This window comes from Ruditapes philippinarum, unplaced genomic scaffold (assembly GCF_026571515.1).
Source record: "Ruditapes philippinarum isolate M1 unplaced genomic scaffold, ASM2657151v2 ctg1204_1_1_1_1, whole genome shotgun sequence".
In the NCBI taxonomy this organism is placed as follows: domain Eukaryota; kingdom Metazoa; phylum Mollusca; class Bivalvia; order Venerida; family Veneridae; genus Ruditapes; species Ruditapes philippinarum.
Window position 1 is genome coordinate 108,171 of NW_026857162.1, and position 72,089 is coordinate 180,259.

The following is a 72,089-nucleotide window of genomic DNA, read 5'->3' on the forward strand; positions in this document are numbered from 1 at the left end:
TACAAATCGCTAGGTCTATGCTGTAACCCTGCACAAATTACCTCGCTCTATACTGTAGATTGTTTATTTTTTCAAACGCATTTAACGAACAGGAAAATAGGTTCAACTGGTCATTTACTTTTATAAACGTTTCCTAACATAAAGGACTAACGTTTTGCAGATCTACGTTTTCTAGGCATGCATAAATTATGTCGAAATTGCAGGAAAATGCGTTGGTCTCTCGATTCAAATTTTCAAACTGTCAAATCTGCACATTTATGAGACAATATAGCGATAAATCTGCGGTGCAGGATCTGAAGAAATATGTGACTAGATACCGGATTCTGTTCCTTACAAGCAAAGCACAAAAACATCTTTTAGAAACTAAATTACTAGTAGTATGGACCTGAATAAAAATCACCTACCTCTCTTCTCATAAATAATCCTCTATCTTGAAAATTCTATACTGTAACCGAAAAACGCGATACTGTAACACGTTCCCTACGGTGTTTAAGCGCCTTGCCCGGTATATACCAGAATATGGTATTTAGTGTGGTGCTCCAATCCTTTTTTAGTCTCACTCAAGTCTGTCTCTCCTGTCATTCTTCCGTCATTCCGTCACATAACTGACTGAGCTTACTAACGTATAATAGAACTAAAATGAGATATATCCAAGGTTTTTACAACATGATAGAGCATGGAACCGAGACTACAGACCACTGCTGGAACCGAGGCTACAGACAACACCAGAGTCGAGGCAACAGATCAATACCGGAACCCAACCTACAGGCAATACCGGAGTCGAGACTACAGACCAATACCGGAGTCGATGCTACATACCAATACCGAATATACAGACAATACCGGAACCTAGGTAACATACCAATACCAAAACCCAGGCTACAGACAATACCGGAGTCGAGGATTCAGACCAATACCGGAACTCAGGCTACAGACAATACCGGAGTCGAGGCTAAACCAATACCAAAACCCAGGCTAGAGAATACCGGAGTCGAGGCTTCAGACCAATACCGGAGCCCTGGCTACAGACAATACCGGAACCCAGGCTACAAACATAACGGAACTGAGGCTAGAGACCAATACTAGAACAGAAACAAAAAAGGTATTTGTCGACAGATATGGGCCATGCATACCGTGTTATCTGACAAGACCCTCTCCTTTTTTAGTTTTGCTACATTTTCAAGTCATTATCAGGAAGTTGAGCGTGCTTATAACTTTATCTCTGAAAAGATTTCTTTATCAATGTAATACATAGGTAATACAGAAAAAAATAAATATATTTCGTTACATTAACTACCGTTTGAATTATTGGAGATTGGATGATCTATCATTTATATCATTTGTGAGTTTCGTCCATGAACAGGCTCAATCAAACCGAGCCTGCAACATTTTCAATTTTGCCGTGTTGGGCTTTCTTTAGGGATTCTATATTTATCTATGTTATGATCACATCCGTGTTATTTGTGCCGTGTGGCGGCTGTAAAAAGTCTCCCCGTACATTTAATCCATGATGTTATATTTTCGATCCTTGAAGATCGTTCAGCACGACATTATTGTTGTGCTTGTGGTATTTTTAATTTCAACTTTTCGGCATTTTCTAGTTGGGTGGTTCCAATATTCCTACTTGAATAATGTTGAATCACCCTTAGGATATGTTGCCTGCTTTTTAAATTTGTCTTTTGACGTCTTATCTGTGATACGCAGGCTTCATAACCTCTGATCCCCTTTCAAAATTCCATTTTATTTCGTTTCCGCCCATTGTTTTCTCGTTTAGGGCACACGCTTTTTATTACTTGGGGACCATACGCCGCTTTTCATGGAATGACACGGAAGTGTCACATTGAAGGTTCCATGATAACCGCCGTATGAACACATCTGCGGATATTTCTAAATTCAAAATTTTACTATTTCATGTTTAAATGTTGAATTCTGCTTAAGCCGGTGCTAGGGGGCGTGGACGGTAACTTGCACTTTCCAATACCGTCCATGAACAGGCTCAATCAAACCGAGCCTGCAACATTTTCAATTTCCCCGTATTGGGCCTTCTTTAGAGATTCTGTATTTATCTATGTTATGATCACATCCGTGTTATTTGTGCCGTGTGGCGGCTGTAAAAAGTCTCCCCGTACATTTAATCAATGATGTTATATTTTCGATCCTTGAAAATCGTTCAGCACGACATTATTGTTGTGCTTGTGGTATTTTTAATTTCAACTTTTCGGCATTTTCTAGTTGGGTGGTTCCAATATTCCTACTTGAATAATGTTGAATCACCCTTAGGATATGTTGCCTGCTTTTTAAATTTGTCTTTTGACGTCTTATCTGTGATACGCAGGCTTCATAACCTCTGATCCCCTTTCAAAATTCCATTTTATTTCGTTCCGCCCATTGTTTTCTCGTTTAGGGCACACGCTTTTTATTACTTGGGGACCATACGCCGCTTTTCATGGAATGACACGGAAGTGTCACATTGAAGGTTCCATGATAACCGCCGTATGAACACATCTGCGGATATTTCTAAATTCAAAATTTTACTATTTCATGTTTAAATGTTGAATTCTGCTTAAGCCGGTGCTAGGGGGCGTGGACGGTAACTTGCACTTTCCAATACCGTCCATGAACAGGCTCAATCAAACCGAGCCTGCAACATTTTCAATTTTGCCGTGTTGGGCTTTCTTTAGGGATTCTGTATTTATCTATGTTAGATATGATGAATAGTGTACTAACCGTTCGTTATCCGTTCCCACTGTACTTTACGTGATCACAGAAATTAGTACTTCAGTTATATATGAAATAATATTACTTTGCACTTAAGAGGTTTCTGCACTGTCTTTAGAAAAGCAACATTTTAACACTTCATCAAAGTAAGAAACTCGGGATTGTTATACAAAAGATTAGAAATGGTTTCAGAAATTACCAAATAATAGATAAATACAGAATCCCTAAAGAAAGCCCAACACGACAAAATTGAAAATGTTGCAGGCTCGGTTTGATTGAGCCTGTTCATGGACGGTACTGGAAAGTGCAAGTTACCGTTCACGCCCCCTAGCACCAGCTTAAGCAGAATTCAACATTTAAACATGAAATAGTAAAATTTTGAATTTAGAAACATCCGCAGATGTGTTCATACGGCGGTTATCATGGAACCTTCAATGTGACACTTCCGTGCCATTCCATGAAAAGCGGCGTATGGTCCCCAAGTAATAAAAAGCGTGTGCCCTAAACGAGAAAACAATGGGCGGAACTAAATAAAATGGAATTTTGAAAGGGGATCAGAGGTTATGAAGCCTGCGTATCACAGATAAGACGTCAAAAGACAAATTTAAAAAGCAGGCAACATATCCTAAGGGTGATTCAACATTATTCAAGTAGGAATATTCGAACCACCCAACTAGAAAATGCCGAAAAGTTGAAACTAAAAATACAACAATCACAACAATAATGTCGTGCTGAACGATCTTCAAGGATCATAAATATAACATCATTGATTAAATGTACGGGGAAACTTTTTACAGCCGCCACACGGCACAAATAACACGGATGTGATCATAAAATAGATAAATACAACAAATAAATAAATAAATAAGAAATGAACAGAAAATTGGAGAATTGAGAAAAGAAGAAATATACTGTAGAAAAATTTATCAATAATTATAAAATGGTTCAAATTAAATATGTATTTATAAACAACTAGAAGGTTTCATTTGCATTTTTTATCGTATTTTTTACTTTCGTAGAAAGGGCAATGATATGTTTATGTTTTGATGATTAGAACATGTGTACGGCTTCCTTTTAGGGCTAGCGTGCTTTCTCTGATATCGAAAAGGACGAGGTGGTGACAGTACGACAATACAATGGCAAAGCGCGACAGCCCGATGGCGACAGTCTTAGAGATTGGGGTCTTTATGAAAATGCTTGAACAAGTTTTAAATATATATCAGCCATTTTAGTGAGGTCGGAATTTCGTGTTAAAATGAAAACTCTACTCGTCTATAATTCATAAGTCCTTATCCGAAGTATGACCGAAAATGCCGAAAAGATTTGATAACTATCTCTAAGGTATATTCACTGTGACACATTCAGCATATTTAACTGCAGACCCATCAAACAATGTGTTTTGAAATTCGAAACTAAACAGTTTACAACAATCAATCAAGGGCTACCCGGATGACGAAAAAAAAGACATATTCACATTATCTTTTGTTATCATGCAAAACATAATTTAAGATGTGCCCTTTTAATACAGCCATGCATTCAGAAGGTATCAATACATTTTGGTTAGTAGAAAAATGTCTGTAATTTTCACAAATTTGAATTTCTCACGATGAACCGTTCTGTCGCCTGACTGTAGAAAAGATAAGATGATAAAAAGCCATTGATACGTAAAAGTCAATTTGATCAAGTGCCGGGCTGTTACAGGCTACAACCACTAGGGATGATTGCTGTAATGGTCGTTTGACATCAACAATCTTTTAGAGAGTAGACAAAACTTCATAAATACATGTGATATATTATCAATTATCAAAAGTTCATTATCAATGAAGTATATGAGGCTGAAATATATAGAAAATCTGGTGTTATCATTGCATCTTCGAAGTTTTAGAGTACTCGTCTTGTAAGTAAGTCAGGAATATTTTCAACAGCAAGATGGCATGTATTTATGTAATATAACAGGATCTCTACAGGAACTTATCAAACCACCAATTTTAGGGATTAAATACTCACCCCAAACACCCTTAAAGCACTTACTTTTTTAAAAAATCTCACCAACATGTCACCGTCAAAGCAGCTTTCGCTTTGTAACATTTTCCAACCTAGCACCTTTTAAACAGCATATTTTGTCTTTGTTCAATACTCACCCACCCAGCACGTCAGAGAGTATATTAAGCTTTTTTTACACTCTTCCCACTAGCACCGATTACCATAGTTTTTTTTTATAAAAAATTGGCCACCTAGCACTGCTAAGCTAACAGTTTTAATAATTTTTTTACCCCTAACACCTTCTTTTGCAGTATAAGCAGTCATCAATGTTGTTCAGTTTAACAAAGTTGGCTGGTAGATGACAATTCTTTTGAGCGTGAAATGCCGATCAATAGACTTAACATGATTTAGATCACATGTTTTGAAGACAAACAAATTAAGACAAACGCTTGTTGAACAGATCCTTATTTATTTTAAGAAAGATACAGGACTTAATGGCTACTGTTACTTAATTTGCTAAAAGATTAACTAAGTTAAAGTTAGTTAAAGTTATTCGATGCTTTACACAAAAAATTAATACAAATTAAAACCCCAAAAGATATATATAAACAATTTAATTCAATGGGAAAATTAGAAAAAATTTAAATAAAAGGTTAGAATTTTAAAAAATCAAAATTTAAAAATACATGAAAAAACTTCGACGTTTCTTGGGATTTTTTCAAATGTTTTTAAAAACTAAAACCCAAAAAAAAACGTAACCTTTCCCACAATGAAAATACGTTTTTTGTTTTTGTTTTTTTGTTGTTAAAGTGTAACCCCGTAAGATTCCGAAATATTTTTTTGGGAAACTTTAATTTTTCTATGTTAAAAAGGACAATACCAAGCTTTAAAGAATTGCTCGGCTCGGATTGGAATGCTTAAATAATGTTTTTTTACGTAAACGTTTTAGCCAAGTCAATGTGATATTATTTATTGTTTTATTTCATTATATTGATCCCTCTCGTTCCATTATTACGGCAAACTCCGTGCCCTAATTAATGTATGGTGGGAAATAAATAAATAACAGACCATATTTCATATTTTGTCTTATATATAGTGCTGTCTAATCAAAGGGAAATTACCTTGCAAAGAAGATATACTTGATAACATGACTAGTCTCCTTTTGACATGATGATTTTCCCCCCGAAATAAATGTGTCAATTATGATTAAATAGCGGATATTTGTTTGTTTGTGTGTAAGATGAAATTTTATTTCATCGAGTGGGCTTTAAAAACAGTATTCTCAAGAGTGGCGTAGCCACGAGTGAGAATACTGTTTTTAAAGTTCACAAGATGAAATAAAATTACATCTTACACAACAAACAAACAAATTTTCTTTTTATTTTATGCTCAAAAACAGGTTAAAACGAAATTTCCTTAATATTTACGTTAATATTAAAATCTGTTTTCCCTATTGAGAGCCTCAAAAAAGTCGAATTTTTCATTAAATACAAGAAGTCATGGACTGCAAAATAAGTTTCACAATCAATGTTAAAAGGTAGTGATAGTATTCATTTTATTAAAAAAACATGTCTGATCGCTTGTTTTAATAATGAAAACAAACAATTCTAATAGGAGAAAAAGTCCAACCACCCATCCATATTTCTGTTACTGACTGCGAATTTATATTAGACCTGGTTATGTTAAATGTAAGCGGCCGCCATTTTTAAAGTTGTGTATTTCACAGGATGAAAATAATTGTGTTTGATTCAGAGGGATATCATTTGGATTTGTTAGTCATACAGCTTTTTAAAAGAAAGAAAACTTATTTGAGGATTGTAACAGACAATAAATAAGTGTTGACAGATGACTGAGATGTGTAAAATTCAAAAAAGTGGATAGGAAATTGGAAAACATGGAAGCCTTACGAACGATGGGTTGTTTACATATTCTTCGACTGAAAGCTGCCATTGCTTTTCAAGTTTTCATAAAGCATTCGGCAGTTATTGCTCGTAGGATACTTAAATATTCTCAAATGTCATCAAGAGCAGTTTTGCATGTGGCAGGAATGTATTTTCCAGACTGTAAAAATGAAACAAAAAATTAAAGAGACGATATTTGGTGATTGGTAATTTGAATGAATAGAAGTAACATACTTTAAGTTTTCTTCTTTTTATTACTTTTGATATGTAAGCTATTTATCAATTTCAGCTTTTCTTTAAACAGCCTGACATTGTCGGAATAGTCAGCAAAAATAAAATGAGGTACCACATGGGGAAAATCTTAAAAAAGTAGTTCTTGAAAAGTGTGAAATTATATTTTGATAATTTTCACTGTGAAATAATCAAATATAATGTTCACGGATAAATCAGTAATCCACTGAAAAGCATAAAATAAAGGGAAATAATTCCTTTCAAGTAGATTGATATGAAGTACAGTATTATTCTCCCTTGAACTACATTATCAATTCGGGTCATCGCCTTTTGAACGTTTTGTATTTTATATGTAATAACTATTATGTGCTTATTCTCAGTGTCTTTTTAATGATATTAAATTATATAACTAAGAATGTATTATTATGTGTATATTTGAGTTTAATTATACTCGCCACCGACTGCCCATATGGGCAAGTCCTCCAGAAGAGTATTAGTCATTTTAGATTTTTGGAGATAGTGCAAGATATAGAAATATGCCCCAATTCTAGGAGTTTCTCCTGGTTCTTTAGCGTGCCAAGTATGCCAGTGGACACTAAAATATCATAGGAACCGACATTTTGCTAGACCTACCATAACCCAATCTGTGAGCTATTTTATCGGCTTTAAAGTGCCACGTTTTATGTATCTCCACATATATATTGACACGTGTTGTAAACTTAATATGCTATAATGATAATGATATAACTTGTGTTATACCAGAATTCACTTCATAGAGTTAAAAGTATTCAAATCATGAATAGAAAGACTAGGCAAACTTCGTGGAACTATATGCTTACTAATAACGAAGCCGAGTCAAAGAATAAACTTTACACAGAAAAGGGAAAACTCAGAATATATCACGTGCAGTAACAATTTCTTAACCAATGGTAAAATGTCATGTATGTGACGTCGTATATGATGGGTAAATGAAAAGAAACACCAGGAAATATAATGGAGCTATACTGATTCTCCACCAAGTATTATGCGCTAAATTTATAGTTCTGCTGAAGGTGGATTAAATTACAACACAATTTTCCGTTTAATATTTCTTTCTTAGTAAAATACCACAGATAATTTATAACATATACACAGGTTATCCTGATGTTTACAAATTAATATTAAAAACAGTAATAATTATTTCTAGTGAAGAGCCACAACGTTATCACTTGGAAATTCAAAATTTAACTATTTAATTTTTTTTACATGTATCTTTACAATATTTTTAAATAGAATTTTGTTTTAAACTAACCAATAAAATTTTAACATTTTTTTGTCTTAAATAACAAAATGACCAATCAGGTTTCACTACATATAAAGGTAACATAGCAACATAGAATTTATAACAACAATTATCACCTGGACATTTTATCAGTAATAAGGTTTAACAACTTATTAAGTACAGACGGCTAAATTAACATTATCACCTAAATATAATAAAACTTTTAGCACAGTTAATTGGACAAAAAGAAAAAGCCATATTTAATCTTCCGGTTACATAATTATTAATTTAACATCTGTTATTAAAACATATACTATTTGTAACTTAACATATTTAAAATTTCACAAATTGTTCTAAAAATTTGACCTTTTAAAAAATAATTATATTTATAAATCTTTGTGTTTAAAAAAAAAATCATCATGCATATTTATTCATTTTTTTTTTTTTTTTAAATTTTAATTATTTTTCTGCTGCACAACACTGGCTTACTAATAATACATCCGGATCATAGAATATACTTAACACAAAGTACTTTGAACACTCGGATCATGTCACGTGCAGTAACAATTATACTTTTTATAACGCCATATGTGACGTCACATGTGATGGCATAAACATTTCCACCCTGAATATGTATTAATTTACTACTATATTTAGGCGAATAGTAAACTAGTCAGGGCTTTTTTCAAGAGGTTAGTGTTAACCCATCGTATGACGTTACATATGGTATAAACATACACCATTGGTTGCAAAATTGTTACTACACATGATATTTTTCTTTGTCTTATATATGTTTAACATGAAAATTGCTTCTATTCCAGTTCTATTTCACGAATCAATCTCTTAATCCTAGTACAGTGCATATATTGTACAAAGCGTTATTTATGTACTGACAGCTTAGTAATTGTAATATGGATAAAGTGTAAAGGTCAATGTCTCTTTTTAGAAGTCTGCATATATCATACATAACGTTGTTTATGTACTGGCAGCTTAGTCTTTGTTTACTTACAAAAATGTGGAAAGAATACATTTAAAAAGAGTTATACCAAACTAGGCCTGTAAGAGAGGGGAAAACAATAATAGACAAATCAATCTTGTACATATCTTTATTAAGTAAAGTCACACATTCATACTAACATACTATCAAAAATAATCAAACAAATAGAAAAAAAGTACTGCATTTTTAAAATACTAATATAACAAAACCAGCAGATTAGCAATGCTCTCATAAAAGTTCTATGACAAGATATAAATGTTACATGTTGCTTACATTATGTTTACATTTCTTTATACCGATATACATGTCTCCATTGTTTGATTAATTCAATGTAGATGTATCCCTTCTGATAAAGTTTGAACATTTTTAACCTAAAATATTAGTCAACCAATGCCACAAATCTAAAGTATTCAATTAACTTCCAATTATTCAATAAAATCATCCCATTATGATAAACTATAAAGTTCCATATAAAAAATTAGAATTGTTTCAAAAGTTTCAAGATTGTTAAGTGTTCACAGAAAAGTTCTTATTTGTAATAGCATAATTACATACATGTATACTGAAAAAAGTTTTTAATTCACATTTCAAGTTTTAAACAGTCATGCTTAGTTTTTATGTACAATTGATATAACATATTCCAGATTGAACTGATCGTAACTTCATATAGAATTGTTTTAAGTATAAATATTGACAAAATAGATTTGTCATCATATACATGTACATAAAGGTATACAAATGTACTTGAATGAAATAATCTATATTCCAAGTCACAAACAAACATGTTTCATGCATATGTTTGATACATGAGCTCATAAGACAGAACATGTCTAAGCACGAAATAATATTCATATACCTAGTAATTAAACAATTTATAACATCAATATGTAATTATATGTTTGGTTGTATAATAGATGAATTTACTCTTCAAATACATATAAAGTTTAAGGGCATATTACGCGCCAGAAATGAATAGTTTTTTGTAGTTTTTTTTCTTATAAAAAGGCAACTATGTGTTTTATAATGTAATTTTTAAAGATATGACCTAAACTGTGTTGATGTGACGTAAAACCCAATCAAACAAACAAAAGATTTAGAACATATGGTATTCTTATCACCTGACATAAAAAAGTGTTTAAAAATATGATTAGTGCAGCAAAATGTAAACAAAATGATTATTTCACATCCATATAAAATACTTATTAATCTAAACTGCACTTAATGCAAAAGAAACTAAAAATGGCACAGATATATGGCCAATGAGAAACGTTTTGGACAGAAAACGAATGATAGCTTTTGACAAAAGAAGAGATTGCATTTTTAAAGCTTAATGGGCCTCTTAATCTAACGTGTGTAACTATTTAAAATGTAAGTATGGCTATATGTCGTAAAACATTTCTTATACAAAATATTTTTTTATACAAAATAATATAATCTTATTTTCATAAAAAAACTGAAATAGCATGCGATTTACAAAAACATGTATTAATATATATTAATATGTTTACATATGTATTAAAAACTAGTACAATCATTCGAAATCTCATGCAACAAACAGACAATGTGTAATCTATGTTTATATATAGCATATTTTAATCTTTGAATATACGTAACCAAGCATAAAAAAACTAGCATACCTTTGATAAAATGCAATTATATTTTTACTGCCTGAAAACATTACATCTACATTTTTAGCATCGTCGGAACCAACGGGTACTGATTTGGCCACAAATGAAGAGTACAAATACCGAGCATGCATGGGTTACCAAGGATGCATTTTTAGACTCAAAATTACACAATAACCTTTGAGTAATTCCATGTAACATATGTTTTACAATACATGTAAAATAATTTATCATAATTTTTTTTAATATCATAACATCAGCAGGAATATAACTTACATTTACTTTTGATTTATTATCCGTTTTCACTTTATACTGATTGAATTAAAATAAAAATGTTCTCAGTACACAAAATTTCAAAAGCTCGACAATCCTGATATGATTTTTTTTTCAAAGCTACGGTATTTTAATGTGACAAAATGTTAAATCAAGAAATAAAGAAGACCAATGTAACATCTTTACTAAAATATTGAAATAAGCTGAGTAATTATAGGCTGACAGATATTTCTGTCATAATTAATTTAATAACACATTAAAATTTTATTTTAAACATTACTGCATAACCATGGTAATAAATATTTTTTTATCATATGACTGTCTGGATGAAAATTGACATCAAGAGAACTGGTATATCCCAAAATGGCAGTCATAAACTGACTGGTATGTATGTCCTAAGTGTAGCAAGAAATTCTTATACATCCCCAAAGTGCAACTGAGAACTGGGTGTAGCCGAGAACTGGTATATATTCCCAATAGGCTACAGAAAACTGGAATATTTCACCAAGGGGAAGCCGAGAACTGGAACATATTGTGAGGGGCAGCCACAAAGTGGTATATATCCCTTGGGGGTAACCGATAAATGATCAACATTTTTATCTCTGAGGTGCAGCTAAGAATTGGTACACATGTTTATCAACTCATTTCCTTCAGTAATTTTTGAGAAATTTTCAGAATTTTCATCATAGGAAGAAAAGAGAAAGACGTGCATAATCTCCATATTGCCATCTATCCATATATCAAGTTTCATAAAAATATTTTCAATACTTTTTAAGTTATCGCGGGATCATGTTTTGTGGATAGATGGACTGACTGACGGACGAACAGAGGGTAAACCTAAAGTCCCATCCGGTTAAACCGGTTGTTAAACCGGTTGGGGACTAATAACAAGATAACAATACGATCTTAAAAAATTGATCGGAAATGTTCTGGTCTAGGGTTCAACCAACAGACAGACCAAAATGTGCAAAGCAATATAGCCCCCACTTCTCCAATGCGGTCATAACATGTAAATGGTACCTGTCTTAATGAAAACATTTCATGCAAATTTATTTGTACAAATAACTTGTTTTATATCAAATAATCCTTTACATCATATAACTGTTAATACTTTTTACATTTCCAATTGTTCTATATATCATATAACTGGTATTTATATATACCATTCCCTTGTTCCATATATATGTATCTTTTATCTGTTATTTACATATAACATCCACTTGTTCTATTTATCATATAACTGGTATTTATATACACCATTCCCTTATAATAACTGGTATTTATATACACCATTCCTTTATCCTATATATCATATAACTGGTATTTATATATACCATTCCATTGTCCTATATATCATATAAATGGTATTTATATATACCATTCCATTGTCCTATATATCATATAACTAGTATTAATTGATATATACCATTCACTTCTCCTGTATATCATATAACTGGTATTAATATTAATAATTCAATTGTCTAAATATTGTAAACAGGTATTTACATATAACATTCCTTTGTCTTATATAAAATATAACTGGTATTCATTTTTACCATTCCATTTTCTTTTATATCTTATAACTGGTATTGATATATACCATTTCCTTAGCATATTTAACATATAACTGTTATTTTTATATATCAATCACTTGTTCTATATGTCATATAACTGTTATTTATTAATAACATTCAACTGTCCTATAAATACCATTGATATATACCATTCTCTTCACATAATTATTCTTATATAACCAGGATTTACATATACCATTCCTTATCCTATCATATATTATACATGTATAATATTTCACTGAATTTATTTCATTTTTTTATTGAAATACACATTTGAATATTACTGTCATCAATTTCAATATAACTACAATGATCAGAAATTGATATTTAATGAACTGTTTTTTATGATTGTTATTTATCATATTGTATTACATTCATTATTTAACTTATCAATATGTAACTTTAGTATTATTTTTATTTGCTGATAATGTTTATTTTAATAATTATGTCTTTTATCATGAAATAATTTTGATTAAGCACCATGTTAACTGCATGTATTCTATCTCATTATGTTAAAAATTCAGATTATTTCTTTTTTGTCAAAAATCATGTTTTTAACATGCAATAATAAATTTCAAACACTATGTTAACTGCATGTATCCTATATCACTTTTATGTTGAAAAGTCAAATAAGGTATCACGTTAAACATGAAATAACTGTTCTATTTCTTTCGCATACTGTTTATCATCATTTCCCCGCCTTCCTACAAGTTCTTGTAATAACAATGCTAACCTATTATCATTATCATTAAACTCCTCACCATCTCCTGTTATATAACAGTTCATTACACTCACATCTACAGTGTGAGGAATATGAGGAAGACTATCAACAAACTTCTGCCATGTTGTCAAACTCATTATGACATCAGCAAGCTTTATGTACTTTAAACTCTTCATCTCTAAAGGTAACTGTATTAATATATTGTCAGTTAACCTACAATACCATAACCCAAGCTTACTGAGATTGTGTAACAATGATAATACTGTAACTAGTCTATTTGTTATATTGGTATGATATAATTGATATTTATTGTTATATTCTCCATACAATTTAAGTTATTTTAATTAGTAAGATTTTTTAAAGGAATAGGAATGGATGGATTGATGTCTGTCTAATATAAATATTCATCATTTAAAAAGAGGAACCATGACAGTTTTCCTATTGACATCAACCCTATAAGAGAGAAATTCGTGTTTTAAGACACTATTTTTTACTTGAGAAATAAGTTCATGGGCGCCGCCATTTTGGCGTTCTGTCATTCTCGCGAGACAGACGAGACCGAGATTGTGACGTGTAATACCCACTTCCGGTATAGGTGTACACGCTGGTACAACTGAAATATATCTTGATGAAGAACTTATTAATTTTATTGCGTACATTATATATTATTTATGAAAATCATATGGAACTGAATTGCTTTAATTAATTAATTGAAGACGCCGCGACATTAATTATTATTTCTCCGATATTCAAGCTTGCTGATGATCCCACCACATGATTTAAGCAATGACTGCTTAATTTTCAAAGATAAACCATAAATTTAATTTGGGTACTATGAGAAACTTCTTCAAATTGACGATATATCCTTTTATTTTGTACTTAATTTTCGCTAGACAAGCTGTCCAAATAGGGTACATCGCCGGTCATGTATCTTTTTTTCAGGTAAAATATCAACTAAATCCAATATATATCTACTTACCAAATTCCTTTCCCCGACAGATACGCATTTCTACTACCGTAAAGTTAATCCAATTAAACAAAAAAATCATAAATCTACTTAATATTTAAAATGATTATTGGAAACTGAAAAAAATGTGTTGCTATTTTATGACGTGCTGTAATTTACTACAGTATAATTTGACAGGTGTGGAACCTAATTCCCCCTAAGGTCATTCAGTTCACTGATGAAGCGTAAAAAAATAGATGTCTATTTCGTCATTAGAATATTTGACAAGGGTGATTAACCAATCAGGGCAACATTGTGCATGATCAAAAGGTCTGTCGGCAAAGAGGCATACAAGGAGCAATAAAAATCGTCAGTACACAGTGTGACAGGAGCATTTGGTGCAAATTAGGAACAATTAAAAAGGACAATGCGCAGTATTAGACATAAGTAGTAAGAACCAGCAATTGTGTGAATAAATTATGCAAATTAGACTTTTGAGCAGCCAATAAAAATGATTTGCCTGCAGTTAATATTAGGCTACGATTACGATGCGCAGCATCATACGTTGACAGACATGTTAACAATTTACTTTTCAAAAGAGTTGCTTATATTTTTGAAATGTGTACATCAATTATAACATATATTCACACCTTTAAATTTGAAAGTCAGAATCAAACTGCAAAAATTTAATTATATGTACTATTAAGAACACGTTTTAGTAGGGTTTTTATAATGGAAGTGGCTAGCGTACGGGCCCGTACGGCTAGCCAAAAGTTTTAGCCGTACGTGAGTCACGTACGACTAGCAAGGACACGCTGTATTGGCTAGCCGTACGGCACTTTTCAAAATTTTATGGAAGTCGAAAATGCATATGTTATTTTATGACTTTAAGCGAGGATTTTAACCAAGAAACAGCATTAATTGTCTTTGGATGTTAACTTTTTAGAGATTAATCGCCTTGATCGCTATATATATCGATCTTTGTCATCGCAAGATGTCGAGAAAAAAAATAGCCTTTGCATGCATTTACACCAATTGAAATAGTTTACAAAATTTTGATAATAATCCTTTTTTGTTTCATTAAGTTTAATTTTCGACACCTTTTATATGAAAAAAAAAAACAACAAACACTGAAAATGATTGTTGTTAGGCTCTTGATAATTGCGACAATTACCGACGGTACTGTATAGAAGTTTGTCCATAAAGGAAAGTTTGCATGTTCCGTGAAAGGCATTCTAAAATTCTATTGTCAGTCCCTGGATAGGTTTTAATTAAGGCTGATTAATTGATTGACTGTGCTTTTATGTTTGATATTTATCTATTGTTTTGAAAATTATATAATTATTTTTGCATTTCACCGTTTTTTGTTGTTTTTTTTTTTTTCATTCAATGTTCTTTTTATTTATTTATTCCACTCCGATCATTTTTTATTCGATCCATGTGCTTAAAATTAACAAAAATGATTTAATAATTCATACAAATAAAACAACAAATGATAAGCATGAAAATCAACAATTTTATAACGTTCGACTTCCATATAATTTTGAAAAGTGCCGTACGGCTAGACAATACGTACAGTGCGTCCTGGCTAGTCGTTCGTAACTCACGGACGGCTAGAACTTTTGGCTAGCCGTACGTTTCTTTATTTTTTATTTTTTTTTTATGATATTGTTACGTATTTTGAACCATAAAAAATCTCCTCTACACCTCCTGTGAAAATTAAATTGTCTGGTCATTAATATTTCCTTACGGTTCAACTAGATTTATCATGAATCTTAAGATGTGGGGAAATGACATCACGCGCACCTGTTTTTATACGGCCAATACACAAACATGGCCGCGCTTACTGATTTGTAGAAATCGGTGATTTAGCGATTTAAATTTTGTTATCATTCGTTTAATATTATTATTTTGTGGCAGAAAATTTGCAGACTTATTATTTATAGTATTCTTTTTCTGAAATCATGTTTTTATTGTAACCTTGTCTTTCCCTTTAATAATATCAAATATTTTCTCATAATTACTATCTTTCAATTCACCAAATTTAAATATTTCAAGGTTTGTAGTATCAGCATATAACACACTTACAGCTTTATACAAATACAGGTACTGAAGTTGTTGATGTTTTGATGAATTTACATCATGCTGCTTCCAGGGCTGGGAATCAAAACTGCGTCGTATCCTACAAAATGTAAACAAACGCCGCCATCTTGGAGCGAAAAATGTATGTTTTTGTATATAACTCTTTTTGTTGGAAATGACTGAAAACCAGATATATGTATTAACACGTTACACTATTTTCCGCTTCGTTCGGTATATGCTGCTTGCACTACTATTTTGTAAAACAAAAGTTATAGCGAACTTGCAACTCGAAGCGGGGCAGAATTTTTGTGAAAATGTGTGGATACGACGCAGTTCATATTGCTTTATCTATCGTTTTTTCCTTCAAATCAATTATATACTCGTTTCCAGAGTTCACCATAAACTTCAAAACATAATTTTGCATCATTTACTAACCTTTCATTAAAAAGAGATGTTTATTTTCTAAGAAAAGAATGATTTTTACGAAATGATACGACGCAGTTGAAAATAAAATATGATACGACGCAGTTGTATTTTCATTGCAGGCTGCATAAATTATGTGCTAGGTATGCTAATAACGTCCAACAATATTTCTTGTTTACAACTTAAGTCTAAAGCAGAGGTCACTCATTGGTTCCATAAAAATGGAAATGTAATACAATTCTATTAAGGCTGCATTTTTGGTTGCATTGTAGTTCCTATCATAAGCATCTACAAATTCCGAAAAGTTGTATCAAATGCAATATACATTGAAAGACATGATCGCACACCCATATAACAACGTGTTCCAGTGTTGCATTAGCATGCTTCTTAAATTGTTTCCGTGAGTTCGAATTGGGAGTGATTACTATTTTTGATACAAAATTCAATATTCCAGTGTAACCTCTCCTGGACCCTGTATTAATCAGGAATGACTTTAAAAAAAAAAAGAAGAGAAAGAATTACAAATTTTGAAAAGGTCTCTCGCTATCGGGAGAGAGCTTTGCGCAAATTGCATGCCTACCTTTGTTACTTGTAATTAGCCATCATTTCCGTCAATTCCGTTATTACTTAAGTCTTTAACGTGCCGATTTTATTGTATTCATTTTCTTAATAATCGGTGAGAACAGATGAGCTTTATAATTTGAAACTGAACATTAAATTGTTAAAATTATAAATGGTTAAGCTACAATATATTTTTGCAAGTAGGATATGCGTTCTGTGTTCAGCGCCGCGGAACTTTACCGCTGATTTTGTCGTATTGCATTTCTTTATCGCCGATGAGAACAGGTCTACGGAATGTATTTTCTATATTTGCACTTAAGTATCATTCTTCTCCATTAAAAAACTTTAAATTTTCAAAATCGAGTTACATATGATACAACTACAAATTATTTTGTAAAGAAGGTGTTCGTTTTGAAAAGGTATTTTACGCTGTGCACCGATAAATTTGATACAGGTATAGGCAGATATGATCTTTCAACAGTATTGAAGAAGTTTTCACAATATTGAACAGAAAATTTAGGTCAGATAATTGCATCGAATTTTCAACACACTAAAGTGTGATTTTTATTTTGATAATGAATTGCCTGAAAACTTAAACAAAAGTTTTCAGAAAATGACTTCACAGAGGATTACCCCCTGTTTACAATGAAAATTTCTCTGCTAGTCTAACCGAAATAAGAAATTCAAATGTTATTCTCTTTATAATTAATTCAAATATTTATAATCTTAAAACTTCACGTCAGAAGTTAATAAAAAGCTGCTTATTAGTACAGCTGATGTTAACAGATTTTGTTGGAAAAAAAACCAACAAAAACAAATCAGACAGGTGTCTACCACCGAGGCCGAGCTGTTTATGTTTACTGAATTCAAATTACTTGAACTGGACTGCTATGAATTCGAAAACCTCCAGAGACTTTTATTCTTTCGTGTGGAAAACCTATCAAGCTAGTTTCAAAATGTCGATGGTTCACTGCAGGTGCAACATTTTGCCTGAAGTAATGCCCAAAAGCGCATCTGAGGTCCTCGCCCCTAGTAAAGCTAATGTGTAGAGTGAAAGTTTGAAAACAAACCACAAAAAGCAGTCATTATCCAGATCATGCAGAACCACAGTTAACTTAGAGCGTAGCTAGCCAAAATGAATTCAAGTCAATAGATTTCTACATTTGTTTTTGCGAAAAAAAATCGGGATAATATTGAACATAAAGGAAAATATAAGAACTTAGTTCATTTATTGTGATCAATTAGGTAACATGTTCATGTTTAACTGAAAAGTAGCTTCTGCAATGTAAACTTTCAAATGAAATGTTATACTAGTATTGGACATGACACAATGTATTCTAAATAATCAAAAGCAACAGAACATCGCTATACACCGCAAATTGTCTGGGTTTTTTTTATCTAGCGCAAGTGATTATTCCATGAAGTAGAAATATCTTGCCAAAATTACCCCTGTTAAAAAGACTGCCAAAAATACAACTGCGTCGTATCATATTTTATTTTTCAACTGCGTCGTATCATTTCGTAAATATCATTATTTTCTTAGAAAATAAACATCTCTTTTAAATGAAAGTTTAGTAAATGATGCAAAATTATATTTCGAAGTTTATGGTGAACTCTGAAACAAATATATAATTGATTTGAAGGAAAAATCGATAGATAAAGCAATATGAACTGCGTCGTATCCACACATTTTCACAAAAATTCTGCCCCGCTATGAGTTGCAAGTTCGCTATAACTTTTGTTTTACAAAATAGTTGTGCAAGCAACATATACCGAACGAAGCGGAAAATAGTGTAGCGTGTTAATACATATATCTGGTTTTCAGTCATTTCCAACAAAAAGAGTTATAAACAAAAACATACGTTTTTCGTTCCAAGATGGCGGCGTTTGTTTACATTTTGTAGGATACGACGCAGTTTTGATTCCCAGCCCTGTCTTCTCACACTCACATTTAACATAATAAAGATGTATTTCTTCAAGATGACAGGTTCCCTCAAGAAAATTACAAAATATAGTTGTATCATCATGACTCATTGTTATACCAAACATACTTATAGCTACAAGATTGATCATACTAGGTAGGTAACTAACAACTGTTTTACACACTGAGAAATACTTGTCAGTGTAAGAGACACTATCAAGAGACAGAGATTTTAATGTTAACGTATTAACTTAAATTGTCTCGGCAACACAATTGTTTATCTCATCAATACTCTGTGTACTATCACTTTGTGTACTTGATAACCTTTGTGATTCATATCCATACGATATTGCATTTTTTTCAAGATGACGAAACATTGGAAAATATTTTGTGATTTTAATATTTTTTGTGTTGATGTTATTTACATTAATAGACAGAACAGAGTCAGGAACAATTTGTTTCTGATCAATACTTGAACAAACAATATCACAATTTGACTGACCCCATCTATCAAAGACCAAATCTCCAATATAAAACACAAGATTATTTCCTCCAATACATGCTGCATTTTATTCTTCCATTGAATCAAACATAAGCTTTTGAACATCAGTAATAAAATGATGATCGTAATAAATGTCACTACTTATTGTTCTCCTGTATTCCTGAACACGAGAGTCTTCTTTCTGACACAGTATCATATATGTATTTTGAAATATGTGTTGCTAATTTAGGTTGTACACCACATAGCATAATGATAACATTTGACTGCTCTAATATGTCATTTACTGTTGAACAGTTCTGAAAAACCTCATTAACAAACTGAATGCACTTGCTTTGCAAATCAAACTTTTCTATTTGCGTACTATCTGACAACTTTATTCTTATCTTAAAATTGATACCAATATTCACTGCAGCCAGAAATTCTTGCATTGATTTGTAAATGAAAGAAAACAATGAGCTTTTAGGTTTTGATACAGATAAAGAAGGACATTTATCTTCTGTCGAAATTCTCAGTTTCAGACATGTTTCTTGCACATCTTGTGATATTTTCAAATCATCAAACACAGATTTGTCAAATGTAAAGGACTTATCCTTCGGATAATTGAACAATGTCTCATAAGGTAAGTGCGACACACCATATATAAGATGACTATTATTCTACATTTCTCTACATCTGTTAAATACTGAGGGAGTTCAACATTCTGAGAACTTTCGATACATTCTGCATTATTTCCTGAAGTTTTATAGATATTCTAGGTGAAATAAAGTTCTAACATAACAGTATAAATAGCATACCTTGAGGTTTCATCGAGTTGACCATCACACAATAGACAAATCAATTGCTGCAGCATAATTGGTACCTGTTTCAGGTCAACTAATGAGTGTACCTTAAGCTTTTGTTCACACTCACTTGGATCTTATGATCCATTTAATGCTTTTATTGTTTTCTTATTCATTTCTTTTTCATGTGTTTTATTAAACCCTTTTAATTTCAATAATTTATGAATCTCTCTATTACTTACTCTCAAACTGTGATAATCCATGGCCATGATGAAGTAACAATGGTGTATTTCTTTGTAATGTCACGTTCCAAAAGCCCTGCCTGGAACTCATTCCTAGTCTCACTGTCAAAAGACCATTCATCTAAACCATCAAGCAAAATAATTATCTTTTCAGAATCATTTTCCAGAAGTTTACTTAAATTTTTCATCTTATCATATCGCATTTCATGTATTTCTTGGACACTTCGGATCTTAACATTATGTCTAAGAGAAATATATAACATGAAATCAATTTTTTCATTTCCTTGACTCTTTCAAACTCATCATCTTCATTGTGTCCATTACTGTGTGCCATACACCAACAGTTGATCAAATATTTACAGAAACAACTCTTACCAGACCCTGCATCTCCAACAACATAAATAAATTTCTGTGGATCTCCGTGAAAATCTCTGTCATGGACTTTATTTCTTTTTCTTCAGACTCCCCTCTGTTCTTTTCTATCTTGTTTGTTATAGTGGGTCTTATATAAATGTCATTGAAGTTATAATGTTCCTCATCTGGTTGTAAAGGTATTGCTGATACTTTAAGTACATCACTGCGATAATGTTCTATTGATTGTGTATGACAAACTGAAATTTATTAAACAGTCCTTAAAATCAGAAATACTTACAAATAATCTTAATATAACAAGATCTCCTCACAACAAGATCTTACAAGGGAAAAATACATTTTAAGAGCCAATGGTGACCTTAACCTTGAGCTGGTAAGACAGTGGGCTTGAATCAGCACATTGCCTTATTCAGGTGATCAGTGCCAAATTTATAGAAAATCGTTGACAAGTGTAGAATTTATAAAGTAGAGACGAAAATGTTTGATATATGACTTTTGACTTTCAAGAGTTACATTGACTTTGAACTGGCACAGCTGTGGCATGGCTTTTCATGTTGCAGTAAACAATTATGCCAATTTAAAACAAGAGGGCCATGATGGCCCCGAAATCGCCCACCTGCATATAGGCCCCCCAGGGCAGGGCAAATTTTAATCCAGGGGCTTTTATTTGAACAAATTTGGTAGACACCCATTTGAATATGTTTCATGATAAATATCTTAGCCCTTAAGCCCTTAGAAGATTTTTAAGTTTTTACTATACACATATAGGGAAAAACAATGACCCCCCTCTTCTGGGCGGGCCAATTTTGTCCCCAGGGCTTTCATTTGAACAAACTAGGTAGACAGTCACTAGATGATAGTTCATGCTTAATATCTAAACTCTAGCTCTTTGGTTTTTTAAAAGAAGATTTTTTACGTTTTTACTATATACTTAAAAGGAAAAACATTGATCCCCGGGGCGGACAAATTTTAACCCAGGGCCCCTTATTTGAAGAAAAATGGTAAACACCCAATAGAAGATGTTTTATGCCTAATATCTTAGCTCTCGCTCTTACGGTTTTTAAAAAAATATCTTTTAAGTGTTTACTATTATTAATACCCAGCCATAAAAGCAGCCCCCCACTTCACAAGAGTCTCCTACTTTTAATATGCTTCTTCTGGACTTCCATAGAAGTTTTATAACTAGCACCTGTGCTTCGGCTGAAGTACTAGGGACTTTAAGTGTACTTGCTTCAACTGCAGCTGTACTTCATCTGAAGCCCCTTCCTGCTTCTAATGAGCTTGTGAATTTGTGAATGTATGCTTCAGTTGAAGCACAGGGCTTTTCAAGTGCTTCATTTTGATAGTATTATGTACTAGCGACTTATTTGCTCCTTCTCGGACTTTGACTGTTTGTTTGAAAGTTATTTTGATACAAAATGTACTTAAGTTGTGCTTTTGAAACTTAGCAATGCAGGACTTGTTTTAAGGGGGCTTCAAAAATGCTTATAAAACTTGTATTTTTTAGTTGTTCTCTGATATGATTATCAGCTTAAAATTTTTTTCATAAAGTCCATGAAATTGCATATATAAAAAAGAAAATAACTGAGTAAAATCAATATAAACATTTTACTTTGATAAAGATTTCACATTCTATAGATCATGGTGGTGAAACATATATTTATTAAATCCATCAATAAAATATCATTATTATACAAATGCAGAGCCAGTTTTGACATTAAAAAAACTTTCTAAAAAATAGTATTGCTCATAAAATATCTAAATATATTGTAATTGGTATCATCAGTATCTGCTTAACATAAAAAAGTATTTAAAAAAGAGAATATTTTTCTTCATGAATATTTACATAGTTCAAAGATGCTCAAAGACCTAAATTACATGACTGCAATATTTCTGCATCCATCTGTAAATCTGCCACTGTTTTCTTCCACTGCGAATATTCTTATCACAAACATATGTGATCCCTCAAGTGGAAGTCATGAACCCTTCCAACAGTTTTCAAAAAAGCCCATGTTGAGCTGACCTATCTGATACATGAGAATATGAGTGATAAAGTAAGTTTACAATACCCTTGCTCCATGTTACCTAATACCCAGAAAAAATCTTCATCCTCAGGTCATTTATACAGAAGTGTTTGAATGCTTGGATCTGCTTGCAAAGTTTATGTTATTATGAGTGCATGAGCTAGTGTAAAATAAATGTGATTATTGTTAATAAGTTGAAATGATTCTAACTATACAGGTTTACAAAAAAAATCTAAACTAAATTAACATTTATAATGGGGCATCAAATGTGTACTTAAAGTTCCAGTTAAAAATGGAGGCAAGCTGATAACCAATTCTATGGAATAAATTTGTGGTAAGTAATTTGAACTATGTTAATATTTGAAAGTCAATATACAATAAAATTAACTAGATGCAAAATGAACTGTTTTTTTAGATTTAGGTTTCCTTAAAAAAATAGACCAAATCCCAAACCAAAATTGTAAGCTTGCTACAAGATCGTATGAAGCATGCATGAAAGACGCTGAAACTAGCTTGCGCAAGCTTGCATTTGGAACCTAAACGAACTTAAATACGCTAGCTGCAAGCATGCAATTGCAAGCTTACTGCCTGCACAAGCTCACATTTATTTAATCTGCAAGCTTGCAGCTAGCTTAGTAGATTGCCGTACATTTGCAAGCTTGCATTTAGCGCAAGCTCGTATTCATTAACCTGCAGAGAGCTTATTAGATTACTGCACGCTTGCAAGCTTGCATTTGGAACCAAAACACGCTTACAAGCTCAGCTTTGTACGCTTGCAAGCTTAGCCTTGTTCGCAAACTAACTAGTTTGCAGATTTGCAAGATCGCCTATGTTAAACTAGTTCACAGCTGCAATCTTATTAAATCGCAGCTGCAATTTTGAGATAGGTAAACAATTAGTGACCCAAATATTAATTTCAGTATGAAATGCTCTGCCCAGAAATGGAACAGAATTACCACACAGATTCCGGCCGGATAACAGTAATCTGAACAATCTGGGTTGAATCTATGCACAGAATCTGGGCACGGAATCTGGGCTTATTCTAGGCATGGAATCTGGGCTAAATCTAGGTGCGGAATCTGGGCGAAATCATGCACCCTTTTCAGCCATTCCATTTTTCCTACTATGATATGGCGATGACGTAATGTGAGTAAATCCCCATGATTTCGCGAACGCTGCAAATTCTGCTGACGAAAATTGTGGTCCGTTATCACTCATGCATATATCAACAATTCCATATCGCGACATATGTGCACGAAGTTTTTGTATTACGGTATTTGATCGAGTAGCTGGCAAATAGTCAATTTCAAAGAATCGACTATAATAGTCAATTGTTATCAAGTTATTCTTACCATCATGAGTAAAATATGTGTGCCAATTTTCTGCCACGGTCTATCAGGAAACTCATGACTTATAAGCGGTTCATTTGCATTTGAATTACGATACGAGAGAAAATTTCTACACTGTAAAACAAATTCTGTGATTTGTTTAATCATGCCGGGCCAAAGAAATTTTCTTTCCCACGCTCAACCGTTTTGTTTACACAAAAATGCCTAGTGTGTATTAGACCTATAATTTCAGAGCGGAGTGATTTTGGGATAACAATTCTTTGACCTCGAAATATAAGACCATTTTCATAACTTAGTTCATCCCTATGGTTCCAGAACTCAAGTATATCTGATGGGCACCTTGATCTTTACTCTGATAGATTGTTTTAAAATGACCATTTGTTTATCACTGCTTGTTATTCTGAGACATTTTGTAATCTTTGATCAGGGAAGTGGAGCTGTTTACATACAGTGTGCACATGTGTGTCATGTCCTTGAACTACTTCTGACTGCGAATCTGATATACATTGTCGAGATAAGCAATCATTGACCGGAATGTGTTTGCCTGGAACATAGACAACAGTCTAGGTGGTGCGGCTGACAATGGCTTTTTGATTATAGCAGCGATTGGTTTGTGATATGAGTGTACAGTCATATGTCTCCCGTATGTGTATTGTTGAAAACGAGTACAACCATACAATAAGGCTAATAACTCTTTCTCTATCTGAGCATAACCCTTTTTAGTTTCAGTTAAACTTTTTGACGCATATGCAATCGGTCTGCCATTTTGTATGAGACACGTGCCTATTCCGTCCTACGAGCTGTCAGACTCTAATATGAGTGGTGCTTTCGGGTCATAATAACCTAACACAGGTGCTTCAGATATCATGTGTTTAACCTCTTTAAAGGCTCTATCATGTTGCTCTTCCCAGCAGAATTCGACATCTTTTCTCAAAAGGCTCCTGGGGGGAGCTGTCGCATCCGTGAAATTTGGCGCAAATTTTGCAAGGTAATTAACCATACCTAAAAATGTTTCTAACTTTGGCCTCGTATTTGGAGGACCTATTTCGCCTATAGCTTTGACCATGGACTGGTCTGGCTTAAGACCATCCTTGCTTATTACATGACCGAAAAATGGTACTTCTTGTACACCAACTTTGCATTTTTGACACCCTTTTCTCTTGCGCGCTCTAGCACGTGCTTTATATTCTTATCGTGTTCTTCCTTTATGCGACCGTATACAAGAATATCGTCGACTATTAATGTTTCGCCCGATAGTCCTTCCAGAATTTCGCTTATTTCCTGCATAAATAAGTCACCGGAAGCCGATATACCAAACGGAAGTCTAAGCCATCTGTACCTTCCGAACGGCGTGTTAAACGTAGTTAGCATTGACGACCGTTTGTCAAGCTGTTAGCTTCAATATTCATGCGTTATATCAAGAATACTGAACATTGATGCGCCGTTAAGTTTTGATGTTATATCTTCTAAAGAAGGCATGCGAAAATGCGGTCTACGAATTGCCTTATTTAATGCTCTAGGGTCAAGACATATTCGTAATGCCCCAGTTTCGGGCTTTTCTACAACGACAAGGGAATTAACCCAATAGGTAGGCTCATTGACTTTTGTGATAATCTTGCCTTTAATCATTCTGTAAAGCTCTGAATTTACACGTGCTCTCAAGGCGTCGGGTACTCTACGTGGTGGGTAAATAGTCGGTACTGCATTTTCCTTTAAATGCAAACTGCACTGACCATCAATAATTCCAATACCAGAAAATAAGTCACTGTATTCTTTCATGACTATTCCTCTGGTCAGAAATGTTTTATTCTTGTCAGGGAGGGAGTGTTCCACAGAAAATGTGAGCTTAATCAGGCCAAGGTTTAATGACGTTTGCAAGCCTAAGAGAGGGGATGTATTTCTGTCTACCACATAAAACTTTGCAATCATTGACTGATTTGCTAAATAACAGGTCAACATGACTGTTCTGTTCCAAGGATTGAAAGTGCTTCGCCTGTATATGAGATTAATTTGCAATCAGGGGCCTCAAGTGGGGTACTCAAATTCAGTTCTTGAAATTGTTGCTTGGGCAGAATGTTTGCAGCACTGCCAGTGTCAATCTTAAATGATATTGGGCAGTTGTTTGGGCCAAGAGAAATTTCGGTTTTAACACAGTCTGGTAAGCTAGTACTCACCGTATTAATTGAGTATCCATCAACTGCATTTTCTTCAATGTCACTATTGTCCCCTATTTGATTGACACTTATAGCGTTTTTCTGTGATTTGCACTTCTTTGAAAAGTGATTCAGTTTGTTACACTTATATCATGTAGCCCCCTTTGCCGGACAGTTTGTTCTCTGGTCATGTCGCGTGCCACAACGCCCACAAACATTTTGTGATCCATGTCCTTGAATCTTCCCGTCTTAGTTGGTCCATTTGCTGATTGTTTCTCTTCTATAATGCCTTTGCGTCTTAACAGCAACAATTGGTTGTTGCGCGACTGCCCCCATGGTTGCCATCTGTTTTTGGCAATATTCGTAATTTTGTGCAATTTGTATTGCCTTGTCTAATGTTAATTTTTCGCCTTCATTTATTAGTTTTTCACGCACTTTAGAACTATTACATCCAAATACAATTCTGTCTCGGATGTTTTACATTTTTGTCTGTGAATTGGCAATCTGTGGCTTTGTTTCTTAGCCTCGTCACGAACGCGTCAACTGAGTCACTTCCTTAAATCTCGTTCATAAACTGATATCTTGCAAATATCGGATTAAGTTTTGGTTGCACGTGATCTTTATATTTTACATAATATGTGTTAAGCATGTTGCGTCTTCTGCACTAAGGTCCCATGTTCGGTACACTTCTCTGCCTTCGTCACCAATCCATAGCAATAAGTATGAAACTTTTTCTTCCTCTGATTTAGATTTAAGTGGTCCAGAAAATATAAGTTCAACGTTTAATTTACATTTTTGCCAATGTTCAATTAAATTTAAGCTTTGCCAGTTCATTACTGGTGGTGGAATGCCACTAAGATCCATTGTTGTTGTTGTGTATTAGTTTAAATCACTTTTAACTAAATTATAATATTATTATAATATTATTATAATTAATCTAATGTTAAAAAATCAGCAATATTTCTGATACCATGTAGTGTGGCAATACCACGTGACATTGACGTCATTTTCGGCATCATTTCCAAGACTCGATTTTCCGATTCGGAAAAGAAAATAGCCGTAAATATTTATACGGGGGAAAATATAAGCTTTCCACAGAATATTGGACTTCGACAGTTTATAAGCCGTTTTATCAAACACTTTGCATAACCTTTGAAGTTGCTTGTATTAGAGCGGGCTTCAGTTGCAAGCTATTTCGTTTTCTGGCGTTATCTGGTCTACGTCATGATTAAAAAGTCAGGTTTACATCAACCGGGAGTACGGAAGGCAAAACTCTACCTAAATATGTTCATATTTTTTATCATGAATGACATAAATCTTAAATTTTTCTTCAATTGTCAATTCTGGCACCAGTTCCAAGTCGAAAAAAAGGACTACAGTTTAAAGCAGATTTTAGAATCCGTTGCAAATGCAAAGCAACATGCCTACCGTTCTCGTTCTACAATTCAGTTTTTCATTGTTGATCTTTCACAGAGAGATTGTGAAAAAACTGATTGTTCCTTAAAGCAAACTCTACCTAAATATGTTCATATTTTTATCATGAATGACATAAATCTTAAATTTTTCTTCAATTGTCAATTCTGGCACCAGTTCCAAGTCGAAAAAAAAGACTACAGTTTAAAGCAGATTTTAGAATCCGTTGCAAATGCAAAGCAACATGCCTACCGTTCTCGTTCTACAATTCAGTTTTTCATTGTTGATCTTTCACAGAGAGATTGTGAAAAAACTGATTGTTCCTTAAAGCAATAACACTTACTTGTATCGCAATAGTGCACGTCAAATCACGTAGATTTAGTCCTGTCGGAAAATAATATTTTGGTTTCGTTTTGAAGATGTTAAGAGTTTTGCCTTCCGTACTCCCGGTTGATGTAAACCTGACTTTTTAATCATGACGTTGATTATATCATTTTTATGTCTATTGCTTTATGCACCTAAAGCTTTCACTGGTGAGAATTGTGATACAAAAATTTGAAACTTGCATTTTAAGATTTTGATGTAGTTTATGATGTAAAAGAATGACTATTTAACCATTAAGTAAGTGAATAATTCAGCATTGCCACTCATTATCTGACTGGCCTTCAAAGACTTTATATGTCCTAAGATGATTATGACCCCAAAAGTAACAAAATAGGCTATGACTGTATGAATTGTTTTCCTGGCATTTTTTGTGCTAATGCTTTAGTTGAAAAATTCAACATTAATATATTTGCAAACTATTTTTCCAGATATTTTGTCTAAGTGTTATGTTTTTGTTGTTTTTTTAAATTCAGAACATATGTGCATATATACATAATAAAAATCATTTTAATTTTTATTTTCAGGATGCAGAAGAGGTATTCCCTTCATATAAAATCAGACCAGCATTGTGCCAGTGAATCCATTTGGAAAAGACTGAAAGTGAAGGACATGTATAAATTGAAATTTAATTGAATGTTACGCCCATAAAATGTTTTACAGTGTTATACCTTGATGCATGGAACCGTATTTGTTAATGTGGATGAAATGACTGAATAAATTTACTTGATGTAACATTAAATGAATTATTATTATTTATCAGTTGAAAGTTGATACTGTACTCGGATCCTATGTATTTACCGGACAATCCGTTTACCGGACAAAAACAATTCCTGCCAAATAGTGCTTTATTTTTTGCTCCGATTAAAAAATCATACAGTCTGAATAGTACACACACTTTCTATTTCAAAGTAAATGACAATAAAACCACTCACATGAAATTATCGCATGACCGCCACAACTTTTCTTTGAAGATAGACTTTCTTTAAATTTCGGTAATGGAAAACTTTGGGTGCTGTAAATGAGGTATCAGTACGCTTTGGGGTGCTCTAAATGAGGTAGCAGTACACTTGCTCGCGCATGCCCAGTTTATTATTTTATTTCAACAAATAAAGTGAGCATACCCGAAAAAGAGCAAAACAAAACATTACACAGTTTACAGACTTTTTTTTAAATTTACACATCATCTCGATCTTTTTTCTTTCTTTTTTTTCAAAATCTGAAAATGCAGTTATTATAAAGATGTGGACTGCAGTGGAAAGTAATCGCCATTTTCTGCATCCTGACCTCGAGGACAAACCTGAAACAATGATCAAATTATTTTCTCTTTTTTACTTTAAACAATGCCGTCGTTTTACAGGAGATTCTGACCAGTAAGCCAGTCACTACACGTATATGAACATAATATTATAGCGTAATTATTAATAGATGGAAGTAGTGTTAAAGGCACATTATGCGTCAGAAATGCTATCATTTTTTCTTTCTCAAAATTTTAAATATTTGGTGTCTTGTAACAAGTTCCACAAAAAATACTTATTTGCCATATAAATGAACTATCTTTGCATCTTTTGCTTTGCTGGCAATTGGTATGATTATAATGAATTAGTATTTTGTATGGAAGTCAAAATACTATTTGTTTACATTTTGCTACCTTTACAACACATTACTGCACATTTAGCGCTACTTTCTTTCTTCAGCTGTTAAATATCTTACATGTTCTAAATTCATTATTAAATCATTATTAAACATGTGTTTTACATTTCTAAAGAATGTAATAAAAAGGATTTGTGAGGCATAATGTGCCTTTAAGTAAAAATCACAACATTGTCGTTAGTTTTAAAAAATATGCGTACAAGATATACCCGGGATACTTATCGACAATATTTCCAAGATTATATTTTGAAAATCAGCTGGAAAGATGACTATTATTTCGCATTTAGAAAAAATGCATCAACTTACCTCATAAAATGGCTATTTATGTCCAGTTCCTTCAACGGCATCTAATGGGTGCATTTCTGTGGGTATTTCTTAACTTTTTTATATGTTTAAATAAAGCAAATATTACGAGAGAAGAAAAAAGTCGTGATGGTCATGCGATAAAACAGTTAAAGAATAAATACCCGGGCTTCACCGGCTGGTATCAGCGCATGGGGCGACAAAAGGGTCAATCATGGAAATTAATCTCGACGTTCCGTCTCGAATAATTTCCTATGATTGACCCTTGTTGTCGCCCCATGCGCTGATACCAGCCGGTAAAGTCCTGGTATATATTCTTTAACTATTACATATTGTTGATTCAGTTCTTTATTAACTAACATGCCCTTTCGTTAACTAGTTATTTCATGACCTGGTCATGCGGGGGAATAATCTGTTCTGCACAAGCCTGAATATGGAGGCCCTGAATGGGTTATTTCAGATAGGTCTTACTTTTAATTCTTCTTAACGTTACCTCAGGAGTCAATCATAACATCTTAATAATAAAAAGTAATTTGAAATTTAGTCCAAGCTAGTTACAAAGAAATGCAAATTAAAACAAGGGCGATCAGTGATCACATGTGTTGCCTCATGATCGCCAATTTCATGTTGCAGTTTCAGTGTAGTGGAAGACACAAAAATGATTAACAGGGCAAAACATGTTATATATAAAGAAAGTGATCGGAGTAGTGGCGACATAAATTCCTGTAAAGTTAGGATGAAATACCCCCAGTAGTTTATGAGGAGTAGTAGGGACAAGTTTTGTGATTGACGGACAGACAGACAGACAGACAGACAGTGCACAACTAGACTTGGCACTGATCATTCCTGTAAAGTTTGGATAAAATTGCACCAGTAGTTTATGAGGCGTAGTCAGGACAAGCTTTTGTGTATCTAGCAACACACAGTAAAAAACACCTTTTTTATCGAAGGGCCATAACTCGGCCAAAAATCATTCATCCGAAAAACCTGTGCAATATGCGCAAGGACTTGAGCTACAGATCAATCGTGTAAAATTTCATTGAAATTACATTAGTGGTATAAGAGAAGTAGTCCGGACAATCTTTAAAAATAAAAATTATTAAGGGCCATAACTCTGACAAAAATCATTGAACGGGAAAATGCTGACAATATGCACAACTAGACTTGATATTGATTATTCCTGTAAAATTTTTATGAAATTGCAACAGTAGTTTATGACGAGAAGTCCGGACAAGTTTTGTGACGGACGGACGACAGACGGAAAGACGGACGACAAAGAAGTGATCCCTATATGTCGCCACTTGTAAAGTTTTGATAAAATTGCACCAGTCGTTTACGAGTAGTCCGGACAAGTTTTGAGTATCTGGCAACACAAAGAAAAAACACCTTTGTTATCAAGGGGCCATAACTCCGTCAAGGGTCATTTAACCAGAAAACCTGTGCAATATAAGTACTTGTGCTACAGATCAATCCTGTAAAGTTTCATTGAAATTGCATTAGTGGTATAAGAGAAGAAGTCCGGACAAACTTTAAAAATAAAAATTATTAAAGGGCCATAACTCTGACAAAAAATCATTGAACTGGAAAATGCTGACAAAATGCACAACTAGACTGGGTACTGATAAATCCTGTAAAGTTTGGATAAAATTGCACCAGTAGTTTATGAGGAGTTTTTTGACGGACGGACAAACGGCCAGACATACGGACAGACGGACGGACAGACAGACGACAGAGAAGTGATCCCTATATGTCACCACTACTCCGTAGAGGCGACACAAAAACAAAACATATTTAAGGAAATGTGAGGATACTCATGATGACCAAAAGGAAACAGTATGACAGAGAACAAAATTCCATTTGAATATCAGAATGTGTTATACGTTTAAGGATCATGAAGAATCAATATGTTCATTGAGTTGATCGCGTTGATTTCAATTACACCCTTTATAGTGACCTCTTCGTAACAGGCATGGCTGCCGTGTCTATTTCTAGTGACATACTTGGTTTTTCAAATATCTTAACCTTGCCATGCAATAGTCGTAGTTTCCTTGTTGATTATTTAAAGATTAATTTCATTTCACAACTTCAAAATTTTTTAAAACAAAATGTCGTACAGTAAATTCAGTTGTCTTCTTATAATGCCCTACTTTAAAGACACATTTCTACTGTCAAATGTTTAATATCATGTTTTTTATGGAATGTTTACGTGTATTAAGAACCCACATTTATTTAGTTATAATTCCATTCTTTTTTTATCATTTTAAATAAAAGTTACAGATAAAAAACATCATATTTTGTCCGGTAATATGTAGGATCCCAGTAATTCTCACCTGAACAAAAAGTACTCAGGTAAGATTTTGTAATTTCCTTATGTCTGTAAAACCTTAATTGTAATTATTTCATTAAGTTTAAAGCTTCAAGAGAAATCTAAAAATGTGAACTGATTTTCAATAGTACTTTTTTCACTGGGACTTTATTTGTACTTCATCAATATGCTTCATGTGTGCTTCAAAGAGAAGCTTCAGATATGCTTCTGTAACTGAGACTTCATCTGTACTTCTTTATGGGCTTCAAATGTGCTGCATAATTACACTGAATGCACTTAATATGTAAGCTTCAAATGTACTTCTCAAGGGGTACTCCAAAGATACTTTAAAGAAGTACTGTTGAAGCCTAATTAGCATAATTCGAACCAAGCTTCAAAGGAGCTTCACCTATGTGTTGGCCATTAGCATTTCCATCAAATAGGTGAAAGCACATATGAAGCAGGGACTGTAACCAAGCTTCTTATATACTTTACTAGAGAGCTTCTGATATACTTACATTATGCTTGAATTGTGCTCTATTTGTGGCTGGGTATACATTAAGGGAAAAAACAATGACCCCCTGGGGCGTGGCCAATTTTGACCCCAGGGCTTTTATTTGAACAAACTTGGTAGACACTGACTATATAGATGATGTTTCATGCCAAATATTTAAGCTCTAGCTCTTACGGTTTTCTAAAAGAAGATATTTTAAGTTTTTCAGTTGCCATGACAACCTAAGTTCTGTTTGGAAATAATTGTTTAAACAATTTTTAAAATTTACTATTCCAGTCAAATTTGGAAGAAATTGGCTTAGTGGTTTATGAGGAGATGTCCTTTAAAGTAAAAGTTTACGGCCTGACGCCGGACGGACAGACGCCGGATGAAAAGCGATCACAAAAGCTCACCGTGTCACTTTGTGACAGGTGAACTAAATATCTTCAAAGGATATAGGATGCATAAAGGGAAGAGGACAATGTTTCATGTTTGACCTTTGACCTCCGTAGGTGACCCTGACCTTTAAAAATGCTATGCCACGACATTAATGCAATACTTAATAGTAGTGTAGGAACATATTTATTTTTTGTTTCTATACAATTGAAGATTGTCATAATGCTCATTCGACTTTAACGCCAGCAGACATATTCAAAAAGTGTCTTCTTACGCCTGTAAGAAGACACTTAAATAACTGTTAGTTTCCTAGTGGATTTAATTCAGTTGAAATGTATGGTGTCCTGCTTGGGCCAGTTAAAGGACTTTTCTTGGTATTTTATATTTCTTTCCTATAGTCTTGCCCCGCCTTTCTGTACTTTTATAGATAAATTAGCAAGATATTACATTCTCGCAAGAAACTTTTCGCGCCATTCAACGTTGAATTTGTCTCATGCTGATACTTTCTCATACTTAATCCTCGCGCGAATCAAAATGTAAAATCTTGGCGATGATTTATCTTAATTTTCGTATGTTTGTTGCCTTAACTGTAACCTATTTACAGTACAAGTATCTATAGTGAAAGTTCTTTGAAAGAGAATGTTAAATCTCGCTACTGATCTATTACCAAGAGCCAGTGAACTCGACTATACTCAGTGCTTGATAGTAAAAGAAGACCCTGAATAATGTATAAATTGTCTAAGTTCAAGGGGACATAATTCTGTCAAAATTCATATTTACAATAGCTCTTCTACTTTTCGAATTGTCGAGTGTAAACAAGAGATTTAGTCAATTTGCCTCAAACAGGACACCATAGAAACTGACTAAAAACTGAAGTAACGGATCAAATCAATTGGATGGCCATTTCCAGGAACAAAGTTACTGTTGATTTTAGCATTGACGAAACTAACAATAGTTCGTTGGATGATGCTAAAACTTTATCTTTATTTTGGTATCTGACATAATAAACAAGAGGGTCATGATGGCCCTATATCGCTCACCTTAAGGAATAGATATTAAAAGTATTTTTCTTTTTAAAAACAAGCACCAGGTTTATGAAATTCTTTAATGTCATTTAAAGGTTAGTGTCAAATGTAAAGTATTTTTGGCCAGCAGCAACAGGAATGCAAATACAAATGTAAAGAAATATCTCTTTTTTTCTCTTTAAAGTACAGTTTGCTCAAATACATATCCTCTAGCGTGTTTACATCATGAAAAATTTAACAATGACATCATAATAAACAAGACAAAGTACAAATTTGGATGATACTTCAATAAATATGAGACAAAAATGGCCGGGTTGCATTTGTATACCAAATAACATAAGGCTGTGATGATACAAAAAATTCCTACCATTGCCCAATAATGTCGAACATTTAACTAAGTCGGTAAACAGGAAGTAAATATTAAAGCGATAGACCTGAACTTGGGACCACGTGTTAATGCAGTCACAATACCAAATATCAAGAGGTTTGAGATATGTAATTGCTGAGAAAACTGTACGGAAATTTCCTTCAATTTACAATTAATGCCAAAAACTTAACTATGTCAGCAAACGGGAATTGGATGAGCCACATACCTGAAATCATATCCCATGGTATGTGACTACTTGTTAATGCTGTATACCAAATATCAATAGGCTGTGATAAGTAGTCAGCATGTCCACTCAATTTCAAATGTAGGGGTACATGAACCCCCTGTCATTGAAAATTAACCGCCTCCGTGGTCGAAGGGTTAGAGTCGATGACTTCTAAACCAGTTAACTCTCTGGCATGGGTTCGATCCCCGGGAGATGCTTTGGTAGTTTAGCGCGGAGGAAGGTAGTCTAGTACTGGTGTAACTCTCCAGATACGATGGTTAGGAAACTACCCGCCTATATGACTGAAATACTGTTGGGAAAAGGAGTAAAATGAAAGAAATAAACAAACAAACATTGACAATTGGGGGTACATTTCAAAATCTGGGGGTACACATAATTTTAAACATGATTTTGTTTGTAAGAACATTTTAGTCAACATGATATTAATGACCAGCTGTGACACTTAGTATTACTATCCATTAACACAGACACGAGCTCATCACTTGAAGTAGCAATATAACAGCCATTACAATCACTTTGTTTAGTCCATATTATTACCCATAACCAAAATTTTGTACATTTGTAAATCCGAAATTATGTACATTTATTTCAAAATCTCAATTGTTTATATTTTCATTTCATATGCCATACGTCAAGCTCACAATTGAAGGTAATGTTAAAAATCAAGTGACTAACGTTTTTCTGATCATTTGAGAACACAGACTACTTTTTGGCAGTTGTAAATATCCAAAACTTTTTTTGTTTCGTTTTGTTTGAAGCCTTAATAATGGTCGTGTTGTCACTCCGGTATTTACAGCTAAACTCTGGTATTTCCGATTACGGTAAAAACTCTCAAGTCGGGTTTCAATAACTTAATAATGATTATGAAATAGAAACTATACTGAAAGAAAAAACACTTGGGGGGAAAAAAAGGAAAAAAAAAACTTTTGGATAATTTGACAAATTCATTAGCAATGTTTTTTACAGCTCTTGTCTATAGTCTTTGAATTGGTCTTCTTGTATGTCTGACAGCAACAGTTCTTTTGTAAATACACTTATTCCAGTCTTTAGAAATATTTATTTCCTCAGTTTTCTCTAGGATTCTCGTACAGGGTACAGCCCTCTATAAAATGTGTAACTGTCTCCACTTCTCCACAATTACACAGATTTGTGTTTTTAGCCCAAATCTTGTTCAAATAATCATTGAGACAATATCCACTTTGTAGTTGCATTAACTGTGTTTGGTTTTTCAAGCCATTGAAGTTAATTTTTTTCTTAAGACAGTACATGTGACGTTAAGACATGACTTAAAAATATTTACGAATCAGACTGAGATGACTTTGAAAGCAGACAGACATGCAATTGTGACCGGGTTCAGACTGTCCCTAACAATTGGTAGATGGCAACGACAATTGGTTGATATGCATATTATGCTATCCCATTCATTCATTTCGATGATTTTACTTTGCGTGCATGTACCACCTACTTACAATTTTTATGCGTGCATCTAGAATTTTGTGTGTGAATCACGCACTGTAGTGTGTGAATCAAGCACGGTAGTGCGTGAATTGGGATGCTGGTAGTTGCTGAGAAAATTGTTACGAAAAATTCCTACCATTGACCATTATTATGACTTTAACTAAGTCAATAAACATGAAGTGGATGAGCGACAGACCTGAAATCGAATCCCATGGTATGGAAAACGTGTTAATGCTGTATACTAAATATCATGAGGTTCTGATAAGTAGTAGCTGAGAAAACTGTTACGAAAAATGGCCCAACCAATTTGCCTGCCTGCCCGGAAACAAGTCTTAATACATGATGGTAAACAGTATTTTTTTTCATAAATATATTTTTTTCGAAAACCTGTATTATAGTTGTAACAGTTATCCCATTAGTGTTTGAATATTAAAATATTTTTTGATAGTGTTTACTCAGGGGTATCATGTTGGGGGCAAGAGTTAACCCCTTCAAGCATCTGTGGTTTATCATATAAGAACACCCCTTTCTACAAAAACTTCTTTCTTTCTGTTCACAAGAGTGGCTCTATACACAGGTTTAATTGTAAAATTAAATCTTGTAAAATGTTATAAAAAACAACAACAAACAGCAGGGATCTCAGGAAGGTCAGAATTTCACGTGGCAAACTGTTTGGCCAAAATTTTCACGAGTCAAATCAGTTTTTAGTCCCCTACCGGTTTTCTTGTGTTATTTTTCTACATGAATCATTCTCATGTTTCAAAAAATACTGTTTTGGAAGTCATTTTGAGAAGATTTTCAAGTTTAACAGGTCTAGTTTATCGCCAGATTAGTGCATGATGCACAAATTGGTACATAATACACAAATCGATGTATTCAATCATACACTGATCGGTGAATAAAAATGTTGATAAATGCACTTCTGTAAATAATTTGTTGTTTATTTATAATCATGTTTTGGCACCTGCACATAACATTGGTAATAGCCTATTTTATTGACAAAGAATAACACAACTTCTGATCTAAATGAACTTCAGGAGATTTTAATGTTTTCATCCACTGAAAAATTGTAACTTTCAGACATGGATTCATTTCCATAGTTCATATTTAGTTATTATTCTGATCAGGTATACATAGTTTTAAAATTGTCTCTTGACTGGAAAGTAAAAAAATAAATAACCACTTCCAATTTTGGGATGCACCAATTAGTGTATCATGCAGATTTTCAAAAAAGTACAAGAATTGCCAGTGTTTACATCTTTATCTTAAGTTTCAGGATATTTCTATGGATATTATCTATAGTAAGTGCTGGTGCCACAATTCACTTTGCTATATTTACAAAATAATGGGTCTTCAAAGATTTGAATGATAGCCTGGTACACCAATTGGTGCATCATAAAATACATCAGTTGGTGCATCATACACATACTGGTGCATCATGCACTAATCTGGCGATATACTAGACCTGTTTAAATTGATAATATTGTGAGGTAAGGTAATTTTTTAAATTACGTAAGCTTTTTGCTTAGTTAACAATATGATAAGATAATTAAGTATTACTAGCACCATGGATAATTGCCATAATTATTGTTCCATTTTCATTTACATTTATTGAGGTCAATAACACATGTGTACATGTTTAATTTTAGAAGTCATAGCACGGGAGGTGATATTTGCATAAATACTAAATGTCATGCCTTAATACTTTACAAAATACCTGTTTCAACGAAGCACACCGATAACTGTGTTCATTTTCACTTCTTAATTATGAAATACGAGTTTATGTTAAAGAAATTCTCAATTTTCTTGTCCATGGCATCGATTTTGTCATACTTCCGGTTTAGTTCTATTTATAATCTCAATCCGAAGTCACATTGATACACATGTTTTCTGAGGCAAATTTGTTGAATTGGACTGATTGATATGCATTGTTCAATGCTTTATGTTTGTTCTCAGAATGAAATATTATGACATAACTAGTCCATCAGTAAGACCGGCGTACACTATGTTGAAATATGTGATTATTCCCGCAAACCGGAAGGATGTATTTTAAGAAATATCTGTACTGTATAAACTATACTATATGAACTTTTATCCTTATCGTCTAATTTTTGTGAAAAAGTGCAACATTTTTTGTTCACTTTCGTTTCTTTGTGCAATATCTTACACAATAAAATGTGCAAGTCATTGTCAAGAACCGAAATATTTTACATTGTATTTTGGAAATGACACAGTCTCCTTTCTGATGGTGGTACGAAATTAATGGAAGAATCCATTACTGAATGGGGAAATCAAATTCACTGTAAATCTCAAATCTGTGCTATTCTGATTGACTCTGTTTTGAATAAACATTGATTTCGCATTCATAACCTTTTCATTTATCTAATGCTTTAAACAGAAAAGTTTTCATAATAATGTCTGCTGAGACAAAAAATACAATAGACACTACCTCAATTTATCCCTACAAAGAAAGTCTATATAATCTTGCAATAAAAAAACACTTTTAATCCCCAAAACAGATACCAATTTTCATCTCTAGACCATAATTTGAATACACTTTGTAGAAACTTAGAAGCTAATGCCTTGTGAGAAATATATTAGCTCTAGCCCTTTCCACTTTGAAGTATAAGAACTTTTTTTTTCTTTTAGTTGCCATAGCAACCAGAGTTTTTCATGAAATGGCATTCTTTGAACACTCTTGATAGAGCTTTATACAAAGAGGATTCCTGCCAAGTTTCATTAATATTGGCCAAGTGGTATTATAGAAGATGTCGTTTGAATATAAAATGTGGACGGACGCCAGACGACGGACGCATTTGATTGGCCATCCTATAAGCTCACCTGCACTTTGTGCAAGGTGAGCTAAAAACAACAACATTTACATGATAAATTACTGTCCCATCCCAACTCACAAAAAATCATAGGCCATATCCAGCTGAACATTGTGTTCAGCTCTAAGCTTGCAAATAAGGAAACTTACCAAATTGGGGTCCAAAACGTTATCCATTAATCCATTTAACATTGAAGTAAAACATGTCAGAGACGTGACTTAAGGTGATTCCGCTTTGTCAGCCATGTTTGTTTTCACCAAGTCTGTCCAAAGTGAAAGTAGGCTAAAATTCATAAAACAACAAAGCTCTTATTGTAAAATGATTAACCATTTGAAAGTACACTTCCAGGTTTATATTTTAAGGGCAATTTTAAACAAAAATAAAAATGATAACAATAAGAATATTTACCTTGAATGTGCTACATTTCTGAAGACCAAAAACATTCTGTTGCAAAGTTTTATGCACATTTCATGAATGGCAAAATCCTTTCTAAATTCTGTTTTAGTGCCTACAAAAGTTTTTTTTTTTTTTGCAGCAAATACAAAAATCTTTCAAAACTTAACTCCAAATAAATCAGTATCTCATGTTCTTCTAAGCACATGGCCTCCATTATTTTTTTGTAAAAAGGTAGTGCAAGAAAACAATCATCATTTATAGCCTTATGAACTACAATTCAAATGAAAACACAATCAAATTTTAAAATCTAACCTTTTTTATGTGTTTGTCATGTACACAAGAAATAGGTAAATGATGTTTATTTTCATGGTACTACTTTTTTACACGTGTCATGGTGGCCATGTTGTTTCAAGGTCAAATAAACTACTTTCCTAAGATTTATGTTTTTAAAGTTTTTTGTATTTTCTGCAAAAAAAAAAAATTTGTAGGCACTAAAACAGACTTTAAAAAGGATTTTGCCATTCATGAAATGTGCATAAAACTTTGCAACAGAATGTTTTTGGTCTTCAGAAATTTAGCCCATTCAAGGTAAATTTTCTTATTGTTATCATTTTTATTTTTGTTTAAAATAGTCTTTAAAACATAAAACCGGAAGTGTAGTTGCAAATGGCTCTTTATATAACTATGTGAGCTTTGTTGTTATATGAATTTTAGCCTACTTTCACTTTGGACAGACTTTGTGAAAACAAACATGGCTGACAAAGCGGAATCACCTTAATTAATCTCACTCATGAAGGCAGGCATTTTAACACTGTTTATCATGAATAAAAGTGAAATATGTCCGATTGCAATAAGTGCACGAAAATTCCATGCGAATACAATTTTACCTACACCTTTCACTGCCCTTAGCTTAAAGGCCATGCAAATATTTTCTATAGTTTTATATTTTCAACGTGAACATACATTTAAAGTCAGTTAGATTTATTTATAATTAAATGCGTGATTAATTAATCTGTTCTTTAAACTTGAACGTCTTATAAGTCGGATACAATTACTCGTAATTTGTTCGAAAGACGTAAAGAAGACAGTTTTCTAGGACAATCAATAATTTATCCTCGGCTTCGCCTTGGACAATTTGCTGTTTATCTTCTAACGTCTGTAAGAAGACACTTTAGAAGAAAAACTCGTACTGTATCCATTACTTATTTTTTATTATTTATTTATTTATTTATTTGTTTATTTTTATTTATTTATTTATTTTTTGTCTTACTAGTTTTGTCTCCCTAAGTTTGCTTATTTCATTTCTTTCATAAAAAATGACAAAAGAAAATTCTTACTACCTTAGCAAAGACAGCAAAAGCAGCAAATATGACTACACAAAAGACAAAAGAATCACGAAGAACAGCAGCAAAAGTTTCGTTCACAGCTAGCTCGTCAGGTTAATATGAAAATAAAAAAATCCCACCATTAAGGCGATTCAAGATATTACATGTATATATAAATGTTTTAATAAAGTGTCATCAAACCATGACCAAAATCGAACTTGACCAATGCATTCTTATGACATATCCATATCTTTAATTTGTTGTTGAATATGTACAACTGATGGGGAGATAATAAATGTGAACTGAAAATTTCCATATTTTTTTAATTTAAACGGGAATAATTCTGCCAAAAGTCATCAAACCATATCATATTATTTTCAAAGTGAAAGGGGCATTACTCTACCAAAAATCATTGAACCATGACCCAATTCAAACTTGGCCTGCGCATTTTTTAACGTATCCATATGTAAAATTTGAGTTGAACGTGTAACACTGTTTGGGAGATAATGAACAGAAACTGAAAATTTCATATTGTTTTCAAAGTGAAAGGGGCATAACTCTGCCAAAAATCATCGAACCATGACCAAATTCGAATTTGACCTGTGCATTCCCTTGACATATCCATATGTCAAGTTTGAGTTGAATGTGTAATACCGTTGGGGAGATAATGAACGAAAAATGAAAATTTCATATTATTTTCAAAGTAAAAGGGGCATAACTCTGCCAAAAATCATCAAACCATGACCAAATTCGAACTTGACCTTCACATTCCTTTGACATATCAATATGTCAAGTTTGAGTTGAATGTGTAATAAAGTTGAGGAGATAATGAACTGAAACTGAAAATTTCATATTATTTTCAAAGTAAAAGGGGAAAAACTCTGCCAGAAATCATAGAACCATGACCGAATTCAAATTTGACCTGTAGTTTCTCATGACATATCCATTTGTTAAGTTTGAGTTGAATTTGTTATACCATTGGGGAGATAAAGAACGGAAACTGAAAAATTTTACATTAATTTCAAAGTAAAAGGGGCATAACTCTGCCAAAAATCATCGAACCATGACCAAATTTGAACTTGACCTGTATTTTCTCATGACATATGCATTTATCAAGTTTGAGTTGAATGTGTGCAACCGTTACTAAGATAATGAACGGAAACTGATGATGACGGAATGACAGAATGACGGAAGGACGGAATGACGGAACAGCGTAACATTATATGCCCCAGCCATTATATGTCGGGGACATAACAAGAAAATATATAATGAATAAACTTTATCTGAACAAAAGTAATGTAACAAAAAGTCTTTCGAAATTTTTTTTGATATTTATATGTAAACCTTTACCAAGCAAGGTATTATGGGTTTTATACTTTTCCTCCAGCAGAGCTATTCATAAAGTGTATTGTTACGTTTGTAAGAAGACACTTTTAAGTAACCGTTAGTTTACATGTGGATTAAATACAGTTTAAATATACGGTTTTCTGTTTGGGCCAGTTGAAGGTCAACTATTGACATGCTATTTTTTTCTAAAGTCTTACCCCTCTTTCTGTATTTTCATAGAAAAAGTGGCAATATTTTACATTCTCGCAAGAAACATTTCGCGCTAAACAACGTTGAACTTGTCTCATGCTAATACGTTCTCATTCTTTAATCTTGGTGCGAATCAAAATATAAAGATCTTCGCGCTGATTAAAGCAGCACGCCTCCAGATGCATGCTAATTTTCATGAAAATTTTGAAAATGTATTTGAATGTTTAATATATAGGCAGCAATTTACACATTATAAATGGCACTTACAGTCCAAGTAAATTACCAAAAAGTGGTCAAATTATGCATAAATATAGCTTACTGCGTTAGTAACGCAATAGAAATATAGTTGTGAATACTGAAAAGTCAGTCCTTAAATGCACATAACTTGTAAAACATGCATTACTTGAATATTGTATCATTTTACTTTTCCTTAAATCATAGTACACATTTCTGATGTTTGATTTTATTGAAATATTTTGACTCGTCTTGGGGCAAGAAGCTTTAACCTTAGTTTTCGCATGTTCCTTTCGAGAACTTTAACTTATTACCAGTGTCAATAATGAAAAGTCTTCAAACAATAATGTTAAATCTCCCTAACTTATCTATTAACAAGAGCCAGTGCGTTTGACTTGTCTCAGTGCTTGATAGTAAAACAAGAGGCTGAATAATGTAGAATTTTTTATCTTCAAAAATTGCCGTAGTTATGTCAAAATTCACAATTACAATATCTCTCCCTATTTTGTGAGTAGTCGAGCCAAAACAAGAGATTTAGTCAATTTTAAATCATAACTGATTAAAATCATTACATCAGATAACATCACTTTTGTTAGTTGTCAAAATATTTATGGTCTGAATTTGTTTATGGATCATCTTGGGGACTTTATTGGTCATGCCTAACTGATTTGATACTCCAAAATGACTACCAACTGGCACAGTCAATTATACGTAAAATTATAATTCAGTATATATCGAATTTCTGTGTACGTGTTTTTAGTGATTAAAACAAAAATTGATAAACAGCGTTTGAATTAAATAAAATGATTCAGTGGAAATATCACTTTACCAGCTTTAATATATAGAGATTGCATTTTAACACGACGCAAATAGTATACAGTCATGTACATTCGAAAGAATCTTTACTTTTTATGCCAGAACACGTTTTGAAATTACATAGATTTATATTATTGTTTTTCTTTGTCTTAGTAATAATTTTATCAAAATGATTTTAATCATACAGTATCTTGCAATTAATAAATAGGGCAATTTAACTGCCTGGTAAAACACAGTGCGACAATTTCCATTATTTAGAATCAAACGAAAATGGTAACCGTGACCAGTTACCAAGCCATATGGTCTAGTATTAAAACAAATCGTTATCCTTATTATAGTAAACATTCTTATTCATTTAACCATCCTTTTTTGTAATATCTTATTCAATTACACACAATTTTGGCAATTTCAATCTGCCAATCTTACAAGAAAGGTTTAAGATCTTTATATTCATCTATTTATGTACTTAATCGTATCGACAATGTCCTATGTATCCCCCAAGGGGGACAACTTGAATCCGGTGGTCTTAAATGAAAGGGTCTATAGCACCAACCACATTATGAGGTAGGGTATAATGCAAAAATTTAATAATATAATTAAGTCATTGATACTGTAAGATCCGGAATACTAAATCATTATATAAATTTCTAAAATAATAAAGTAACGTTGATCTTCAGCTATTGTTTTTTATATGAATGGCAATATCATACACTTGTATGTACACCATCAAAACAAATATTTACCTTTCTGGGTTTCCTCATACTCTTCCGGAGTTAGACCTGAGGTTTCTGTCTTTATTTTTGCCACCTCCTGCAAAAACAACCCATCTTCTTTACTCCTAAAATACTTTTTAGTTCAAAACTTAAATCAACAAGATGTTATTAAGATATGTTATTAATACGCAAAGGTATGTACAGAATTGTGTACATATTTTTTATTTCATTTTTATATTTTAGCACAATAACAATCATGATCGCCCTATTTAATCACTCGCCCAAAATTCCTTGTAAGAATATGTTCTGCATTTTAGGAGTAGGTCATCGGGTCACATTTTATATTCTCAAATAAAAAAATGTTTCTAAGCAGTACAAATTTAAAGCTAAACTTACCATCATGATTATCAAGGCTCATAGTTCTATACCTTATCTTATATCAAAATCTGTCCCTGGACAACAAACTCAACATTTCTCAGTGCTGAATTGTGAAAACTAACAATGATTGAAGAAAATCCTTCAACGGGTTAGGTCAAACCCTAACATAACAAACAAGATATATTATAATATTTAGCCTTTACATGTAACCTTCACAATGAACCAGCTTCGCTAACATTCACCTTTAAGTGTGACCTTCACCATGAACAAGCATAGCTAACATTTCACCTTTAAGTGTGATCTTTATTATGAGCAAGCAAATCTTACATTTAAACAGCATAGCTTATATTTAACCTTTAAGAGTGACCTTCACCATGAACAAGAATAGCTAAAAGTAACCTTTAAGTGGTATCTTCATTATGGGCAAGCATATCTAACATTTAACCTATAAGTGGTATCTTTACCATGGGCAAGCATAGCTATAATTTAGCCTTGAAGTGTTACCTTAACAATAAGCAAGCATTGCTTACATTTAACATCTAAGTGTGGTATATATTGTACAATAGATTTTAGTCTTTAAGCAAGAGTTCCTGTATGTGCCATGTGTTTTTATAATAAGGAAATTTACGGAAACTTTTTTCAAACAGGCATTTTGTAATTTTTTTAATTTTTTTTTTTTCAAAATTCAAACAAATATTTTTTGCAACGAAAATACACTTCAGACCCATTGTATGTACATGCGGTGAACCTGGTTGCTTTTCCTAGTTAAATAGCCACAGTACTAATACTTTTGCCACAAGAACTCAAATCATAAAATTGATTCTTCAAAATTAAAATACTATCTTTTTCTTCTTTAATGTAACATACAGGTGTAAGTTAGTAACATACATCATTTAGTTAACAAGGAGAAAGTAATTTGTTTTACCTCTCTCTGTTCTGAAAAACGAGTCTCCAAGTCTCCGAGTTTCTTTTTCAATTCTGCATTCTCAAGATTTTCATCATTTACTTTGGACATATTAAATTCAAGTTCTAATAGCTTCTTTTTCAGATCATCATACTCCTCTTTAGTTGCAGCATTTTCTGTCGATTTCAGAACTTTTGCCATTTCTTCTTTGATTTGTCTCAGAATCTCTTCAAAGCTTTCAGTCGTAATAATAAAATCTTTGTTCTTCAGCTGATAAAAAGAAATCAGTATTGTCGTATTTTCTTTCATAAACTAGAAATGTGTCAATAGGACACGGGTGCCCCCACCGCGCCACTTTTCTGTCAATCTTATAACTCTAGGTCAAATAGTTTTTGAAAACTAAAAATCTTTTACTAAGTAAAGGGCAAGAACTTTACAAATACTAAATAAATCCACAAGCAAACCCCAAGGTGCATAAGTACACACGCTGACCAACTTCCAGGCCTACAAGTTAACCACTTTTTGAGCTATGCATGAACAAGTTGAAAATTGCAAATTTATACTACTATAAGTCAAGGGCAATAACTCTAACAAAACTAAAACAATCCACATGCAAAGTCCCAGGTGCATAGCTTCACAGTGATATGAATCATTATTCCTGTAATTAATTGATGTTGATCATTATTCCTGTAAAGTTTGTTGATTCTAACTCAAGCACTCAACGAACAAGTAACAACATAATGAAATGGTTTTTACTAAGTCAAGGGAAATAACTCTACAAATACTGAATAAATCCACAAGCAAAACCCCAGGTGCAAAGCTAAATATGCTGAGCAATCTTCCCGTAAGGTTTAATGACTCTATGTCAAATCCATTAGTTACATGCGACACAAGTTGAAAATTGCAAAAATTTTCTAAGTCAAGGGCAATAACTCTAAAAATACTAAATGAATCCAGACAAAAATACCCCAGGTGCACAACTACACATGCTGATCAATATTCCTGTAAAGTTTCATGACTCTAGGTTAAATCCTTTTTGCGTTACATGCGACACAAGTTGAAAATTGCAAAATTTTACTAAGTCAAGGGAAATGACTCTAAAAATACTAAATATATCCACACGAAAATATCCAAGTGCACAACCACACATGCTGATCAACATTCCTGTAAAATTTCATGACTCTAGGTCAAATACTTTTTGAGTTACATGCGACACAAGTTGAAAATTGCAAAATTTTACTAAGTCAAGGGCAAAAACTCTAAAAATACTAAAAATATCCAGACACATATACCCAGGTGCACAACTACACATGCTGATCAACATTCCTGTAAAGTTTCATGACTCCAGGTTAAATACTTTTTGATTTACATGCGACACAAGTTGAAAATTGCAAAATTTTACTAAGTCAAGGGCAATAACTCTAAAAATACTAAATATATCCAGACGAAAATACCCAGGTGCACAACTACACATGCTGATCAACATTCCTGTAAAGTTTCATCAAATACTTTTTGAGTTACGTGCGAAACAAAAGAGAACGGACGGACGGAAGAACGGAAGGACGGAAGGCAGCCGGACGGACAAACGTAAATCTAAATGCCCGCCACTAAAGAGGGGGCACAAAAATGTGGGTATGTAATTTATAATATTTACTCTTCTATACAACATATTAAATAATTATAAGGTCACCTTTTTCAAATTAATGACTAGTCGGCTCTTCAAAAGAATATGTCAATCTTTGATGTTTACACATGTGAAGTTGTTGCCGAATCATCAAAGAAGTGCCGACACTCGATTGACTTCCACCCTTTTTTATATATCATTTATTTTTGTCAAGAAACGATTACACATGTTTAATCATTGCTCAAAAGTGAAAAAAAAATGTTGGATATTTTTATGGTGTCAATTATTGACATAATATTATTATTAATCGTACGTGCAATTTCATTGTGATTATTTCATTTACATTTTTTAAGCAAATTGTACTTCAACACTACCAATTTTTATACATATACATAATAACTGCGAATTCACTTATATTCGTGGGCATGAAATTTCGTGGTTTTATCAAAACGGGCCTTTTCGTTGGTTCTTAAATTCGTGGATTTTCATTTTCTTGTACAAAAAAAACACTAATGAAAAGTAATCTTACAATTAATCGCCGCGTATTTTTACTTAACGCATGAACATATCTTTACGTATCACACATAATCTAATCCTTGCCTCTAGGCATAACATAACGATGGCAGTTACTGCCGATAATTGACTGCAATTAACACATTTAGATGACATAATTTGCAGCCCCATTGTACACATAACATAAATTTAATTTAACATAAAATTGTAAACATACAATTTATAATCAAATCAGATTATGTATAGTGTAAAGTGTTACAAGTTACAATTAGTCGAGAAGTATTGCTAACGAGTATGAACAAATGTTATGATATATATAACAGAGTTTTGATGACAAATATAAACAAAGGTTACAGCATAATTGCATAAAAAAATACTATACATGTACACAGTAGAACGAGATTTGTTCACGTGCCGAGAATTATTGGTGACAAGTTTAAACAGAGAGTTGGCATAAATGCACTGAAATATGTAAGAAACTAAGTAGAAAGATATTTGTTAACGTTATATTATATCGATATCCATATATCAAACGGCAATTATAATATTTCTAAGATGACATAACCGTTGTATATGTACTAATCATTTATTGTCGTAGTTATCTCCCATTTACCAGTAATCATAAGGAAAAGAATATTATCGGATATTAAAATCTAAATTTATGTCCTTTCTTTAAATGCGTAGTAAAGATAACTTGCCAGATTATCAATTGTTTTGATGTTTGTGCTTGTCATTAGTGTTTCGACTTTCTGCATTGAAGGCCATCTACAAAAATATGGTTTAAAAACTATCTATGTAAATTGTAATATTTCGGGCATATTAGTAAGAAATGATATTCTGTCTCTACTAAATTTTATGGACAATTTCGACATTTTCTGTTTCCCTTGGAATATAATCGTGCCTTCCTTTTTCTATTTCGAGATTATGAGCTGATAGTCTAAATTTGGTTAAAATAATCCTATGGCTATCTTTGTATATAACGCTTTAATACTTTTCGCACTGAAATTCGTGTTTATAATGACTGTAAGACGAAAGTCTGTTAGAATTATTAATGCTTGAATACCAGTAGATATCTAAAAAAATTTGTTTCATGACACATGCATTTATATTTAATTTATCTTGTTGTAGCCAAACGTAAGACATTCCTATTTGGTTCAGTATAGTTTTTATTTGATAAGCCCAGTTGATAGCTAATTATCTGCATCTTTTTTTAACATGTTAATTGAGTTATCAGGTGACTTAAGTATTTTAATCCAGTATTTAAACATTATGATTTTACGGTATATTGCCATTGGATATCTCCCTATTTCTCCATATAATACATCTAGATTTGTTGATTTACGGACAAAAAGGATCTTTCGAATAAATTATTTACAATGTACAAGTTCTATATTTTTACAATCATAGTAGCGAAACACTTCTGCGCTCTGATTTAAGACGGATCCAACTAATGTATCAAACATTTTACATTTATCTTGAATCTTTAGATCAAGTTGGTTAAATACTGTAAAAATGTTATGCATAGAAAATGATGAATGTTGAGCAAGATGCTTTTGTGTCCGATTCCAATGTCCATTTTTAAAGAAATAAACGCCTAAATATTTAAAGCTTTTAACGATTTCTAAGGTCTGACTGTTGAAAATGAAGTCAAACGTTGAATGTCTACCTTGTTCAAATATCATTATTTTAGTTTTAGATGTGTTAACTTTTAGATTCCATGTTTGGCAGTATAAATTCAAATCATTTAACATTGATTGTAATGCATTGGGTGTATTGGCAAAAAGAGCTGTATCATCAGCAAAAAGTAGCATAAATAATTTTAATTCATGTACGGTGAAAATTCCATCAATGTCACAGTTAATGTTATGAATTATGTCATTTACGAAAAATAAAAATAAAAGACTTGAACTTGGGTCATCTTGTTTTGCACCTATGTTTGAGATGAAGTTTGGTGATATCTCTTTTTTTAAGCCTTACCGCTGATTTTACGCTGCTGTACATGCTTACAGTTGCTTTTACAAATTTTGAACTTACATTTTCCTGGATAAGTTTTTGAAAGATAAACGAACGTTGTAATTTATCAAAGCATTTTTCAAAGTCTACAAAGGCTACGTATAATTCATTTTTATCAGAAAAGTTTTTACTATTATTGTGTGAAGTATAAATATGCAATCTGTAGTTGATTTTCCTTTTTGGAATCCGTATTGATTATCTATTATAGTTTTATGTTTTATAGTCCATGATGTTAGGCGATTAAGTAATACCTGTGAATATATTTTAGCAATAATGTTTATCAAAGTTATACCCCTATAATTTTTGGCATCTTCCAGGTCACCACCCTTATGTATAGGAACAATAATTCCTGATCCCCACTCACTGGGATATTCTCCGGTATGAAATATCCTGTTAAAAGGTCTTAGAATAAAATCAGATGATTCATTAAAAGAGATTTTATATATTTCCGATATAAGTGTATCTATTCCACTACTTTTATTATTGTTTTGTGAAAATACTGCTTTATGTAATTCTGACATACTAATTTCTTTATCTAAATCTTCATCTATAATGTTTTGATAATAAGATGTATTTCCAGTTGTTGTCTCTGTGCTATACAGTGTTTTAAAATGCTCATATAGATCTTGTGTTGTCAAAGTTTCAGCCCTTCTTGTATTTTTAGTGTACTGACTTCTAATCTTATTCAAGAATTTACGTGGTTGAGATTTACTCATTTCATTTAAGTTTTGCCTCTCATTAAAGTTATATTTTTTCTTTTGGGGTTTTTTAATTTTGTTATAATTATTGTTATAGTTTATATATAGATTACGAAGGTTATCATTGTCTTTATTTTTACAAAAGCATTTCTTCCTTTTTTGAATTCAACTCTAGCAGTATAACAGTCAGCATTGAACCATGGTGTTTTCTTAAATACTTTATTTATAGATACAGTTCGTGTTGTTCGTGGTTGTCCGAAAATATCATTTGAACAATCGCTTAAGATCTTAATAAAAGATTGTGATATAGTATCAATATTTTCGTTTTGGTTAATTTCATTAGTTAGTTCTAATATATCTCCTCTTTTTGAGTTTAAGCATTCTATAAATTGTGAAATATTTGAATTGTCAAATATCAAAAACGTTTCTTTGTGTATTTCAAAAGGTGGTGAAGCGTGATTTTTACATGGTAGACTAAAACAGTCTCCGCTATGATCGGAAAACTCGTTAGGTGGGGTAATACAAAAATGTGAAACAAGTTCAAAATCATCAATATGCAACAATTAATAGTCAAGTCCATGAAGTTGACGATCCGTTAATCGAATGATAAGTATACGTCCTATACCTTAATCATTGTGTAAGCGAGAATTGTATCATAGTTCGGAGACCTTTCTGTTGAAAATGTGTCAGGGTTAAATCGTATACATATATATGCACAGTGCGTTAACTGGAGTGCGGGTATTAGTTACCCGCACTCCAGAGCATGCCCATTGATTGGCTCATTTTTGCTGGGGTTTACATATTGTGACAGCAGAGAAAGGGAAAGCGACAGAAATGTCATATTCAGATGTTCGTTCATTGGTTCATTTTTGCCGGGGTCTCATATTGTGACAACAGGGAACGTGCTTTTATGTTTGACTATGATACAAAAGAGAAAGAACACCAAAACACTCGGCAATCTGATTTATACTCGGGGGCTACGCCCCTTCGTACAAATCAGATAGCCTCGTGTTTCGGTGCTCTTTCTATTACTTACCAATAATATATGAGGTAGACAGGCAAAAATCAATCAAGCGTTTACCCATATTATCTACCGTAACGGTTTTATCCCGGGAAAACCGGATTCGTATGTTTACATTTTTTGACAGATATAGGTCATGATCATTCTAAAAAATCTGACAAGTTAGATGTACGACAGTTTAAATCGCAAAAAAAAATGAAACAATACCCTTACATTTATATCGTATTTGTAAAAGTTCTATCCATACTATTCCATTTTGATGAGTTTCTATAATGTTTATATATTTATTTAGGGACTGTCTATTGTAGATTGATATACCACCGCTGAACCTGCCTTTCCGAACATTCCGGGCTTTATTTCCATATAGATGAACACATTGATATCCAGTTATATCCAAATTTAAATGCGCAGTTTTCGATGACCACATTTCAGAAAGAAATATCAAGTCATAATCGCTAATAATATTTATAGAATCGATATCACTTATCTTCCTTGCTAATCCATGAATATTCCATGAAAGTATTTTAATATCATTGATATCCTTCTCACGGCTTTCTTAGTGTGTGTTAATTCACTTTTTTCCCGTTGACATACTTCTTACTGATTTTATTGTTGATATACAACTTTGTTCCAGATATTCTTGCTGTTCCTTCGTCTATATTTTCGCCAGCAATAAAGTTTGTGCATGCTTTCCTAGCTTCCCTGTAAGGTTGGGGGTCTGGATACCGATGCCTTGCTGCTGCGCTTTAAGGTTGATTTTAATATCATGCTCATACGATTTTTGCCTGCCCTTTTCACGATCTGCGTAGTCCTTGAATTTCACAACGATTGGTCGTGGTCGTTTGGATCGTATTCCTCCTCGTCTGTGTGCTCTATCAAAGACCATATCATTTACTTCCAAATCAAGGGTTTCTCTGATAAGGTCTTCGACAAGCTTATCACAATCTTCCGGCTCTCTTGTATCATTTGGCTTAGGGGGTCGGGTTCGTTAAGGCAATAGAATATAAGGTTTGATCTCATTGATCTTGCCTCTACATCTAGCAGTTTATCTTGTACATTTTCCGCTTGTTTCTGGAGTGTATGATCGTATTCTGCTAAATCAATACATTTGTTTTGTAAAGCAATAACTTGTTCCCTTGACTCCTGTAATTCACTTTTTTGATTTTCGAAAGCTGAATTTATGAATGCTAATGAGTTTTCGGCCTCTGTGCTTTTCGTTTCTTGATTTTTAACTTTTATTTCTAGATTACTAATTTGTAATTGTATCGTTTTCACTGATTTCTCAATTTCGTCAAATTTGGGTTACGCATTTTTTATCATTTTAACATGTTCATTTATCACTTTCACGCTTTTAATAAGGAGTGGGCCCCAATGGGGGTGATGTACTCTGGATCGGAGTCCCAATATTTGTAAATATTGTCCCAAGTTTAAAACCGGGGAAGCGCCATTTTGATTCATTACAGATTGCACGTAGTAAATTGCACGTAGTAAATACTATTATTTAATCCGATCGTGTGATGAGTTGGTGTACTACACGTTCTGCTTTGTGAGCACGGGTTTAAATGGGTGTACACACTGCCCCTGTAATCCGCCAATGTAAACATTGCATAATTTATTCGACCCCTGACACGTTATAACCAGCCAGTTTAAAAAGTTTTTTTTCACTTACTATATTTGACAGTAACTACACGCAACATCACATCGACTGTGTAAATTTACATGCATATAAATTAACTGAAACTAATGATCAAGAATCAGAATTTAGACAAGAAACCAATTCTATGAAAATTTAGATACATTGTAAAGTTATTACCGAGAATGAAATTCGGAACGCAGTATATGGACAAAAAAGTTTTAAGGCATGTGGTCCCGATTGTATATCCGCAGAAATTATTAAGTCGTCGTATGATATCATTTCTCCATACTTACTTAATATATTTAATAGATTATTCTTAAATTCTGATTACCCTGGGGGAGATGTATATATTATACCAATATCTAAAGGCGGAGACGAAACTGACGCAAAAAACTATCAGGGTGTAACTTTAAATAACATAATAGCCAAAATATATTCTCAGGTACTTTTAAATAGGTTAACTAAATGGACTATACAATATGAGAAAATTGCTCAAAATCAATTCGGATTTCAAAAAGGGAAAAGTACAGTCGATTGTGTTTTCATTTTGCATTCTGTTATTTCAAAATTATTAAATTCTGGTAAAAAAGTATATAGTGTATTCATTGATTATGAGAAATGTTTTGATAAGATAAATAGATCATTTCTCTCGAAAAAGTTATTAAGTGAAAACGTTAGCTTTAGAATGGTAAACGCAATAAAATCTATGTATAGAACTGTTCGATTACGTAAAAGGTTTAATTAAGACTCTCTGAGCCAATTCTCTGACACCTGGGCGTTAAATAGGGAGACCCGAGTTCTTCTTTGATGTTAATGATGTTCGTAAATGATATTGTTGAGAATATAAACACTAATCTAGATGGATTATTCACATATGAAGATTTAATTTTATTTTTAATTTTATACGCAGATGACCAGGTGTTATTAGCAACATTACCAGAATCCTTACAATCAATGATAAATGATATTGAAATATATTGTAATACATGGGGTCTAAAAATAAATACTTCAAAGACTAAAGTTATGATTTTTTAAAAAGGCAGTAGACATACAAATTATAATTTTTACCTTTATAATACTCTACTAGAAAATGTTACTTCTTTTAAATATTTAGGCGTATATTTTTTCAAAAATGCAAATTGGAATAGAACCCAAAAATGTATTGCAGAACATGCATCTAAATCTTTACATAAACTATTTTCAATTTTTGATAAGTGCGATTTTTCTACTAGTGAAAAAAAGTAAATTGTTTGATTCGCTAGTTGCTACTGTACTAAACTACTGTTCAGAAGTATGGGGAATGAATGCAGGAACAGATATGGAACTTATTCATACAAAATGCTGTCGAAAATTTTTATATGTTAATAAATCAACTAATACTACTGGTCTCTACGGAGAATTAGGGAGAGTTCCTATGATTATTTTTAGAAAAATACATATGATAAGATATTGGATCCATTTACTGAAATCAGACAACTCTTTGCAAAAACAAATTTTTATCATGCTTAAGAATGATGCCAAATATAATATAACATACAATAATTCAAATTGGGCCTTTCAGATAAAAACAATGTTAAACAATCTAGGACTTTTAAATATATGGATAAATCAAGATAATGGAAATTTTACATTTTTAGAAATTAAACAAAGGATATTAGATAATTATTATCAAGCTTGGTATACAAACATAAACAATTCACAACGTTTACTTACTTACAGCCGGTTTAAACAATCTTTTCACTTTGAAACATATTTAAATCTAATAAGTGAAAGGAAATTTTGGATTGCCTTAAGTAGATTTAGATCATTTTCGCATAATTTAGAAATTGAAAGAGGTAGATATCTTTATATAGAACGAACTAGTAGAATATGTAAATTTTGCAACCAAGATAATATAATTGAAGATGAGTATCATTTTCTTTTTGTCTGCCCAATATATCGAGAAATCAGGAAAAAATACTTCAAACAATATTTTATAGGTGACCAAATCTTAATAAATACGATAGACTGATGTCCACAGATAATGAAAGACAACTGTTAAACTGATCAAAATATACATTTTTTTCAAATAAATTAAGGGATAGTTTAGAAATTTGATAATTATTATATTGGTATCGTGATTTAAGTGTACCTTTGTCAAACTAGTTTATTATTGTGTAAGCTTCTCTATGCAGAAAATATTTGACTGCTAATGATTTCTCGTGTCATTTGTCCCCTTATGTCAATTGTATATTATGGCTAAAGCATTGTAATGCTTAATTGCTAAATAAATGTTGTTGTTGTTGTTGTTGTTGTTGTTGTTGTTGTTGCATATAAATTAATATGAGAAAATAATACGAGATTGTGCGGATATATTAAGAAGTCGGCAGCGTCTTTGATGTTTACGAAATAGCAGTAGCACAAATACAGATTAAAATTCATTTAAACTGGATCATTTAAAGACGACAAAAGGATGTACAATTCATCCGTTTTAGTGATAGTTTATTATATTTTGTGAACTTAACTTACATCTTTAATATCAAGGAATTCTATTAACAATTAATTAGAGCAAACTGACAATTTATGTTAGCGCTGATTATTGCACTGGTTTCCCATTTTTACTCGATTATATTACACAATCAATTAGCCTACAACAATTAAGCAGACTCAGTGCTGTGGTATATATATATGACTGAAATTCAGGACATAAAATTGACTTTGCTTTCAAGTTTCTTAAATATTGCAAACATTAACTATTTATAGATTTAATCTGTTACTAACTTGATTACCACTTTACCACAATATCGGAATTTAGAGTTGCTCAAATTCAGATGTATGAATTATAAAGAATTACGGGACCCTAACAATTGTTTGGATTTCCAAGTTTTTGGATTTCTGAAGTTCCGGATTTCGTAAGTTTCATTGCACTTACAAACCAAGATCTCTGTTGTTTATTAATTTAACATTATATAGTTAAGGAATTTATTTTTTGAATTTTGACTATAATTTACCACTTCAAACTCTGTTACCTAAATGTTGTCATGCATTTAGAGGTTTGTTATCTAAACTCATTATAAGTTGACTTAATAAAGATTTCAAACTGTCGCAATCCATTATTTTCACTTACATCTTGAAGTTTTTTCACTGCTATTTGGGCATCTGATTGTTTTAACAGCTTCTTACCATCTTGTAGAACTGCTATCATATCGTCAATATAAGAATTTGCCTCACTTTCTTCTAATTCCAATCTGCTTGAGTGGAAAATATAATTTCTATACTGACGTACCTATTGAATAGAAAACACAGATTCAATATTGTTCTATGCATATATATATATATATATATATACGATTATATATACAGTGTTTAACGATCATAATTGTTTTATTGAACATTGTTTAGGTACTTACCTATAAAAAAAAGATACTATCATGAATTATACAGGCATTTTCCTTTATTTTGCGAAAATGTCACATGGCAATTTTGAGATAATTGTGTTTTAATTTTCTATTAAAAAAAATTAATTGTGAAATTTATCATTTGGGAAAAAATATGCCAGCATTCAAGTTGTTCAAATTCTTTAAACAAAGCTAAATAAATCTTATTGAAACTGATCAGAAATTAAAACATATCTGAAATTTTCAGAACATACACACCAAATACAAAAAGGTGATACCTTTTTTTCAAACCACCGACATCAGGATTGGGAATATTTTTTTTGAACAAAGTTTGGATTGGCAATAGGGGCCTACATGTATATTTGAACCCATGGGGTAGGTGAAAAAGACCTGTATACAAATAGTTCTATATTCAAATCTGTAATAATTGTACATGTTTACAGTAAATATTAACCACAAGTCTTGTGAATTGTTACATCAAAGTTTGCAACGAAAACAATTGGTGGTTTTTTATACTTTTGTTGCGAATCATTAAAGTGGTGAATTAATTGGTAACCTTCATTTCAATTTTCATTTTCTCTTTTACTTATGCTGAATATACAGCAGTAACATTACAATAGAGCTGATAAATATATTCAATTAATGATTTACCTTTGAAAAAAGGTTGCTTGTTCCTGTGCCATTGCATCCAATGTGGTTATGAAAATACTGGTTATTTATCATTAAATGTAATAACCCAGAGCAATCAGTTTCCCCAGCAGATTGCTTCTGCTCGTACCCTTGAGCATTTATAAAACACTTACAAATGCTCCAAGGGTCTGTCGACCACAGTTGAGCATCGCTGTTTTTCCAGTTAGGTGCAGGTGGTGAGGATGCATGATGCTGCACAATATAGTCATAGATGGCGCCACATATTTTGTTCGGACAAGCAATTTTGCCATTACAGCAACAGCTGCATTTTACTTGCCCAAGAGGACAAACTCTGTTTTTAGCATTCCCTACTGGCTTATGGTCTGGCTTGAGAGTTTCAACTTTACAGGTGCCACACGTCACAGTTGATGGTAGTGATTTTGTAGACCGAATGGTTTGTAAGATATCCTTAAGTTGTTGGTCAGCTATGTCATTACAGAACGGTACCAGTCCCTCCTTTAAATATCCAAGTCCTAAACCAGCTTTTACCCACTGCCTGTATTTTTCCTTCTCTAACTGAAGTTGATGTTCCATCCTGATCAATCAATATCTACATGTAAACAAAACAAAAAACAAAGTAATTTATGTTTATATTTTATATGAATAAGTAAACAAAGTCTTGGATTGCAATTTTAAGTCCAAATATTGAGTAAATATGATATGCATAGCAGCGACTGTGTTTCAAATTTTTACTTAATCAATTTCAGGGACAACAAACTATTACAGGCATGATGGGATTTTTTCATCAGATATCTCCAGTTAATAAAAAACTATTATAGATGTACTTGTATGTACTAGATTCATTGTGATATTATATGAGCTAGACTTTTGCATCCATCTTATACGGCAAACGCATTTTGGCATTAAATAAAAAGACAGTATGTACCAGAAATATATGCTGGAAAGCAGAGGTAGAAAAAAGGTGTTACAAGTATATCTATGATTCTTGTTGTTATTTTTACAGTGCAGAAACTCGTCGGAAATTGATTAGATCATGATCAGATACTGGTTAGATTATGGTCAAATATTAGTTAAATAATGATCAGATATTGTTTAGATAACGGTCAGCAGAAACTGGTTGGTTGGGAACTGGTCAGTAACTAATTAGACTATGGTCAGATATCAGCAAAGACATATATTACAGAGATATGCAACCACCTACCCAGTTAAGATATCATAAGTGCTTGCTAAACTTAAAACTTGTAGCAAGTGAAACTTATAAACCATTAAAATAAGTAAAATAAAGAGAACTACTTATTAATTTTTGTTACAAAACTATTCATATGACAAAAAAACAGCTCAGTGGGTTTGTTTTGCTTTGTTTTTCTACATGAAAGGCATCGAAAATTACCAATATCTAAACATCATACAATAGATAAAAGATTTAACTTTCAAATGGTAAAAGGATCAAATATACATCCATTTTTTTACATTTTTTCCATTAAGTTTTACTTTCTACAAAATGCCGAATTTTTCACTTTTTGATAGGCATGAGTGAATTTTCAATGGCGTATCATTTAGGAGCTGCTAATCTCTGTTAGATATCGGAGATGAAATTATACGAATCAGGGTCAGCTCGGCCCTAAATCGTACTAGGCCAACAGAGTCAGATCGACTCTATTCCAAGTCGGCACGGTTCAACTCGGCCCATTCATGTAATCATATAAAACTTGTAATGATTGCTTTTATTACCTTTATATGTTTTCATCATAACTTTCTTTGCGGTATACAGGGATTTTTTATGCTACCATGAAAAAGTCTATGTTCAAATTTCCACTCAATGCCACCTAAATGCAACTAAAGGATAGTGGCATTTGGTGGTAATTTTGCCACTACAGTGGAAAAAGAGTGGAATTATGTCATTTTCCTCCTTTTTTACACTTAATGCCACCCTTTTCAGTGGAAATAGCTTGCAAGTAGTGGCAAATCTAGGAACGGGATTCCCAATTGGAAATAGTAAATTTTTTTCCCAATCCACAGGAAAAAAAATCCCAATTGAAAGTTACAAAATAAAAATATTGCTCCGAAGAGGATGGCATGTAACAAGTTGTCCTCGTCCATTATAAATAAGTATAATCTCTCTTAGCATGAACTATTAAGAAGTAGAAATTCTTAACACTGCTCAGAATACACTTTGAATGAGCAGATTCTTTTGATGTGATATCTACTCGTAGAATGTCATAATTATGGAATTGTTTGTTGACCAAAAACATCACAGAACAAGGCACACAGCCCACAGCAAATAAAGTCCGCCTAAGGCAAACCAAGCCGTATGCCAACATAGTCCGCCTAAGGCAAACCAAGTCTGAGCGGACGTAAAACTAACATTTCCACTCTACATTAAAATAATATTAAGTAGGTAAAATAAATGTTCAACGTGTCTACCTTATACGTATACAATATAACATATATTTTGTTACTATATTTTGTAAAATAGACACTCTAAAATACACATGATATTTTACATTTTTATTGTCACAAAATGTGTATATTAATGAGACAAAATTAATTAAAACTTAACGCAAGTTGTTTATATGTGTTTAAATATTCATTCCGGACTTTCTTCGACCATCTTGATATATCTTAACTGTAATTGCTTATAAAAAGGGTATTTTAAACTTAAGATTAACATGCTATTAATTTACCTTATTGATTATCCATAATGGATAACGAAAAATGTTAAAAAATTCACAGTTTGATAAATAAATATAAAATCTTTAAAAAATACAATACTTCTTTTGATTTAAACGTTCTGAAATAATTGTCATTCCTGTTAAGACGATTGGAGTAAAATGAATATCATTGAGATAACAACTTCTTTCAATATGTGTATTTTATATTTAACGTCTTTAGAAACTCTTATTTATTTTCAGATAACATAAGCATTGAATTTCGTTTGTGTTATATCCACATAACTGCAAATCGGCTCTTACTCGGCAGTAATTAGTGTAGCCGCTATTTCATGAAGAAACCAGTGCTGATATTGAAAATTGTGATTGGCATATTCTAATTAGCATGGTCAGGTGTTTCTAAAAAGGCTGATAACACTGTAGCAATGTGAGGATACATTCAAATTTATTACATAGATAATGCACGTGGAGCTCAGCTCGCAGAGACAAATGTGAACACAGTAACTTTTTGATATCCTTTAAACTCTATGAAAAATGTCAATTATTAATTGCCGACTGTTTTATATTTTCTAGAAAAAGTAAGCAAAACATTATTTTGTTTCATATGACAGGAATGAATTGCATCAAAAATACTAGGTATTGTTGAAAACTCATTGTTTTACATGCCAGATTAAGTAATTGGACCCCATCCTTGTTTGTACGTGACTGCTGGGGAAAAATAATGTTATGCTTAATTAAAGAGGTGAAACTTTCTATATTTTTATCTGATATCGAGTTGTAAGAGCCGATTTGCAGTTATATGGGTAAGAGTCCGATAAGACTCCATACGGTCGTCTTAATACGAACTCTTACCCATACTTAAACTACAACCCTGTCTACTATCGCACGATTAAAAATGTAAACTAATCTTATAATATAACATGTTCTTTTAAAATTGCCTGGGGATAAAAGAAGTAATTATGTTAGGTTTCCTAATTTTTTAACTTTATGAACACAGAGTAGGCAGTGGTTTAAAATAGTATCTACATATCGAGAAAGACCTTTTGTAACAGAATTTTAAATGTCGCATACAAACAAAAGAAGTAAATATATATGAACATTTGATCCTTGGCACAAAATAAAACGTGTATTTATTGTTTATATTACAAATTTGCATCAACCTAATTTGTGAGCTTAATGTGTTCGTATGTCCACTATAACAAAGTAGTTAATTTAAACTCGTTCACGTGTCTTAGTAAAAAATGTGCAAAACGTATGTTCACTGGATAAGAATATTCAATTCATTTATAATCAAGCGTCAATTGCATTGCATACACATGAAAAACTACTATATTTGCATAGCCCTAATTTATGAAAGTAAAGGTAAAAATGTCATACTTCTCCTGCGTGATCTAAGGCTTTGAATTACACTCGCTTTATATAGTTAACCTTCTTGTTGGTCGATTTAAGTACAAAATATTTATATAATCATAAAAATAGGTCTTATTCGTGGAAGATTCTACGAACTATTACACAGGTGCAGAACGTATGCCCACTGGAAAAGAATATCTAATTTATTTCTGATCAAGTGTCAAATGTACTGTATACACATGTATAAACCACTATATTTCTAAAGCCCGAATGGTAAATATATCAAACGTCATCTGCATGATCAAGGGTTTTGTATTACATGTACTCGCTGATCTAGATAACTGTTTTATTGACAGAAAAATAATACTATCCTTAAATAGTACTTATTTGTTTTTGTCTTGAGATATATATTTATTTTTTCTGTTAATGTTCAACACATGCATTGTATATACTTTATTAATACTTTCCTTATTCTTAAGCTTATTGTTTTCATTTATCAGCCATATTTCTGCACTATTAAAACATTGAAAAACATGTTAAAAAATAGTAACTCTATTAGCGGTTTCACGTACTTCTGTTGTGTGATCTAGGGTTTTGTATTACACTCGATTGACCAAGTTAATTGTTTCATACACAAAATAATATCACCCTACATGGACCGTTTCTCGAGATATTAAACAAAACGGACATATTATGGGTCCATGTTTGTTGTTAAAACGGGAATAAAATCAATTATTTAGATATTAATCTTTATTTAATCTCTTTTAAGAAATACCGACCAAAACGTGGATATGTAGACTAAGTGTCGAAATGTAAATATAAAGAAGTCATTACATTTGCTTTCTTCCTTTACTCCTCTTTTAATTTTCATCATCAAATATTTGCAGCTTTTTTCTAAATCTATTGTTTGTTTTTTTAGTGTTTTTTTTTCAAATAAAAGCAGTCATAGCAATTACCTTTCTAATTGAGCTTTCTCTAAATAAAGAGGACACACTCTTTCCAATTTCCATCTTTATTTACTAAGCTTTATTCGCGTAAACAAAACAAAATATATAAGAACAGAACAGAACATAAGTTTATTAATACATCGTGTGCGAACAGGATATTGATTAAACAATAATATTTCACATGCATGCATAAAAGTTTGTAATGAGAGCATGTACAAGAAACGAATCAATTTATCGAAGATAAATACTAAGCCTACACATAATTGATAGATTTGAGAGATTCGGCTTTGCTATTTCTAACTATTCATAAGCAGTTATGATAACAAAATGTCAAACATGGTAATTATTATTTCATATATATAACACAGTATTTGAGTTTACTTTTTTTAATTATCTATTTGTATTTAAGAGAGTCTTTCTTTCTTCAAATGCTTTGATTAAATATTGTGCCAGTATGTATAAAATATGCACATTACTGGATGATAATAAATCAGTGAGTTAAATCGTATGTTGTATAAACTGTCTTCTATTGTTTCTATACACCGGGCATTCTAATATGAAGTGGAATTCATTTTCTGTAGTTCGTTGAAGACATAATTTACATAATTACATCAACATATCATAATATGTCAAGCTTATTTCAAATGAAACAAACGTAGTAGAAATGTGTTTTTGTTCGAGAGAATTATAGAACGAATGCATTAAGGTTTATTTACAGTTGGAAATATGAGCATTTCAAAAATGCAAGGAATCGCCGTTTAGCCTGGGATTTAATTTTATTTGAAACATATGTAGATTCCTTCCTAAACAAAAGAGCTTATGTTTCCTTTTGTGAATAATTTTTATCCCACAGGAACTTATTTCAAGCTTCATACATGAACAAGTCTGTCAATTCTATATGATTACGTAACTTGACAATAACATTGCGGATGGCGTGCCACGCAACCTCCCCTGTTTGATGTCTTCTGTCGTCCTTTTGTTATCATGTTGTATTAAATTCTCTATAAGTGTTGGCTTATAGCAGGCGTTGACCGGGTAGAACTGACTAAATCTAGTCAATTGTATATGCCACACCATCAAAACCATTGATAAAGGTGAACGATATAAACCCAACAGATGTTGATACTTTACGTTTTTTTCGAAGGTATTACAGATATAACGCGAACACCTAAACCGTATATTTATGTGCGTTGGGTCCTTCCTTTGCTCACAGGTGAGCAGAAACAAACTAGGCTAAGGCTGACATCAAAAGTAAAGCCAAACTTTTATTCATGTGATTATCACCAGTCGGAAGAAATAGATACAGATAGAAATCCTGGATTGCTTATTCTCTTTTGTTCGGATATATCAAACGCATTGTACTAAAGTTATATAACAAAGAGAAAGTTTCATGCATGTGCAACTTATTCTTATGGACTACAGGCTCGTTAAGACCTTAACAGAACGTAAGATTTAGAAGTATAACAACCATTAAAACAAAATGTACGGTGAAGACTACTATCTCTTGATTTCGTGAACCTTAATGCTAGATTAGCATGATATAATATGTCTTTTTTGTAATTCCTTGTGTGCAAACCTTCAATGACGACATGTGACATATATAGAAATTTTCACCTGATAATATGTGTAATCAATGAGCATTCGTAACAATTAGAAATAAAAATCTAAAGCAAGTAGTAATACAAAGTAAAGAGGATGTTCGAATACCAAAAGACTCAAAAAAAAGGATTATAGATTAAGAAGTTTTTTAAGATAAAGAATTTCCTTGGTATGATCAGTTCCCATGATCACAAAACTATCTTTCACCGTAAGCCTTAAACGCCGAGTAGGCTTAAAGGGGCTTAGGGGAGGGGGGGGGGGCTCTGTTATTCCAGATCAAATGGTATTGTACCTTCATTCCTTATACACATCCGAAACTTTTGTATACCTCATAAACAATTTCCCTAATTATTCAATACCAATAGTGTAAACCTTTACAATTCTCCAGTATTTTAATACTACAAGGGATCTATTTGGAGAAGAATGTATCTAAAAATATAATTATGTGAAACGACCAATATGAAGCAATTAACACACTATCAAAGACACTTGCAACCCACGTAAATTACCGAAAAGAGGTCAAAATATGCGAAAATTGCCCTTACTGCGTAAGTAACGCAGTAGATACAGAAAATCAGTCATTAATTGCACATAACACGTAAATTATAACTTAAATATTAAATCTAATTCCTTTTGTTAAAATAGTAGTTCATTTATCTCAAGTTTGATTTCATTAAAATATCTTGGCTCATCTGGAGGCTTGTGGCTTTAATTGGTCAAACACCAACACAGGGTAAATATTTACGGATACTCCAGTAATTTAATACTACTAACTTAAGGATCTATTTGGAGGAAAATGTGTTCAATGAAATCGTGATTCCTATTATATAGAATTACGGCCTAAATGCAAGTTTTTGATTGCTTGGTAAATTTTACATCTAATCTTTAATAAATGTTGGACTTATAGAACCTCAGGTCTGTTGTGGCGTTTAGAATAAGATATTTTTACAATTACTAAATTTCATCGGAATAATACATTTAAAACTTAGAAAACCAAATTGAAACTAAATAATGGCCTAAGATAGATGAATCGTTAAAAAACAGTATGTACCACATACATATCGAATTTCATGAAGTAACAAAAGTAAGAGTAAAAGAACGATTTCAAATTACTATTAAAATGTTTATAATGAGGAATTTAAAAAAAGATGATAAAGATGATATTATAAAGATGATAAAGCAGCAAAAGGTCTCATGACAAACAGAATAAATCAACAAACCTCTAATGACAAACATGATAAAGTAAACAAACCTCTCATGACACACTGATAAAGTAGACATACATCTCATGGCAAACATAAAAAGGTAAATAACCCTCTCATAGTTATAATGTGACAGAAGTCAAACATCTCATGGCAAACATGATAAAGTAGACATACCTCTCATGGGAAATATAAAAAGCAGGCAAAGCTCTGATGGCAAACATGATAAAAGTTGAACACCCTCTGTTGGTTAACGTGATACAGTCAACCATCTCATTATAAATATGATAACGCAGTCAAACTTCTTATGGCAAAGATGATTAAGCAGTCAAACCTCTAATGCCAAACATGATTAAGTAGACAAACATTTCATGTCAACTATGATAAAGTTGTCAAACCTCTAATTTCAAGCATGATTAAGAAGGCAAACCTCTCATTAGAAATATCATAAAGCAGCCAACCTGTAATGACAATCATAATAAAGTAAACAAACATCTCATGGCAAACATGATTAAGTACAAAAACCTCTCATGGCAGATATAATAAAGCAGGGAAATCATTCATGGCGAACAAGAAAAAGTAGTCAAATTTCTCATAGAAAAAAATGATTAAGTAGTGAAACCTCTCATGGCAAACATGATAAAGTAGACAAGCCACTCATGGCAAATATAATAAGGCAAGCAAACCCCTGGTGACAAATAGGATCGAGTAGATAAACATCCATGGGTAAAATATGATAAAGAAATAAAAGCTTCACTGACATATCTGACAATATAGTCAAATCTTTCAATGGTAAAATACATATTAAAATACAAACAAAGATCAATTTGCAAATATGATAAAGCATGTCAAACTTCTCATGATAAATAATTTCCCGTGAAAAATCAAAATACTGTGTAACCTTTGCTGAGTTGTCTTTTGGAGTGCAAAAACGTCTTTCCAATTTTTTAATTTCATTAGGTAAAAGTTCACAATAAATTTAACATCAAAACGGCAACAACAACTAAACCTTTGTCCCCAAAAGGGGTTTTCGAAGAAGAAACAATATATACTCGTTAATTATAAAGATATACGATCTTCCTTGACAACAGAGGTTTAGAAATAATATTTTGAGTATCATTTGAATGAGTAGTGATAGAGTCGCTGTAACGTTGAGGTTTTTTTTTCAAATTGTGCTGAAATAGCCTATAGCTTCCTGGTAAATATTTTAATGTTTGGCTATCAAGTTATTTCTTCTATTCATAAAAAACATCCACTGACTTAAAGTAATACATGTAAATAGTCAATACCATTCTATCAAATCTTGCTATACTATACCTATTGGGTTTTTATACTTTACAATAATTGTCTATCAATCAATTGAATATGATATGATATTCACCGGTATAATGTCAAATGCAATTGTTTATAGACCAAAACCATTCAAACAAAAAGCTCGCATACCTTAGGCAAACCAAGATATGTAAGAGCAGACCCCTAAACCCTAAAAAGTTGTAAAATGTACATGTCAAGACTACCTTTAAACATTACACAGGTTAATTCAGAAATGATCGGTTAATTTTCTAACTACATAAGTTTTAAACAATTGCATATGTTTCGCTAATAATTGAATCGTAAATCGGTTAATACTAGCTAAACATAACAACCCTTTTGTTACTTCTCTTCTTGTTTTTCCCTTTTTTTTGTTCATCAAACATTCAATATGTTACCTATCAATTTTTATAAACCTGGCTGGAGTCTATTAAATATTATGTACACGCTTACTATGAAACGCTTCTTTTTTATTAATGAAAACATAACTATAAATAATTAAAATTACATATATCATGCTCTAGATTACTTTTCCATTTTTACAACCATGTTAAATCAGTTTAAATCTTCTTAGTCTTTATTAAAGTTTTTTTCTGATTTAACCATTGTTTATTCTTGCAATTAAACAATTTGTAATATGTTTGTAAATTTGTACAATGTATGAAATGTATTGTTTGTACGAACTGGATAATAAAGAAAATTTAATAATAAAAAAAAAATTTATAAACCTTTACATTTTCTTCATCACAAAATGCGTATATTTCTGATTAAATAAAACATACCGTAAGTTCTTCTCCTCTAGTTTTTAATGTTATCCTGGTCTTTGTGCGGCCATCTTGACGTGTCTCCAATGTTATGGCTTATGAAAAGGTTTTCATACTTTAGGTTAACATGTAATTGATACCTCGTTATTGATTATTCAAAATATATTTCAAAACGTTAGCAAAGTACTCTGAAACTACCTCATGACTTTATTGTACAAAATCGACCAATCGTTGCGAACTTAGTGAAAAGGACAATTACCTTCCGGCGTTTAATATAAATACGATACTTCAATATCGCCGGTATGGAATAAATATAACTTAAAAATATCAGAGTGCGGCTACGACATGAATAAAAATTATCAAAAAAATAATTACTGTATTATGACGAACTTAAACATAGCTAAATTACAATGTATATAAAATATGTAAAAATATAATTTTATGTTAGTCTGATGAAAGGGGAAAGAGGACGTGAGTGTGGACATTTTCGGTATATATTTTAAACAAAAACTGTTAAATGTTGAGTGCTTCAGAGGGATTACCCATTTTCAGATATTTAATCTGAGCCTGCCTGTAAATAACGAATAAGCATGCTGTTTATATGCAAAATAAATTACTAATAGAGTGTAGATTACAGCATATAACGGTATATTATCAATGCCCAACATATAGTGTATTAGGTGAACTGAAACATAGCGTACATATAAAACATATAGAAAGATATTTTTGTGTAAATCTGATAAAGGGGAAAAGGGGTGTGAAAATTTTCAGTATATATTTAAACACTGTTTTGTCAGTGCTTCAACGGGATTTCCAGATATTAAATCCGAGCCTGTTGATAACTAATTAGCATGTCGATTATATTGAAAATAAATTATTAATTGATTACTAATTAACAGCATCCTAATTACTTATATTATAATATATATAATTATACTGTTATATGTATGTTTCTATATGGTCATAGTTTCGAGAACTTCCAAGTTAAAACATAAATATCACGGGCAGTGTTTGTGTTTGCAGTTATTTGTCTCAACAATGCATTAATTTGATCTGTCTTAACATCCCCTTCAATTATTAGACGCTGATTATATTCTAGCGCTATTTCTAAACAACCATTTGATTTATCCATAAAAAATAAGATTTATCCATAATAAAATTAGATAGATTATTATCTTAATCCGATTGAATTGATCTGGTTGGAAATCGCACAAATAAAGTGGTAAATCATATATTCTCTTTTATATATAACGCATCTCTAGGACAGAAAAATCCGCCACTGTGTCTTTAAATGTCTGCATCTTTAAATGCGCAACTATTTAAGTTATAAAAATACACATTTATGATGTTTAACAATGAATGCGCGAAGGTATCATTTTAATGAATGTAACATTCCTATATGTAGTATCAAGTTATGTGATCTAACTATAAATGTCAATTGTAAGAAAATTAAAAACTTGTTTTATAGTCGCCCAATGTTCAAAATATTTCCCCTCTATCTATTGAATCCGTATCGTTAACTGTGTTTAAAGATAAATTACACTTGTAAAGAAGATCAATAACTGTATGATAAGTCTCTCTCAAATTAATATAAAAAGATGACTTTGAAATAACGATTTATGTGTACACAGCCTGAATGTACAAATTATAATTTGGTCTATTATTTAAAAATCCTCCATTCATTCTATTCATGTGAATTATGACAAAAGGGAAATCACTCTTGACAAGTTTATTGATATATAATTACAGTATTAGTCTCCCTTGAATTGCATAATTTATATAATCTTCATTCAAATGCACAATGTATATTGTACTCTATTAAATGTTTCTTTAAATAATATGTGACAAGGTATTTTTGTTGCATTATAAAATAATTATAAATTAAACAAGATATTTCTGTCACATCATGACCCGTACTATTTTAGTGTTGCTTTAATTTGTCCTTCGAGATCATTGATTCCCACACTTGAAAATTAAGTATCACTTAAGCCGAAGCTATGGGGCATGAGGGATGTTGTACTTTTGCATTATCCCTCATATACAGCCTCAATCAAACCTTGTCTGCAATTTCCATGTAACTATTTTGTGATTTATGCTTCCGAGGGATCACACTTTGTCCAGGTTTTTTTTACCAGTTTTCAATTTTATCAATTATTCATAAACAGAAAAATAGGCAAATTTACCGGGAGTGGTGAGGCTTACTCTAGTAATTATGTTTTCTCTATTTAGCATATAACGCACCCGGATCAAATAATAACATACAGCTTTATTTTATATACAATAAGGAGGATAATGGGATCATATCCTGTGCAGTAACAACTTTTCAAATTGAAAGAATTTGTATATCGTCATATATAACTTCAAATATGATTGGTAAACACTTTGAATATAACATATATCGATGCATTTTGCAGACTTGTTGATGCTATGTTATACGGAAATTGTTCCAATTGCAGTTCCATTCCTAATGATTGTGTTTTGTCCCACACGTAATTTTACGAGACAGGGCCTCATTCTTAGTACTGTGCTAAACTACCAAAGTATCTCCCGGGGATCGAACCCACGCCAGAGAGGGAATTGGGTTGGAAGTCATTGACTCTAACCCCTCGACCACGAAGGCGGTATGTATGTATGTATGTATGTATGTATGTATGTATGTATGTATGTATGTATGTATGTATGTATGTATGTATGTATGTATGTATGTATGTATGTATGTATGTATGTATGTATGTATGTATGTATGTATGTATGTATGTATGTATGTATGTATGTATGTATGTATGTATGTATGTATGTATGTATGTATGTATGTATGTATGTATGTATGTATGTATGTATGTATGTATGTATGTATGTATGTATGTATGTATGTATGTATGTATGTATGTATGTATGTATGTATGTATGTATGTATGTATGTATGTATGTATGTATGTATGTATGTATGTATGTATGTATGCGTGTATGTGTGCGTGTGTGTGTTTATTTATTGATGAGACTTTATTTATAAATAAATAATAACACTTCATTAAAAGGTCTTTTTTTATCGGTCATAAGTATAGATCTGTTTGTTAATTGACATAATAAAGTCAGGACTTGTGTACATTGCGTTGTGACAAATAATTTGAATTAAAAGTGATTATTATTTGAAAAGGTTTTTCTAGACATAGCTTAATAACACATATATAAATAAGGAAAAATGAAGAACTTGTTTCATATATCTTTGTGCATTTGTAAAAATCAATTTTCAGCAGAAAAAAAAATCATAAAATTCGACGTATAAGTTATGTAGGCGGTATGTCATGTATGTGTTGGTGGGTATTAGTCTAATCGCGAACACGGTCAATGTAAAATAAATATAAGTATAATAATATTTATGATTGTCAATTACTAATCTTATCCATCTACCTTTATTAATACAATGTAAGATTATCAATTCATCGTCTGTTATGTTGTCGACGATATAATAGCCATGCTGCAGGGAGAAATTAACAATGCAATATCATCGTATTTTGATAACGATTAAGAAAATAAAAATAAAATAAAACCAGATTAACGAAAACAGATATACAAAATCAAATACCCAAAAATAATTTATTTTTATTGCAAGAAATAAATTAAAAATACTGTGAAATCATGTCCGTTTTATAATTTAATCTGATTTCAAAATAATGTCTTCAAGAGTACAAAATCTCTTGCTTTTAGTTTGCAATTAGTCATTTACTTCACGACAGACAGTCTTCAAAGGTAAGGATATCATTTTTATATTTTATTTCTACTTTAAATTTCTCCTGTTTTTTGCTGTTTTTGTTATTTCTTCTTTTATATTATTATTATTTTGTTATTGCTTGTTTCTGCTTTTTGTTGTTGTTTTGTTGTTGCTTTTTAATGTTGTATTTTTTTTTTGGGGGGGGGGGGGCGTTGTACAGGGGTATTTTGTTTTGTGCTTAATTATTTTATTTTCTGATTTAAAAATTCATCAGAATAAAACCGATTTTATTAATGCTCAGGTTACATACAGCAGATTGAAAAAATTAGAAAACAACATTGATCAATAGGAAAATTTTGGTCAAATGAGCCGCGTCACGACAAAACCAACATAATGCGTTTGCGACTAGCACGGATCCAGACCGTCCTGCGCATCCGCGCAGTCTGATCAGGATTGCAGATTGCGCGGATGTGTAGGCTGGTCTGTATCCGTGCAGGTCGCAAACACACTATGTTGGTTTTGTCGTGACACGGCTCAAATTAGAAATTTGGGAAAACAACAACTACTACTACTATTAATAATTGCTGTACAATCTCTTTTAAATTGTAAAATAATCATCTTTTGAATACACTCAGAGCAAACATATTACGTTATGAGCTCATTCTACAGGTAATCACGGTATAATTATATAGTGTCATTAAAAACTGGCAGTTTTTTTAAGAACAGACCAAAATAATTTGACAAGTAATAGGAAATGCAGCTTTCTAAACATGATTAATACATTCACTCATTGAAATTAGACATATTTAGAAAGAATTTACTAGATTTCAATAATTTCTGTAATTAAAAGTATTTTACCCAAAAATGTTCATAGTATATTTTTAAAATATGCATGATCTTATGATATAATAACAACGAAACAGTCTCGTTTTCGAGTTATTTCCCTATGAACATTTTTGTTACCCTAGGATATTCAATGGCATTACTATATCTGATTTACTGTTATATATAAGACTTACAAACCTTTTTATACTTTAAATACTTTATGTTTTTCGGGGTATTTTTGGTTTTGTTTTTTCTTTCCTTTTTTTGTTTTCATTCATTTTATCCTTAATGAATTTTCTTCCTGATGAATTATATGCCTTTGAAATAAAACTTTCAAATTTAACGGCAGGTAACTCGAAAACAAG

The 72,089-nt window shown here is 32.2% G+C and overlaps 1 long non-coding RNA gene across 1 annotated transcript; it reads right to left on the minus strand.

Moving 5' to 3' along the window:
• Positions 1 to 19,023: 19,023 nt before the first annotated feature.
• LOC132748962 (uncharacterized) lies at positions 19,024 to 45,896 on the minus strand. Its single transcript, XR_009628343.1, has 4 exons — positions 45,834 to 45,896; positions 44,561 to 44,627; positions 41,247 to 41,332; positions 19,024 to 21,351 (listed from the first exon to the last, which is right to left on the minus strand). It is a non-coding gene; the product is annotated as an uncharacterized LOC132748962 (long non-coding RNA).
• Positions 45,897 to 72,089: the final 26,193 nt, after the last annotated feature.